At 42.7% G+C, this 72,089-nt stretch overlaps 2 protein-coding genes across 10 annotated transcripts; one reads left to right on the top strand and one right to left on the bottom strand.

The window, feature by feature from the left end:
• The first annotated feature begins 20,478 nt into the window (after positions 1-20,478).
• Positions 20,479-50,861, top strand: LOC122569590 (farnesol dehydrogenase-like). 9 transcript variants are annotated; one of them, XR_006317520.1, is made up of 8 exons: positions 20,479-20,592; positions 20,683-21,301; positions 22,190-22,316; positions 23,264-23,417; positions 23,517-23,660; positions 23,900-23,977; positions 45,850-45,988; positions 49,611-50,861. XR_006317520.1 is itself a non-coding variant. In XM_043730840.1 (7 exons), exons 2-6 carry the CDS (start codon positions 20,986-20,988, stop codon positions 23,936-23,938), a joined length of 780 nt encoding a protein of 259 aa, XP_043586775.1. In that variant the 5' UTR covers positions 20,479-20,592; positions 20,683-20,985; the 3' UTR covers positions 23,939-23,977; positions 45,850-50,861. The 9 variants fall into 9 exon arrangements, 8 of the variants coding, with proteins under 8 accessions (XP_043586775.1, XP_043586776.1, XP_043586774.1 ...); XM_043730840.1 differs by having other exon boundaries at positions 45,850-50,861; XM_043730841.1 differs by lacking the exons at positions 45,850-45,988; positions 49,611-50,861 and adding an exon at positions 44,464-44,517.
• Positions 50,862-50,960: 99 nt separating this feature from the next.
• Positions 50,961-55,778, bottom strand: LOC122569597. Its single transcript, XM_043730862.1, has 3 exons — positions 55,320-55,778; positions 53,698-53,872; positions 50,961-51,626 (listed from the first exon to the last, which is right to left on the bottom strand). Exons 1-3 carry the CDS (start codon positions 55,551-55,553, stop codon positions 51,589-51,591), a joined length of 447 nt encoding a protein of 148 aa, XP_043586797.1. The 5' UTR covers positions 55,554-55,778; the 3' UTR covers positions 50,961-51,588.
• Positions 55,779-72,089: the final 16,311 nt, after the last annotated feature.

Genomic DNA, 72,089 nt, shown 5'->3' with positions numbered 1-72,089 from the left:
GAATAACGCTACATTCAAACGATGAATGTGATTTTTAGAAAAATATTTTAATCAAAGAGTAGTTACATATATCGCTTCGTTGCTTGTTTATTTATATTATTATTCTCTTAATAATATTACTCATTTAGAAAACTTCCAATGGAAAGTGTAAAAAGAGCTTCATGACCACTGTAAATATTCACAAATGATACAAAAATCGTCCATAGACGGCATAAACGAGAAATCACAACAGTTTCGATCGAATCGAATTTCGATAGTCGTATTTCGTCGGGAAGGATTCACGAAGGCATTAGGCTAACAAGCTAATTTGATTTGTTGTACTCGGACTGGCTCGTATTCGTCGTTGGATAACGTCGAACACGAATTACTTTGACTAGATGCGCTCGTATTCATCGATTTCAGTTGCACGCGGCTCATTGGAAAGCACTTTATATCGCCCTCTAGTTTGCGTTTGCTTGCCCGGTGAGTTCCCAGTTCAAACGCTTTCGTAACCTATTCTACAAACACTATAGAGTTGCTACGGTATAATGGAAGTCGAAAATTTTTTCCTCGCCGATTAATCGCGGAACGACACGATCGATGTAAAAGTTATCGAGTAACACGTAATTGATAAATTAGCGTGGGAAAGAAAATGATAAAATGAAATCTTATCGATCAGATTTGTGATACCTTTATTTTGCGATTTAATCGTTACGATACTGAATATGCTTTCTGAAAACTGATATCGAGCATAATATGAGTTCCATGTAACGTGCAACAGATTCGTCGGTACAACTTGACGTTCATCATTCAATACACATTCAACGAAGTCTGTCCGACATCCGACTGCATGTTGTTAGAGACACTTGTTAGTAACGAGAGTAGAATGCAACATTGTGCGTTGTCGATAGACCGAACCCACACATTTTGTCGGAGAATCTATTTGTACCCATTGACGTCTGCGTACTTGGTTAAGATAGATACCGTTTATTTTTGCATCTTTTAACGATGGATTTTTCCAGTGAAAAATTTCCGATGATTGCGAGAAGCTAAACCATCCATTAAATTCACTCTCGTATATCGGCTTTTCAGAAGTGCATATTCAAAACGCGACAGGTTTTGGTTGCACACGATATAATCGAACGCGAGCGAATTCGTCGATTCCCCGGCAGGCTGGCGATAAATCGCGCGGCTCGTGTGAATAAATAAAGTGATACGCCGGACGACGAGGGTAATATTTTCAACGCGACCGATTCAATTTATCGGCGGGCTGTTCTTGAAACGGTCGCCAACGAAAATAATTCCCTTGAACGTGTAGGAAAATATCGCTGCTTTGTGCGTTGGTCATCGAGAACGCAGCGCGTGGAAGCCAGTGTGGCTGCCACCATCGCCGCCGCTACTGACTTCCGGCCTGAAGCTAAAATAAATAATCGATCCTGTGATCGCACAGAATTATATGAGGTAATCATTAATGGGGGTGCAATAGCACGTTGTCTCGCAATCACGTACGAGTTTCATTGTTTACGGAGCACAATCGTCCCGCGGCATTAATTAATGCGTCGACGGCATATACACGCGATTAGCATTATTAATGTACGATATCCATGCACACCGACCAATAAACGATTGTCTAGGTCGTAATGCAGGATTCCCGGTTTTGCGCAATATAAACTTTATTGTCGCGTATTATGTCCACCGGGCCGTATACGTTGCACCTTTCCCACTGACCCTGCGCCCATTTCACCCCACCCACCTCACCCTGCCGTTGTGTTTCCCCGTTGAAAATTCGCGAATTTATGCGTGTAACGTTCCCGATTATCCTTTCTCTCTTTCTATCGTACCGTTGCACACGCCCGGCTTCCTTCGAGCGAGCAAACTTCATTAATCGACTCCGCCTTTTGTGCACCCGGGCGTCGTTATTAAACGCGTCCCACTGCATCATAAAGTTCCGGCAACTTGGCGATGCCACGAGGGCCAACCCTTTGATACGTAAATAGGAGAGACATTATTGGACCAGTCTGCGATAAATCGAGGCCGCGTTTTGTCGCGCGGCACACGAATCGCGGTCGCTGTGCCGATTTACGCAGCGACCGCCCGTTAATTCGCGTGATTTGCGACGTCAATATTTAATGGGCACCTTCGATTTACGGGAATAGAACGCCCGTGGTGGAATCGCGTCGCCATCATCCACTGCCAATTTTTGTACGAATCGTCCGATCGATTTACGTGGAAATTTATCGATATCGCGGCGAGGTGGATGCAACGAGATCCGGATCGGATAAGCACCGGCCAGATACTTCGGTTATTACTGTTTGTACTGTAACAACAATCTCCTGTTAGTCGTACACACTTATTTATGGGTAGCTATAGCTCACGGCTATTCTAAAATTCATAGTTTATACGGGACAGTAGCCCTAAGCTATGCTTTCAAGATACAATCCTGAAACGTGGTTGCCCAGTTGCAAGCAAACTCGAGTTTCAGAGGTTCGGTTTTATCATCCCCTCCTCGACCTATTCATTAAGCCTTGCGCGAGATATAAATTCGGCGGAGATAGACGTAACAATTTACCAATTTTCGTTTCATTTACCTCCCCCTGTTTGATGTTTCCATTCTCCCAAGCTGATATCTAATTAATATCAATCTTCTCCTAATCGGCAAGCTCCGTCGTTAATTCCTCTCAAGGAAATTAAGAAACTCACCAGGCAGCAATAATCCTCGTCGCTACGTTTCATCTCGCAGCATTCTAAGGATCGACTATTTTCACAGGAAGGGAGCGCGCGATCATTTTTTTTCCCTCGCTCCATCGTAGCGATTCCAATAATCTCATTAATTTCCATTACGGATATTGCAACGACTCGCTGCCACTTCGTCTCCCTAGCACGGTTGGTCCTTTCCATTCGCCCCTTGTCGAATTAATTGTGAAAAGGTATCTCGGTCTTTTGTATTACTCACGTTTTTCACTCGTCTCTTCATCGTCGTTCCTCTCTCTCTCTCTCTTTCTCTCTCTCCCTCTTGTTGTCTCTTTCTCCCGCCTTCTATACAAGCATCTCTGTCGAGTCTCTTTTGTACGTAGGTGCCCAGGTTTCTCAGTCCGTCTGTCTGTTTTTTCCGCTTCTGTATCCGCTCGGTGCTCGAGCAAGCGTGCGGATATAACGCGGCTACAATGTTTTTTAATTTAATTAACGCGCCTCCGCTTTCTGCCGTTCCGCGGGGCCGTTGTTTCTCGCTGCGCGGTACGCTGCGAACGATTATTGCATCTCATAAAGGAATTAGCTGCCGTGTCGACACTTTTCTCCACCCTCTCTGTCTTCTTCTATCCCTTCCGTCAGGATACGCCTCCAATTTGCGAGCAAACGACAAGCGCGATAAAAACGGGCCCGGCCGCTTTTACAGCTGTCTGCCACTAGCAGTCGTCGTTCATCGTTGCCCAACATTTTTCATGCGTTCCGTTTTAGACCGTAGTTCGTCTTTTTGGAATGCTTCGAATGCTGGAAACGTACATCCAGGTATTTTAATATCTATTTGCTTAGGGAAGAGAAGAGAAGCGTCATGAAATGGAAGTAACACGAAGTTGACATAGGCAGTTTGAAAAGTTTGCAAGTACTTGTCAAACTCGGATATGTGTTTGAGAGTGGGCAACGAGAAAGTTACAAAATTCAACGCGCTTCGTAATTTAGAGTTTTGGATGGATTTGTGATGCACGGATGATAAATTTGAAATTCGCACGTGATGTATTTGCTGAAAAATTTAACGATTCTGGAGAATCTTTATATTTGGTTCAAAATCGGTGATGGATTACCGTACGGGATAGATCAATTTTTATTGAATTCGTAATCTCTCTATTTTTGAAGATATCTTAATTTAGTTTCATTAAAATATATCATTTTATGAAAAAGTTTTTTTCCAACGATTGCGTAAAATCGTAATTTCATTGTATTTTTTAGATGTAAAACAAACATCAATGCGCTTGATAAAAATAGGGAATTTATGACGCAAAATTTTTATAGAGAAAGACAAAAATTGTAAAAGCAATTCGATCCATTTTAATCGGGCCTTTGATCTCTGATAATGTTGCATGAAAGTGCACTTGTCGATGTAACGTTCGAGTAGCGTTTTCGGTGGCCGTGTCGGATTCCATGAGAAAATTTCGTACCACTTTCAATTTCCATCGATCAAATTTTTAATTCCCGTTGATTGATAGAACGGTACTTATGATACGCACGCCCTGCACAGCTGATTAATTTTCGCGTTCTAATTGAACGGTCTGTCAAAATTCAGCTTCTGTTGTACAAATTTGTTCTGAAATTCATTCGGGACACAATGCACTCGATATCAGTCCCGAGATACGGTTCCATTCTGAAAAATGACGCAAACATTTAAATACATGCAACGTTATAAAAGATAAAAAAGAAAAATTTGTTCAAAAAGGTTTGAATTTTAACCACCATCAATTTTTTGTTTTGAAAATATCGTTTCTACGCCAGAACTACATATCGATTAAAATATGAAATGAAGATAGAAAGTATATGCAATAATGTACATTTATCTTATCTGTTAATTGATCCTATGTTATCAAAATTGATCGCTCTAATCACACGGAAAATTCTAGCGATAAAAAATCTTTATCTTTAAAATATCTACGAAACACGAACCTAAGCAAACTCATCACAAAGATTATAGAACGAGCATTCGTCAGTGGTCTGATAATTACAGATCAGAAATTCACTGTAGAATTACAAATCGCCGCTCGATCATAATTCCTACGAACGGCAGCGACGATAATTTCTCTGCGAGCGGCACGAGCAAAGAATGAAATTTCACGTGCATCGTCCTGGCCCACTTTATTACTCATTCACATGCACGAGCAACGTGGCAGTCACGTGTGCGTGTGTGCGTGCACGAGTTTCGTGCAAAGGGGTCCCGGGACGAGAGGGTTGGCCATCAGAGTTACGATAGTCATTTTTAACCCTTTATGCAGGGAGGGTCGAGATTAAAGGGCAGATTTGTCGCACGATTTGCCACTGGAGTCTCTATCGACGAGGAAGAGGAAGAAAACGACGACATCGGTGCCGTCGTTGTCGTACAGCACCACTTCCAGTTGACTAGCGAACAAATTTCTAGCTTGCCTCTCGCCGTGATCAAATCAGAAGCGCCTGCTGCCGATATCCGAGCTTTCCAACTCGCGCTTCGGCATGAACACCTTCTTCCTGTTACTCGTCTCGAGGAAAGAATGGGAATCGTGAGCATTATGAAATGGAAATCATCGGATATTGTAAAAATGTTGGATTGTAATCAAATATTTATACGTATACGTAACATGAATTAAAATTGTAAAAATTATGTAGAATTATATTTGTCAGAAGATGTGTGAAGCATATTTATAATTTACGTACAAGAACGTCGGTTGAATTCTCATTGTCACGATATTAATTCTTGCTTGGTTTGGGTTAAGTAGGTCGCACAATTTTTTTTTTTTTTTTTTTTTACCATAATAGATCCCTCAGACGAGGATTTCGGTTCATGTTTATGATAACGAGGATCGCAGAGTTTTTTGAGAGGGAGACAGTTCCATTATTGGACGCGTGATACGCGAAAAGAAAGTTCCGCAAACCGGAATGAAAACGTAAGAACACGCAGACGATTTTGATTATATAACAGCGTGGTTCATCGACCTTTGACTTATCGCGTCGGCTTTAAGCCGGTTTTCGACGCGTGCGAGCACAGGAATCGTTAACTTTCCACCAAAGAGAAAAAGTAATCCGCGATGTTGATTCATTTGCGCAGCGCTAAAGTGGGAAAACGATTGTGATGCAAACTTCATAAGCATCCGACGGATCGGAGGGGAGGTAACGGCGCGTCGTTAGAAAGGGACTTTCGACTAAACCGTACTCTCTCGTCGACATCTAACAGTGGAATACGTAAATCTATACTTGGAGTAAGGAAGATCTGGCTGCTGCAAGATGGAGAAATCGAATGAAGAGAGGCATGGAGAAACAGACGAAGGAAGTGAGATGTCGAAGAAGAAACTGAGGAAAAAGTGGTGGAAGAGGAGGAAGAAAAGGAAAAAGAAGAAAGGTTTGCTTGGCGAGCAGACAAGAGGCTGGGATTCTTAACGGAAAGACCTTGACTCGAGGAAACGAGCACTCCGCAATTCGATTGGCTCTGAGCGGCATCGTGCATATTAAGTCGGCGTTATTTGAATGTCAAAAGTACCTTGGGACCGGTGATTCCGTCTCCGGCTGGATAGGAACGAGGGAAACGAGAGAGGAAATACGTTAGCAGCGAGGCATCAGTGGGAGTCGATTTCGAGGCGTACAGAATAAGAGAAAGCGGACGAAAAGGGTGCGGATGATAGCGAGGGTGGTGGTGGGCACCAGAGAAATTTCTTCGTGCCGATACGCCTGGGTATAATTGAAAATATATTCGCGTCGATCCGTTCTCCTTTTCCCTGCTGTTTCGTCGTTCGACCGTGTGACACGGCGAAAAGGTGATTTAAAATCGAGACAGCTAAATGCAAAGAGACGGTTGACGAACGTGATAAATTACTGGCTGCGGAATTTGCCGCCATCCACCTCGATTTTGATCGAATGTTAATTGCTTTCGGTATCGATTCGCCGAATCGATGACGAGAACGTCATGAGTTTCCTTTTTCCCCCCTTTCTTCATCCCTTTTATTTCGCGGTTACCAGTTCGATGTAGTTGTTCGAATATCCTCCGAATATTACGCTCGTTCGTGTTCCATCGTCGATTATTTCGCGTTATTACGAGTTACTTTCGATGAAAAACGCGTTGGTACAGGGGTTGCGGTGAACAGCGATCACGGCCACTGTTTTAGTATGTCATCCTGCGGCGTAGCGAACCATCTCGGAAATAGAAATCTCATCTATCGAAGACCAGCCGGATACCGCAGGATACTATATCTCCCTTCTCCAGGATTAATTAAGGCACTCTCCGCTGGTACCACAGGTACCACAGGAACTCCTGGCAGGCGAATCAATCGATCAGGTTTACCACCTTACCGCGTTACCTCCGAAGCAATTGACATTCTGGATGCATTTTGTATTTTCAGTCATCCCTAATTAACTCACCACCCGCACCCTCTGCTATGTCGGTTAGCCTGGGGCTTTCCTCGCGAATACGTCTGCTTCTTGCGTGGAGTTACGGTTTAATAAACTTCGTAGCGAACGAATAATCAATCAGCACCGATACCGATCGAGAGTAAACAAAATAAATTAATATTTCATCATAGTACTATGATAGAATCGTGCTTCAATTTTTCGAAAGTACGCGAACCAAATATGCAACCAGATTTTCAATGTCGCTTTTAGAAAACAGTCAATTGTTTCTACTTGGGAACAAGATGAATCAAATTGTAATCCTTTCCGACACATACCTATCGACATATGTTCTACGTCGAGATGGTGTAATTAAGATGCAACAAGATAAGAGGGAGTGAGAAGAGAGTTGGAAAAAAGGGGAACAGGGTGGCATGTAAACAAGCGTAAACGCTCGACGCGACCGTGTTCGTCGCAGTGTAGCTGCGATAAATCTAAATTTACCAGCAACACAACGAAAAACTAAATCCCCTGCAATTTCCGTCCGGACGAGAAGCAAAAACCTCAAGAGCTGAATTCGCGCTGGCGATGTATCATAATAACGTTCTCCGAGCGTGGTGCTCGAGCCGTAGTATAACCACCCTAGACAACCAGCGTGCAATAGCTTGTCGTTTCTTCCTTGTGGAAACTCTTTAACGCTCCAGCGGTATCCAGACATCGAGAAATTTATGAATACACCAGAATATATTCCTCGTTACTATTTTGTGCACATGGACCAAAGCCAATGTCCCTGGCCGCACATTGGAAACAGGTCAGGAGACTATGAATATCGTCTTCGAAACGAGGCGACCTTTAAGATCGTCGCTATATGAATGTTACCTTCCAAAATGTTTACTTCGTCATTCAGGAAAGGTAGATCCTCGCTATTTAGTTTATTTTTAATTGTAATCTAGTCCAGAATATCTTATTTGAGAAATTCACAAGCGAAAGTGGTACAAGTTTTAAACTGTGAATAATTTTTCATAGAAAAATCTGTACATTTCAAATATTAAACACACGTTTTTGTACGTATCAATGACTCATTTTCCCGTAGATCTTTTCTGGAAGCTTTGTTGCTGCTAGAAATGAGTGCATTTCAAACGCATGTCAATTTTGTACTCGACTTTTCACGTATCAGTTAATCATTTTACAAACTCAAAACTACTCAGCGATTATCACGAATGCAAATTTCCCAATTCATCTACTTCTCCAACCTGTCAAATCTCGTGCTCGAACATAGTCGACCTCTACCACTCAGCCTTTATGAAACAAAAAAAAAAATCATGGAAAAATCGATAAATAACTTTTATCGGAGCCTGTGACTTACGAACGAATTACCTAGTCACCCTTCGAAGTTATCTATCCCATACATCATCGACGTTCGCCTGTCGGTCGCGCGTTTCACGTCTTTGCAGCCATTTCCCCATCATCCTCCGCTATTTATCAGGCAAGCTCCTTCGTCGCGACGCGTTCGCCAGGAGTTCGTTAACTTTTTCCTTCGCAGCCGCATCACTTGTCTCCATCCGGGATTCTAGAGGGTGTACGAAAAGGCATTAATAAAAACGTGTCGCGTTCCCGTTCCATCCCTGCCAGCGTTTCACCCTCGTCGGAAATGCCGACGTTCCACCAATACCTCCACCTGTTTCCGCGTCCCCTTTTTCGAATGCACGAGTTTCCTAAAAAAAACTCGAATCCAAATTACTCGAACACCAATAATGAATTGTAAACAGTTTTACGCGACGCTGATTGCAATTTGCCCATCGGGAAAAATGTTGTTATTGTCCTTTTTTGCGCGGATCAGCAATCAGAGGATTGCGCGATGATCGAACCATCCACCAGAAAATTGCCAGTGTGTTTTCATTTTCGGAAATATTTTTATTAAGATAGTTAAAGCAAAACTTAGTAGAATGTCAAAACGGCAGGTGCTAACTGTTATGCTCAGGATAGCTGTTTAAAAAGTTACATCGGAAGGTTACATGGCGCGGAGTCGCGAGATAAATCATTTAGTTCTCATTTGGTCGGCTAAAGCGGCGCGCAGAAAAAGCGCATCGTGTTCGAATAATTTGATAAAAGTTCGCGTCGGCGCCTCGCGATTGGCGACCGACCGGAGGAACGTTAACGTTAATTATAAATCCCGGCGGGATAACGGTAACGAGAGGAGAGGGAGCGAAGCAGAGTGAGAGAAAAAAAGGCGGAAGTCCGTGGGAATAGTTCCAAATGGGAGCCATTAATTTTACTCATCCGCCTCGCGGCAACTCGCCGCGTAATAACGAACGTGAAACGATATGAGAAAAGTTGAGATACCTGTCTCTCTGTGTGCCACAATTTCTCCACCCTCTAACAGCCCCATCCCTTGAGTGGTTTCTGTAAAATCGAACTAAGTCTCTCGTTTATATCGTAACGTATACAATTGATTTAAGAAAGTTTGTTTCCTGTTGATTACTAAGATTTTCGTTAGTAAATTTCCTTTATTTCGAGAAAATATTAATGGAAAATGTAGATTCTGTTCGATCAAGAAAAATATTGCGTTACATTTAAAATATATATAGAAAAAGCAACAACAAAGGCATCGAATATACTTTTTACTCCTCCATTACATAAACAATTTTATGCAACTATGCATGCATGCGCATATCGTTGTAAATATTCTGCTCGGTATACCGAACTCCGTTGTCGTCCCTCGGGAGCTCGATAAGGGATCTCGTCTTACAATAAAAACTGTCCTAAGAGAACAGTCCCATTTGAACGTATTTATCTGGCTGATACTAAATCCTGTTTATCTAGTCGCCACGAAAACTGTTTAAACATTTTCGAGTATTTAGTCTTTCAAGAGGGAACAGAGTAATTCCACTCTTTTTACACTTTATTAGACAACGTTATCGCTTCTCCGATTTTGCAATTCTCCTTCTAAATGACTCGTATATACCCTACAGAAAGTTAAAAGTATGTACTTTTATTTGATATCGTTGAAAATCTTAAGGATAACGGAACAATCATTTTCTAAATCGTTTGTGTCGAATTCTTCGTCACTTTACGCCGTCGGGTGGCTAAACATTTGCTCTTTATCCTCCGATAAATAGAATAACCAGCCGTATTAGAAGAGCCATTATTAGAATAGGGTTCGAAGCTGTCAACGATACATCGACGGGTCGATCCTGGCACAGGTTACCTTTGGAAGGGGTTGCGAAGTTCCAAGCGCAAGTGGTGGTTTTCGACTCTGGACCGTTGCGCCACTTACACGGTCAGTCAATTTGCGTAATGAAGCAGCGAGACCGTGCTCTCGCCGAGGGCCAATTACAGTCGAAGAGGGTCGGCCACTGTACTTAGCTTTACCTAAAACCACGGTGAACCTTCGCAATCGCGAAGAGGCAGTGTCTGACCGAGACCATCGGCGACGTTGTAATTGCGTCACTTGTCGCGAGAATCGAATTCGCTCGTCGACAGATGGTCTCGTCGAGGGGACATCGTTATAACGGAACGTCCATCAAGTAGCGGTCGGACAAAGAGACGACTGCGAAGATTCTTCGACTCGCTTGTATAGAGAGAGAAACTTTTCAGGTACTTCAGACGAGACATCGATTAGTCTAGCGCACGTGCACCCATTTTGTTCGCGGCCTTTCTTTACACGCGTCGGTCTCGATAAATCTTGATGGAACACGTTGCATCGCGCGATATAGCCTTGGTATAATTGAAAATTCATTTCGGATTAGTTAGTTGTGATTTGTTCATTTTAAAACTTCATTCGCTAGATGTAGAGTAGAGCAACGAGTCTGCGTAAAAGGCTATGATTACACGGAATGCGTGTTCCAAGGAATACGCCAAGAGAAACCCACCTTTGCATGTATCCTGCCAAACTTCTCAAGGAGAAAGAACAATTACCAACTAACAATTGCAGGGAGAGAGCAATCTTGAAACTATTTTTTACTTTTCTACGTTCTAAAGCTTCTTACTGCGACGAGCATCTAGTTTCAAGCGGGTCTCTGCATTTTTACCTTCAAGGGATAGACAAAGAAGCGTCTTTTTTTCGCGTTGTCAGGGGACCTTTACGTAATGATGTTGCGACCATCTAAATTCAAGCAGGAGTCGTAGCGTCGGAACAAAAGGGCGAGTGCATCGTTTCCTCAGCTACTTCCATTTCACGTCTGTGTCATCTCGAAGACCATTTCGTTGGAAAAGTAGCGAGCTCACGAACGAATCTACTCTGTTGCTTTTGAAACTCGTTACTCTCTTGATTACAAATTTGCGAATCTGCGGCGGCGATTCATTTAGGTTTCAAAGCAGAAACTATTCGGCAAGGAGCGACAGAGACGCTTTCGAACACGAGCATTGTAAGCTTTATCAATGGATTCTAAGATATATTGTCTGGCGCGTGAGCGATGCCGCATTGTGCACCAGGGGGAAGCAGCTATTGAAAATGCACGCCATCCTCGTAGAGAGGACGCTGCCTGGATAAAAGTACGAGACCTGTCAGCTATAAGAACTCGTTGAAATGTATTCCTGGATTGTGACAAATTGTATTTCACGAGGATACTCGTCGTCACCTAGAATTCGCCTTGCACGAAGAGGGATTGGTTACTGTCGAAGACCTGTTATCGTGGATTTCTGCTTGATGCGATGATGCCATAAGGTACGGAAAGTCGTTGTGCATAGTATCATCTGAGATCTAACTATTCCTTCATCTACTGGGACATATAGCAAAAAAGTAACACGAGCAAAGAATTTGCCTTCCATCATATTCCACTTTCAAAGGCATTCATTTTTTTAAAATTATTAGAAACAAAGAAGATATTTCTTTTCCTTCAACTAGTCTATCCTACATCCAGTGAGCGTTATTTTGGAGAAAACAGTGTTTTACCGATTTCTTAAGTTTTGAATTTTATGAATTCCTTATTTCTTATTACCAATGTTAAGTATAAGAGTTGCTAGCAATGTAAAATGAGAATCTTCAAGAAACGTATCTAGGGAGTAATTTTTTCCAGCAGTCGTTGGAAAACTTAACAAACACTGTTAATGAGACAGCTAGATTAGAAACACACGTATTTCTATTGCGAGCGGCGCGCTATCGGCGAGCAAAATTTTGCATTCCGTTCAGAGGTGGTGAACATTTTAGTATTCACGGCACGGTACCGCGGAACAGAGACGACGAGGTACGATGAGGAAGCTGGAACAGAAACACGGCTGCGAAAACGGAGCGAGCAAAGCCTCTGACAAACACGACGTTTGCCAAGCAAATACCCGCTCGCCGCGCGAACTTTCCTCCTCGCTAATGCGGAACGATCGACGCGCGAAATTCGAACTCTCCTGCTACTGCTCGCGTTGCGTCAGCGAACCGTGCGATTCCTTCTTCGCGAATGAATTCCGCAAACATGTCTGTAAGATGCGGCAGCAAACTCCTGATTTCTTAAATCTCTGTCTATACAGGAGGAAATAAAGTTCTTTTCGATAAAACTTCTACTTTATTTCGAAGATAGTCTATACTTCATTTCTACTAGTCTAATACTTCATCTTGAAATGTTTACTCTTCCTGCCGATACGAAACTGTCAGCGATAAGAAAATTAAATTTATTATTACAATTCAATAAACCAATCTAATGCTTGTTTGATATATCTTTCTTTTCTAAAGCCATCAATATTAAAGCCTTCAATAAAGCCACAAAATTTCAATGGCTTGAAACTGGATACGCTAACAAAGCTTGGCTTTTAAACTCTGGGACACGTCTGTGTATCGTCAAATAAAATAAAATATTTAAATTAGATTAATTTTCATAGCTGTGAGGTGGATATTATTATACGTGTTTATTAAAGAGACGAGTGATATAAAATTGTGATAGTCAGTGTATATTAAAATCACTTTAAATACAAGTACAGAGATAGTGTATGCCGGTCGTAATCGTCGCTCGCTCAATGTTACTGTTCAACTCTACGCTCGCTATTCGACTCTATGACACGCTATAATGATTCGTACTAGAGAGGCACGTTCGTCTATTTCTACCGACCGGTGGTATTGTAAAAAGTTCAAATGTAACTCCAGTTGACGATTACAAATAACGGCGATAATGTTTTTTATCCGGAGTTCGTTTACCTTTGTACCTACCAAACCAAAACAACGTTGGCACTCCAAGGTGCAACAATATGAGTCTTTCCCGATTTGAATCTTCCGTTGACTCATGTGCCGCTACAGCTCAGTAATTTGACAAACGAAAGTATCAAATAATCCAAAAAATTACACATCCGGAAATTGCAAAAATAAGGGCGCCTATAGCTAAGGGTTAAGAAAAGAGACGTTCGCAAGACACGTAAAACAACCATCCAATACGTTGGTACGTCTCTCCTAGATGGAACGTTTCTAACGATATCGAATGCTCCGTTCGATATTTCAAAGTGACGCCGGACGAAGAAATATTGCGACGGGCTGATTATAATTTATCGCGGAGATGCCGGCTGCAGAAGAAAAATTTATATCCGGGACCAGCTTATCAACTACGTGACACGTCGCATCGAGATCTCGTTAAAGGTGCGGAAACTGGCGCACGGTCGTTGCTCAAGAAACGATTTGACGGCTGTCTCATGCATAATAAGGGCCTTTTCCATTTCCAGTTAGCTTCGCAAAGGTTTATTTCGCGTCGAACCGACCGATCTGCAAAGTAATATGATATTTTCTATCTATTGAGCGACAAGGAGACTACCGGTGATTCCCCGAGGAACGCTGAGAAAATGGAGGCTTCGAGGAATACGGCTAGAAGAAAGGAGAAATAATGTCGCGGACGTGATCTAACAGCCAAGATAGAAAATACTCTTTCAATGCCGATTACCGGGATGCTCGCCGATTCTTTTCGTTCCGATTAAATCGATTCTTGGTCTACGAAGAAGAAAGAAAGACCAAGAACCTTCACTTTTATATTCGTACATTCTTTGGGCAATGGTTCGAAACTCCATAGGGTGGGAAGGGGAAGCGGATCTAGGATAAGACTACGTTCTCTTGATGGAATTCTGAACCGATGCGCGATATCGGATCGATCATACATTTGCAAAAATGAGGAATAAAACGTCTTCTTTCGGTACCGAATAACTCGTATCCTATTCTTCGGGCGCCAACAATCGTAAATCATTCAGAGAGTACAATACGAAGCTTCGAAGCTTGGATTGGACATGCTTTGAAAGCATTTGACAGAAGGTCGAATCTCTGATTCGTCCCCGGGCGGGACGTCTCGACCTTGCGGTTGTCACCGACCTCGTTAAGGGCCCTTTCGAAAGGGCATCGTTATTGCGTGGCAATACATAGGGGAGAAATAGGAATAGGAAGCAGCGCGGTAGCTCGCGAACGCGCCAGAGAAACGCCGAGACATTCGGGAAAGGGGTTGACGAGAGTGTTCCCCCGATAAGGACGAGCACGAGGACGAGGCGAGGGCCGATGACGTCTGCCGGCTGCCTACTTTCCATTCTTCCCTTGTTGTTCCATTCCACGGAAGATCAGTGGCGGGCTTATTGCCTCATGAATATGTATAGAAGAGATCGCTCTCAGGTCCGTGCGAAGCGGAGATGCTCGGCCGTTGGACGTGCCAGGGTTTGAAGGAGGCTGGGGCCCAAGGGTTAGAACAGACGGGAATGACCGCGAACGAGACACTGAGAAATTAACGAGTCACCGGCCGCCGGAAATTACACGCGGGAATAAACAGAGCATTTGCGGAACAGCTGCAGCCATGGGAATGGTCATCTTCCGAAATGCAAATCGTCCAAATTTTCGGACGGTAGTTGCCGCGCGCAATGTTAGAGATGTCTCGTTGATTTTCTCGATCCCGGATGGCGATCTGTGTTCGGCCAATTTCGCGTTCCCACGGTTTGGCGAAATATCATATTTTGTTCGTTTAATTAGTTAATACCATATGCAATGGCTCACGAGATATTGCATAAATATGTTGTGTATGTTATGCGAAACATTCTGCAGTTCCATTAGGATTGTAACGAAACCTGACTGATATAACTGATATACTTGTTCTAGTAACAGTTCTATAACGGTGTAATATTTTTACGTGAAAATGGTATCTATTACCATTAATCATTTACCATTATATCGAAGTATAGGCCATCGAATTTTAACGAGAATCGTATTACGTAAAATGGGTCCCTAGACGTGCCATGTGTCCCAGTAACTTCGTACCATTACAATTCACAGGTTACGATATATAGTTGGTTTAATAAATTGAGTCCATATACCCCATAAATTGTTTTATAGCTCAAGTTGTAAGATTAATTATAATCTAGATAGTTGATGTAATGGTAGTTCTATGATAGTGTAATATTTTTGTATGAAAATGGTGCTCGATTTAACGAGAATCGTATTATGTAAAATGAATTCGAAGACGTTGCAACGATGTACGTCGGTGTCTTCTGCTCCTTCGATTCCATCCTGCATCGCTTGTTCCTTTTTCTCGAACATAGAGCAGCTTGCTCTCGATTTCTGATAAAATGTAACTAATTCATGACGCCCTCGAAGATCGCATCGAGACTACTGCCTGCGGCAATCATTATACGTCTGGAAGAAATTTCATGGAATACTTCGTCGATAAAGTATCAGCTCTGAGATATCTCCATTGGAAGAAGCTTTATAGAGTTCATGATATTCCTATGAAATCCTGCAGAATCAGAAGAAATATACATAAGCACCAACTCTTATTATAATCGTCGTGATAAGTTAGAAAATATCGATCGGTAAACCTAATATAAATAATTTCTAATAAATTCGTATCTCTTAGATACGTAAATAAACGCAAATTGTATCTCTTGCAGGCAACTAAACGAACTTCTGTATTGTTCATAAGGATGCTCGTAATATCAGACCTCGTCACTCTGCGAATAAAAAGATGTCGATAACGTCTGTTATCGTCTACCGCCTTAGAAAGCGAGATTGAACGTCATTGGCTAAACTGACTTTTTCTCTCCCGTTCTCCCGCTAGTTCATTTAAGCTTCCTAGCAAGTTTTCAAATAACTTCCACCTAATGCCACTAGAAAATGTCTCGAGAACGGAATTGCAAGGAGCTCCGTGAAACTGTCACGAGAAATCTCGTTTTTGTCCGAAAGAATTTGCCAGGTCTTTCCATCGACATCAATTGCCGTTCTCTTTCATAGAGAAGTCATTTCTTTTTAATCTCCACCGTGGGCCTGTCTATCCATTGACCGTTGCACCGACATGAACAATGATGAAAAATGAGAAGAGAAAATGGAAACGGACGTGCGTACGAATTTCAATTTCAGGCGCTGCTCGCAGACGATCTATATTACGTCTTTAATTATTTCGCCCAAGAGTACAGACTGTAATACTCCAAAAGTATGCTAGAGAATATTAAAAAATACTCAGTGTCTGCTAACAATTGCATTATAAAAATGAGCTAATAGAATTTTATTTGTGCCTGCTCACTGATAGTACAGCTATTATACGTAAAATAATGTTGGTTCGTACAAAGTTATGAGAACATGAAAATATCAAACAGAGCAAGGAATATTTCATATATCACTGGAATAAATTTTAGTAGTAAGTTAAAAATCATCTTAATAAATTGCGTTGTCGGAAGAGGAATCTACGCTCGATCTGTACCTTATTACTTTGGTCTCTCGAATTCTATCCTGTAAAATAAACCACATTTTATTATGCATCAGCATACCCGACCAAATTCTGGTAGAATAACACGAGCAAATCCTTAGCCGGTGCGTCTGTTATTTTCGGTGGTAAAACGCTGGCCGGACAGCGAATGAAGAAATTCGCAAATTTCATTCGTTCCCCGGTGAAATTTGCCCGTTGTGAAGCGTGTAATTTATTCTCTCTCGAAAGGATATTTCCGTCTCGTTTAGCGTATGAATCGATACCATTAGGACGGAAGGAAAAAAGGAAGGAAAAGAGTATAGAAAGCGAAAGAAATACAGGAAAGCAGCGACGTCACGCGCAGCTCATTACCGTTCGTATCTGCGCGACAAAGGGCGGAAAATTGTATTATTACGGAAGAATACGTGTGATAATAGTTCACGCTGAGAAATTACCGAGATAGACGTCTGCTGTTTTAGAGAACGTAACGGAAGCCCGAGGGGAAAAGAGAACTTCCTTCGCTTTGCTCGTTAATCGTATCTTCTAACCGGCATGCATGAGGATGACGTGCATCCTGCGCGAACAAAGCGTTTCAGATATTGCTTCCTATTTTTCTTTACGTGTATGTAACGCCTCCTAAATGAGATTCCAAGTTTCTCTCTCCGGTCTCTCTTTTCGCATAATTTCAGACAAACAGAAGCCGTATCGCGATCAACGCGAATTCGTCAATAATACACAGCTTGCAGTTAATCGAGCGCGTTGCCCGGACGGACGCAATTATTGAAAGTTTAATCGTCGGATCGATCGCGCAGAAACGAGCGGGCGTCGAAAGCAAAAACGAGCAGCAAAGACACGCAGCGAAAACGTTTCGCAATGACCAACGCTCGCTCACGGGGGTTGCCCAAAATTTGTTCGCGCCGCGAATGCGTTTAAATTATTCCTCGTCTGGCAATTAATCCACTGGACGAAAGCACTTTTCTCTTTGCTACAGCTGAAAAATGTTTGTCGACCGGATTACGCCCGCGAATCGTCGCGGATGCTATTCGTATGTGTACGTGGCAATTCGCTCGTATCTGATACGCTTGTATAGAGAAGAAAAATACAGCAGACGGTGGTGAGCGGTGGTAACAAAACGATGCGGTAATCACGACAACTATGAGAAATGATCGAGTGGCGGAAGCATCTGGCGGTTGGTAAAACCATGGAACGCGAGACGGAAACCAGCTCGGGTCAGGCTTTCTTGTTGATTTCCTCGTCGTCTACAACGAACTAGAATAATACTGTCGGTTGGTTGGGTCGCGGTATTTGAATTTCTTAGGTACACAAATGGCGGACGCTCAGATTTTAAGGGAAAACAAACCGGTATTATTCCGCTGGAATGCAGGATTTCAATATTAAACACATACATGTACACAAATGTACTCGCACGATAAACGGGATCTACGTTTCATCGAAATTGATCTATCCCCTCCCTTTCTCTTTTCATCTCTCGCTTTCGAGATAAAATGAATTTCTAACGAATGCCAAAGATTCTCGTTGAATATTTTAAAAGCAACCCGGAGGTGAAGATCGTGGTTGTAATTGAGAAATGATTTCGTTTATAAATATTTATTTTGTATACGATGTAACAGGATTCTGTCAGGTTTTTCTTAACGTAAATAATATATTACACCTTTTTCCCTGCCAAGAAGATATTCATACAATGCCTCCGTGTAATGAATCTTCCAACGCTCGTCGAAGAAACTTCTGTAAAAGAATTCGTAGCAAAAATACTTTTTAAATTCGCAACGATTCGCGCCAGAATCGTAAAAGAATATATTATTATAATATATCTGAAAATCCTGAGATCGACAAAATTCTAGTTCGCGTGAAAAATACTATGGGAATGATGGCGGTAAATAGAACGGGGAGGAATCGTATAATCACGGCAACGTTGAGAAATGACCGTGCTACAGGAGCATCTGGTGCTCGGCACCAGGAAACGGCTAAAGCTTCCGCTGGTTTTCTTGTTGATTTCCTCGCGGTGCCGCGCGAACGAGAATAATGTTCCGGGTCCTAGTACTGGACCAGCTGCCGTCTAGATCGATACACGCCGTTGTTATTGCGCTTGGAGAGCTGGTATCCTTTATCCGTAAAGAAACAAGCACGCTGATTTCGAGAACCATACATTCCCGAATTATCGATTCTAGAAGAGTAGGCGTAATGAATCTTGGAGAGTGTTTACTAAAAGAGGACGATACGATTGCGATACTCGATACGTAGCGTTACGTATTCGATTTGAATATTCAATTTTAAGTCGCTAACAGTAATGCGTGTTCATTCGCATCGATTCTTCGTTCATTCGCTACACATTTCGATTACCGTTTTACGATTGCCGTTATACTTCCTGCTGTTCGTCGACGCGTAAATGCGAGAGCGTGTTCTTAGTTGGACATTTTACGGTGCACTGTTAATGGCACCAATGTGAACCTAGTTTACGATACGAACACGAATCACCTTGTTTCTGTGGCTAGATTTTTCCGCGCTTCTTTATCATGCCCCTTTCAATTTACTCGTTTATGACTGGAGAAATTGAGAATTCTAATAGGAACCGTGGAAATAGAGGTTCTTCCCGAGTAACGACCGGCGTGTTTCAAATTTTCATGCAGAGGAATCACGAAGACTCCGTTCCATGTCTCAGGGGAATGATTAAAAACACGAAAACTTGAAAATTCCGGACTTGGCGAAGTTCGAACGTCGCGTTTCGTCCCTTTGAATACAGTATACGAACTTCTCTGCCACATCCCTCGTACTTCAAGGCCATGGCTTCGGCGTCTCTTGACGCCAACTTCGCGGACAATATTCCCGATCAGACAGCCAGGCTCCTTTACGAGACGAAGAGAAAACGGATCGAAAGCAGATTTCTTTGAGGAACATAGTAAATACATATCTGGAAGTTGTCCGCCGCAATCTCTGGGATTTCAAGGCGACGCCTGGTATTCCGGACAGCGTCTCGGTAGAGATATCGCACGCAGAAACAGATGTGACTGTGACACAAGCAGAGATTGCGACAGGTCACGTCGTCCTTCACTTAAAACAAGCAAAGACTGCGGCAAAACCGGCGGATCTGGCCACTGGATAAATGGATCTATCTAATCCGAAGTAGCTTTGTTTCGAGCGTCGTTTCAGAGTGTATATGCAGTATATGTATAGACATGTAGTAATCTCACAAATCATACGTGTTTGTGTTTGCGTGCTAAATCATCGAGAGATTGCGATACTACGGGAGAAGCTTGATTTTGAATAGTATCAAAAGTGACATCTTGTTTGATAATGGGGGTTTAATGGAGATAATAGGATGAGGTCTGTTAGATTTTTAAAAAAGCTGCAAACATACGTGATCTTCTACAAAAGAAGAGATATATCTTCATGCGTTATCGTGATGTATTCGTGTATGAATTAAATCAAACATATGATTCACGTTTCTTTCGTTTCCTACTATGTATTGGAATTATACTGTTTGATAAGCATGTGTATCTCACAGATAACCTACCATAATCATCCAGACGAATATTTTGTATATAACGTGCTTGAAGTTCTCTGTTTCGAAGCTGTTCATTCGCATAATTTACGAATAAAATGATAAATGAAAAACATAGATTAAACTATCTTTTTTAACAATTAAACTAAATGATAATTAAATAACCATAATCATAGTGCACTTTATTTAGGCGATTCTTGTTGATTGTATGATGTTCCCCACTGTTCTCGTTTGCTATCTCAAACACGATTGGTGATAGTCGATTACGTGACTTCCTCGTCGTGACGCACTTGACTTCTATAATTGATACGTTGCACAGTTGCGCAGTTAGTATGATACGTTCCACTCGCCAACAAAGTACGTATATCGAAAAATTTCGCGCCATTGAAGCGCGCCTGTGATAAGAATCTCTCTTGTTTGGTAAGTGACGGTTGATCTTAATGTCATTGACTCTATCTATTTTTTAACGATAACTAAACTAACCTAGCTAAACCATAAATTTTTTATCAGGGAGAATAAATCCTCAACGACGAATAGTGCTCGAAATTCTTCGAATTTTTGAAATTTTGAGATTGCGTAGAATTTTCGAACTTTCTTCATCTTTCCTATCTTCTGGAATATTGTAGAATTTTGTAATTTTATTGTAAATTTTTTGTAATCTGACACTTTGAAACTTACGGAATATTTTACAATGTTGCAATTTTATGGAAGTTTGGAATTTGGGAGAGCTCGTTTGTCTAAATAAGAAAAGCAATTTTCCCCGTGTTTCTCTCAAAACCTAGCGGAACTTGAGGAACGTAAAAAGGAAGAATCATGGAACGATGGGCCGGAAAATCGGCGATCGTTACTGGCGCGGCATCCGGCATCGGGCGAGCAATTACGATAGCTCTTCTAGAAAAAGGAGTAAACGTACTCGCGCTGGATGTACAAACTGAAAAATTATCAACTCTCGCGAATGGGTGGAATGCAAATTGGGGTAGAATATGCCTAATGCGTTGCAATGTAAGTGACGAGAAGGATCTGAAGTCCGCTTTCGACTACCTGGAGAACAACGTTGAAGAATCGTGGAACGGCGGCGTCGATATCATGGTGAACAATGCCGGAGTTATCGAGTACACTCGCGTCATTGGTAAGATAATCGCTGACCGTAATGAGAGAAAGAATCTACAATACTACTGAATATTCATCAGGAACGCGTAATTTGCATGCGAGAATTGTTTTTAGAGCTTGCCGTTGAAGTTACGTTAAGTCGATTTAGATCGAATCGTCGGTATCAGTATATATGGCAATAATCTAATTGTTCTCGGTAATAGCGTCTTCTAACTTTAAAAAAATTATTTTTCGGGTGTTCTTTATATGCGTTACCTCACTTGATCGCTTGATTTTTTAAGTACCATTGATAATATTGATATTGAAACGGGAGAAGGTAACTTAATGCCAGTCGTTTGTTTCGATTTGTTAAAAGAATAATTTTCACGTTTTACTTAATTTATTTAACTGCAAAATGCGCGAGGTTAGAACTTGGACTTTGAGCTTGACAGCATATGTGTATAAAATATCCACAGATATCGAATTCCATGGCTACCGGTCTTCAATATCTTGCACAAATGACTTCATTTTACTGTTATCAGATTTCCCGGAATTTAGACCGATAATATTACTATTTACTTCTCTCATTAATTTATCGTTTAATTTTTCAATATCTTTCAACTTAGTAGGTTCTTACCACTTTCGATTATGTCAGGTTCAAATTCTTTTGTTTATTCCTACAATTAACGTTGAAATCAGACAAAAATTTAGTTACGTGTCGCATTTTTTTTCTGCGATTTTCTTATGACATCATCGATGAAAAACACAACGGGTACTTATACGCAACTACGGCAAAAAAGGCTGTTACCTTTATACTCTGTGTATAGTTGGCCCATAAAGGGCGAGGTGGGCCGAGAGTATTACGCTCGGAACCTCGTTCGCCTGCTCGTTGACGCATTTTAAAAAATTCCATAAATTACACTTGCAGAGAGCGATAGAGCGGCATTCGAAAGGCTGTTAAATATTAATGTCCTCGCAACCGCCGTGTGCATCAATCGGGCGGTGCGCTCGATGCGCCAGCGGAACGTCGAAGGGCATATTTTCAATATCAACAGGTATTGTTGCTTCCGAGCCTCGTCTTGTCCGATCGTTCATCCATCCACATGCGAAACCTTTCGCGTGCTCGCGACTGTATTTCGTCTGTCTCTTGCGACCACTGTTCATCGTCACCTCCTATTACTGTCGTCGTGATTTCTAATTTACTCGTCAGTTATTTCACTCTTTCGGCACAGTATTCTCGAAACTGAAAGTATTTTCGGTATATAAACATATAAATTTATAAATGTACGCATTAATATTTGAGTATTTTAATTAATTATGATGTGGCGATATATACATATATAATATTAATTATATATGTATATATATGTCTTTGGCAACGAAAGAGTTAATTATTCAAATGGGAGAAATGTTTGTAAAATATTTCGTGCGTCTATGTTTGCCATTTACTATTATTAGAGGTTGAAATTAGCTTACGAAGAAACGTCTGACGTAATCTTTCATCTGCCGCTTTTTGAATCTCATGTATCATAATTAATGATTCATTAATGTCATAATAAGCGACTTTCGCGGAATATACTTCGAGCACGAGCAAGGAACTTTTGTTCGCATATAAATTGAGGAATTGTATATACCAATCGTCTCATTAATGATCGAGGAGTTTCGAAGCTTTATAGGGAGTCGAATTTCTCGCGTGGGGTGTACTTCGTGAGAGAAAGAGATACGCGAGGAGAGAATGTGTTGTTTGAGAAAGCACAACGGAAATTTTGCTCGTCCCTTTTTCTACGAATCGAGAAGAAACAAAATTAAGGGAGATATAAAAAGAGGACAGATAGAAAAGGGAATAAAAGTGGGAAGGGAGAAAGGAAAAAAGAGGATCGACGCTTTTAAGACCGAAACAAACGTTCCGGCTGTTTGCACTCGAAGTCGATTCGAATAAAACGCCGTGCAAATGGGTGGCCACGGGCAGCCTGTTGAAGCAATTTTTTGTTTCGCACGGCAGCGTGCTGGGACACGAAATTCCGAGTGGATTCCTTTCGGAAATCGATGGCTGTAATGGCTGGAACCTGTACCCGACTTGCAAACACGGCAATGTTGCATTAACGCATACGGTGAGACGGGAATTGGCGGCCATTAAAGCACCGATTCGAATCACCGTAAGTTTGGGTGGCTTCCGCCGCTATAAAAGCTTTTATGAGCCTTATAATTTCGACCAGTCTCTGCTTGTTTTCAACGTTACTCGTTTCTATTTGCAGAGCATCAGTCCGGGTATCGTTGAAACGGATATAGCCAGACACACGCCTACAATATCGGAAACATTGAAAAATATTCCAGCCCTTCGACCCGAAGACATCGCTGATGCTGTGATTTACGCGTTAGGTACTCGACCCGAGGTGCAAGTAAGTCTGTTACCAACCCTCTGTTTAAGCTACCAAGCTTTCAAGAGTTGATTGCTAGAGGCTATCGAGTACAAATTCTACCATAGATGTACAATTAACTAATCTGACGGATTATTGAGGTCGTTAAGATAGCGGTCACTCGTGACATATTTGCATCGAGCCAAGTGGCTTCCAGCAGTCAATTTAATTTGGACAAAGAGTAGTACATGATAGTAGTAGTGTCGTTGATGAAATTGTAGATTACCGAACTCACTATTCAACGCACTGGTGAAGCCTAATGTTCTCATGCGTTTGTAGCTCTAATACATAGAGCACAGGTATGTAAACGAACCTTATAATTAGGTCAGATTCTCCCATACACGAAAACTGAAAGAAATATGTAACAGGGGGTGTATCTCGTCTAATTAATTACGATATCAGGAGTAATTTATATATATATATATATAGATAGGAATAAAATTCAATTTGCTAAATCACCGATTGCAAGATTCTTTCACGTAGATAAATTTTAAACGTGGCCATTCGCACTGATGAGTGTCACGAGGCCATGCAAAACTATTTACGCGCGACCATTTCATCTCCAGTCAAATTACGCGATATTGATTACAAACTGCGAATTGATGGTACACAGCCGCGGCATAATTATAGGCTCCGCGGCTCCTTAGGATTCAATGATTGGCGCTATTATTGGGCTGCGTGACCGGACTCGGTATTAATTCGAGATACGCGAGCAACAGTTACTAACTACAAGTCTTGTTCTTGCCCGCGATCGGGCTATCTCTAATTAGTTGTAATCACCGGCGGATAGCGAGAACGAAACGCGCGTTGTGTCGCGCTCGCTCGAGCTTCACGCACACGCGTACCCGTCATTAAATATTCCGTATACGTGGTCAGAGCATATTTCTTGCACTGATTAATGCGCCAGTCCAATATAATTTACGTAATGCGTTCGCTAATAGACCGCGGCTCGCGATTTCGTTAAATATACGGTGCACTCGAAAATTCGATCGCAATTTATCGCGACGCGGATGACTCCACGTCAAACGTTCGTGCATTAATTGACCGATTCACTGCGAGACCGGTGGAAATTCAATTTTCACAGGGACAACCCGAAAAGTACTTAACCGTTGGTATCTTTTTTCCTTTTCCTCGTGTGTCTCCTTTTTTTCCCACTTTCGTGTTTCGAAAGTTGGGCAAAATGAGAATGCAGCAACATCGTTAAAATTGTAATTTATCGCGTTAATAAATGTTGCATCGTAGAAACGCGCGTGCTGTGGTGATAAATTTAAATGAAATCAACGAGTAACCGTTATCGAATATACATTTGACAGAGGAATAAAAAGGGATTACGAGGGAAAAAAAGGAAGCAAAAGTTTTACGACGGCAAAAGTCGTAACACTCGATGAGCATGTACGTCAACGTACGAGTGTACATTTGCTCGACGCTGGAAGGAGGAGGTTTGCACGCAAACTTCCGACAGCCAAGGCAAAAGCTCACATTGTGCACAGCTTTACTGTCACTCGAGGCATCTCTGTGCACGGGACAGTTAAGGTGTCAAACAACTTCCGACGAGCTTCGAGTAGTTCGGGGCTTCGTGCACAGGATGCTCCCAACTTGCGGGCTCCACTTTTCACGGTTAATAACCTTTCTCTGTTCTGTTTGTCTGACAATCTGTCATAATAAAAATGTAATTTTTGGACAAGTTTTCTTTTATTTACTCGGCGAGCTTTTTTAGGGACACCTGTTTCAAACTTTTTCGTTATACCGCTAACTTTGAAACGTTCTGTACTTGCCATATATTGTCACGAAGCTTCCAAAAGGAATCTATACTTGTGTACCGATGCCTCGCAAGGATAATAGTCAGGAAACAGACCACTGAATTTTTTAATTCCCTGATATTTCTTTTTCGAGAGGATAGAGAATCGAAGGTTGAGAATCGCGTCGATGAAACGACTCTATGGAATCGTGACTTGATTAAACCACGCTATGCTTTCCACAAGATGCGAAAAAATTTTGATTCGCGGTCGATATGCGGTATGGAATTTTTTCGCGGCCTTCCAAAATTCCTGATAAATTTTTTAGACCTCTCAATTGCTCGTCATCCCTGCTGTATCAACGATTTCCCAATTACCAGCCGTTGCGCTCTATTATTAAAAAAGAAAATCGATGAACAGACCCTGTTATGAACCCTGTTCTCCTGTCTGCATTTTTTTAAATTTCACGACAAAGGAAATGAAAAGGAATGGGACGAATGTTGCAAGAAGACAACACGCGGAAGAACGATAAAAATGATCGATAAAGTTGTCGTGTCCTGCGGCCGTCGCAGATCCGGCATTTAGGAATTTATATTAAAATATGTAAATTTATCGGTGCGGGCATATTTGAAAACAGATAAATTATGCTGGCCATGTATCGCGTTCCCGTGGTAAAATATATCGACGTCGGGACGCGCACCATGGAGGGCGCCAGCGGAACCGGAGTTCCTCGCATAACGGCACGTTCTGTCGTCCGGCAGAAATACAATTTATGACGATCATTGTGTAACGATCATAAATTATCTTGTTATTTACGAGCGCGTACTGCGCTGATTTTCTCGTCTGTCGTTTTTCTGTTTCTCTCCTGTCCTTTTTCGTGTTACGCGAGATGCATCGACATCCAAAATCAGCCGATTTCGTTCGATCGAATGTGAAGATCGTTATTAAACAATTATTACTTCTGTTGTTCAATCCTGCCTTTTATTACACAGGTACGTTAAATTCTCAAGAAACAAATGTGTTACATTCATAATTTCATTTGTTGTAACAAAATCACATAAATAACAGTAAATTCTGAGGTGAATAAAAAAAAAAATTATGTTCCTATAAATCATCGCTTTTCTCTGTAATTCAATTTATTTATTTCTGAATGACAGAATTCGATATTTATTCGTTTATTGAAAAAGAGAATCGCTCGATATCGTTCGGTGAAAATGTTTTTCTTCGTTATTTCAAACTTCTCAGTTCGGTGTATTCATCCACGAAAAAAAACAGACATGGGTGTTTAATTTTTCTTAATACAGTAGCCGGGCACTGTAACGTAGCAACGAGTTTCGTCGATGTCGAGGTAAAAAGGAGCACGTTATCGCGTTACGGCGGATTTGCTTTTCATAAAATAAATGAAAGTGTATGGGGTGGTTAGTTTACAAAACTGGGTAAACGCGACGCTCTCGAGGTAAGTTCGAGACTCTGGCGAGATTCGTATCATCGGATTTACGAGACGACCAGACGTGGGGCTTTTTTTTTAGCAAGCGCTGGGTGCCTTTTAATTCTTGATAAATGGTGAAAGCTTTCAAGCTCCGCGTTTCTTATTTACTCGGAACCACCCTCCGGCTTCTGAAATATCTTCGTGTTTTTGCAAATATCCAGTTGAATATTTTAAATTTTCAAAAAGAGACTCTGTATGAGACTTGGCCTTTGCTTATCCCGATATCTGGCAGACGTTTTAACTCGCAATATCCAACGTAAAATAGTTTCTCTTGTTGTCTGTGCTTCTCGTTTTAACGCTCAATATTGTATTACTCGCGATGAAACACTGAGTATACTCTCGCACGCGAGGAGATTCTTTAACTTAACGATAACTGGATTTGTTGCTTAATAACTGGAATATACCCCGTAAACTTTAAATAGTGTACGTTATCAAACTCTAAACCAGGGCTCTCTAGAAACTCCGCACACTCTTCCTGCACTTTGCACTCTGAATACTCGGAAACGACTACTGACGATTTCACTGCCAAAAGGATTCTATGTAGTTTACAGTGTTTACAGTTTGTTTAATAATAAATAAATGTCGAAGAATATTTAGATCGTAAATATCATCAATGATTCAGCTAATATTTCATTTATCGTCGTTTACTTATTCCAAAAATTATATTCGTCTTCCCTCTTGACTTGGGAGTATTTTCAAACGTTTCTTCGAAATACGACGAACCAGCGATATGGAGATAAGGGCAAGTCGATTTTTCGCGGCAAGTTTGCATCGATAATTGCACTCGACTTCAGAAATCGTAATCGAGAATGCAAACGAAGTTGGCAAACTAAAATTAATTGCTCGTTCGTTTAAATACGATTCGTTCGGATTTATTCTGAGATCGGTTTAGTTTAGATTCTGTATTACCGGGTCGGAAGTTGCCGTGGATTCCATGAATTCCTCAATTTGCAAGAACCAGCCGCTCGTCCCGAGGACAGACATCCCGATTTAAGTCCCTTAAATGCGTTCGTAACTGTTTCTGACAGGCAACGTTCGCCCTTCCTCTATGCTAACTGTTGTTTGACCGCGTTTCACCGTCGTGTTCTCGTATTCGAACAAATCTCGAAGCGGATTCCAAGCAACCCTGTTGAAACTCTCCGGCTAATTAACCAACGCGAGTTTACCGTTTCTTAACTGCTCGGTGTATTGTCAGTTTATAAGCGAATATACACGGTTCGAGGTCAAACTCGCTAAATAAATCGCAAAACTGAAACGCGATCGCATATATTTCTCTCCCTTTCAACTCCATTTGTGTAGTCAATTTTTCTTCTCCTTTATACATATATGTATTTTTTGGGAAAGTTTGCTGTGTCATCGGTGTTGATATTGGGTATATTTTGTTAACGATCGATATCGGCTCTCCTGTAACGCATCGGCCATTACAAACTGACTCTATTTCGTTAGGCAACGCGTTTCGGGGTTCACAGAAGCGAACAGTTTTTGCAACGTAAATCGGTTTCAGGAATGTTTCAAGGTTGAATAGATAGGCGGCTAAGTTGATTTAGAAAAAAAAATTGCTCAATAGATATAAAACAGAAAATACCGACTGACCTCGATGAACTAACTTTGTCTTTCAAACAAAAATCCTATTTGTTTTTTTCGCATTATTTACAACGATTCGATGCTATATTTATTTATGAACGAAAAATCATTTATTCGCATTGGATCGGATAGGTCATCCGCTATTATTTGCTATTTACGGTCACGTAGAGACGGTATTTCCTCGTCGCGTTCAGCCCAATTTCTGCCGCGTGTCCCTCTTTGAAAATGGTGCCCGCGCAAAGTGCAGCGCCATAGCAAATTGGATTAGCGTTACGTTACTACTCCACCGTGTCTCTGCTCCTCCCCCGACCCGTTCCTCCCTATCTCTCGTGCACCTCGTTCCACCCTTTCCATGAACCGCATCGACGGAACGAGCCGTTGCATTCGGTGGCTTTGCTGTGGCGCACCGACCTCATTCACCACTCGCACGTCTAAGAATTTCGTGCAGTTGCAAGGATACACCACGCGATTTGCGGCTAGCATTGCCTCTGTCTCATTCATGTGGACACTGTCATGTGGTTAGAATGTGATGAAAGAAGATGAAAGGACGAAGTTAAAGGGAATAGCTCGGGGGTTATTTCAAATTCGTCTACTCTCTGTTCTCTTCCTTTTTTGAAGGTTTACGCGAGCAATTGATACGTTACATCGTAATTAAGAAACCCTGGAAGAGACTAAATACCATACGAATAACTATCAAGCAATGATAGCTTTTAATTCATTCTTTTTTTAATCTGAGTATAACATTGCGTTTATAATTTATTTTAATTAACAGGATCGAAGTATTAATATCGTATTACTTATCAATTATAACGTTGGTATTGGCACAGCATTATTTATTTACCTTTTCGTGTTGCGGATATTTCATGTGTAATGCATCGCGCCAAACCAAATATCGTTTATCCAGTAGAAGTGTTTCGATACCGTCAGATTATTCGCGTAGATTATGTATGTCGTCGCAAATATTCGGTTGAACCACGAATGATTCTGATTCGTGCGTAAGTTCACCAGATTGGATTTGGTTATGAGCATGGATCAAAAAGACGCGAAGCGAGGAATAACCGATGTTAGAGGCTGCGGAGATGAAGTGTAGGTTCAGACAGAGCGAACAGATTTACGAAAAGGGTTCAGAAACGGTTGGCTGAAGCCGCAACGATAGGTTCGTTAGCGGAACACTGCCAGTGCAAACATGCACACTTTAGCCAGTGGCGTACGTGCGTCAATGTGGTGTCAGATTTGAAGTGGTTCGCGGTGCTAACTCGAACGTGCACGTGATGCGACCGAACGAAACGTGTGCTCTACCTTCCTAACGGCTCGATTCAAGCTCGAAGCTCCTTCTATTGACCTATCAGACTGTGCTGTGACGAAATGAACGTTCATGTGTAAACTGTAGTCGCTTCTATGGGAGGAGAATATCCATCTTCGAGATTTTTATCGACGATATTCGTAGCTACAATTTTTTGATTTCACTCCTATCTGTTTAAGTTTATAGTTCGTAGTTATAGGGTCTAACTTAATTAAAAATTAACAGCATTCCTTGAAACCAAATTATAGGAGTGTTTATAACGTCAGAAGTGCTCGAGAATTTCACGGTGTTAAATATCTGAATACTGCAACTATACGAACATACGTGGTATGTGAAGTTAAGAAATTGATAAAATGTGGAATTAGTCACTTTGGGTTCCGAGGTACCTGTACATCGAAACTCTTCGTTCTATTCCGAATAAAAGGCCAGAAAAGTCTGGAAAAAAATCAAAGCTCGAAGCAACGTCCCAATTTTCATTCGAGATACTTTCGTATCCGTCATAAAAAATCTTAGGAGACCAGTCTGGTAATTGCCATATACAGACAGCGGATGGTTGCTGGCAGAATGAATAGAAATATTTCGTGAATAAGTTGCCCGCGGCTTGCCGGTGACTAAGCTTAAGAAACATCTTTCCTCTTTCTTCCCTTATTCTCGTTCTTTTTAATCGAGACTGCATGACGCCCCGAAGGCGCGTGTTTCCCATCTTTATGCGGCATACGATACACCCTTAATGCAACACGCGCATGCAGAGGGTAGTATGGTGCAGATGCAGGTGGCCAGACCGCGTATTCCGCTCACCGACCGGCTTAGGTAATACGGTTTAAACCAACCGCGTTATCTTACCGTCCCTGGGATCACCCCCTTTGGATCTTCCACCGACATTTTCCCCCGCTACGTGCAACCCTGCACCCCTTCCTCAAGCTTTAACCTCCAGACGCGAAATTTCCCTTCTTCCCTATACGCTGTTCACCAATTTAATCGCATTTATCCCTCTGTGACTCACGTATCTATTATAGTTTGGTGATGTTGGAAAAATTGACTAATTTTTAAAATATTCCATTTGATATCAACTTTGTTATATTTTTGCATCGAAAGGTAGAAGGCTTTAGAAGATTTTTATTATTTGCTGATTCAAATGGACAGCAGCTCAATCAGAGTTTGATCAGAGCTCGATCAAACATCCGTTGTATGATATTATTCAATCTCAAATATATATGTACTTTTATTGTTTCTTCTTGTTGTTTGCGTATCGTGCATAAAATCCCGGAAATACGTATTTTCAGCAGGATGGGAATGAAAAATAGTGGCCAACAGGCCATAATCGTGCGTTAACGAACTCCACAGGGATTGCAGGTGCGTCGAGCGTATCGTTGCTCCGATTTTCTTCTGCATGGTGCGGATGGACGGCAGCTCTGCCTCGAATTCTATCGATAAATTCAACGTGCTACGAGCCACATTGAAAATTCCTTAGGATTTCTCTTGGTTATCTTGGTTGGTACGTTCGAACGATGGAAGAAGTTTGTGGGGTGAGAGGGGCGAGATGGAGGTAAGTCTAACCCGCGAGAAAGATAAGCGTTATTTATCTTGCATTTGCAAGGAAAAACTTCCATGAACGGCTATCCTTCTTTTTGACGAACGGGCGAGAAGGAGCAGCCGGTGAAATCCTTTCCAGGTGCGAACCGTGGCTGTCATTAAAAAGAAACGTTTATCTACCATTTATCAGCTGTCTTGGTAACATTTGCCGCCCCGAAAACCAATTCTTGATCCCCTCCTGCGGAAATTCATCTTAATGACCCTGTTCTCATACTGACGCCAGACGGATTTCAATCTTGGAAATGGCGATTCGTTTGGATGTCAAGTTTCATAGAGTTTTTCTTTATGAATGAGGAGATCCAAAATAAAATGGCATAACTCATTCATTATGTGATTCCGTTATTGCATCAATGCGAATGCATATAACATATAACTTCAAATAAAATATAAATAATTTGCAAATAAAATGACATTGCGAGATGACACAGCTATTGGAGTATATTTAAAAATACATAGTTTTGAAACCTCATTACAAAAGCAACTCCCAAAAAGCGCACGCACCTTCCAATGAATCAATACTTTAATTTTACACTGAACAAATTTTTATACTACGATCTCTGTATACATCGAGCAATAAAATTTACGAAATCCTGGAAATTATTAAAACCGTCGAAACAATTCTATTCGAGCAACCGCAAAATGCTAAAACCAATACGTCCAAACATCAAACTTATTCAAAATGAATCAGTCAGCTCCAACGAACACTCGACCAGTTCTCGTCGCGACGATTACGCGAGGTAATATCCGTCATATGTCGAAGTGGTCGCGGCAGTGGAGGTTTAGTGAAATTCTTAGACGACAGCTATTTGCGAGGATTACTCTTCCATGATTCATGAGCGCCGAACGTGAGAAATGTCCGTCGTTCTTATCCAGCGCGCCATTTCTCGCGCCTGTGCTTTTTCTTCCGTACCACCCTCGTGCCCTCCTTGCGCTCGACTTTACCAATCCCTTCTTCACCAACCGTCTGCTTGCGTTATCCTCAATTTACAGCGAGAATCGCGATTCTTGTCGCTTAGCACCGGTCTGGCATTAGTTCACGGAGTCTTTATCCCTTCGTGCAACCAAGCACGTCAATTCAACGGCGGTTCCAGGCTTATTATTTATTTTCCTTCCGTTTACGAACAGCTCTTTTTCGAGCTTCGAGCTGAAGCTCCATGGTTTTATGACCTCGCTGTAATGGGATTATCGGATAATCCGGTAAGCCGTTTGGACGTACCGTCCTTTGGAATATTCCAGCCTTCAGAGACGAGGGTCCATGCGTCTTGTTCCATTCGCATCCTCTCCTTCTCTTCATCCACCACCCCCGTAGCTGCTGCTCTCCTCGTTTTTCGGCGAAACTGTTTGTCCTGCGTACACACGGATTTATGTACATACGCGTGGCTCGATTTAAACAGCCAACGGAGAATTGCGCTGTTTATGGCCAAAAAGATATATAGGATTATCGAGACATTTCGATATGACATGGATCAAATTAACACGAGGTGGTGGTCGAAAATTTACTGAAATTGTTTCGTAATTATTTATTAACAGGCAGAGATTGCTCGCAGTATTTAGGTCGAAGTACATAACGATATACAAAAAGTTGAAACGAAACCAAGTTCCACACGCTGCCAATCGGTACACAGTTTAAAACAAGCCATGTACGAGCGATCGCGAGAGGGGTGGCTTATCGTCAGTGAGTAGCAGTAAATCATCGGTCGGCGAAGTGTGTCGGGGCGCCGATCGCGCGGGAAATCGAGCCGGGATAGAAATCTGCACGCGTAAATAATCGATCTCGATTTCGGGATCGTGGAAACGCTAACAATTGGCCGTGCTGGTTGCGGCGACGTATCACGCATGGGTAACGTTGGCCCGTTCGCCAGTTCGTGCGACTCGTATTTACAAGCAACATAAATAAATGGAAATTGCTAACCGTTGTAATGCTCGGGGACGGTCGCATTCCTCGTTCGATCTGACCGTCGCTTTAATTATACTTCGCCAAACTATATGCCACGAGAGGGAGAGAGAGAGAGAAAGATAGAGAGAGAAAGATAGAGAGAGAGAGAGAGAGAGAGAGAGAGAGTCGAGGGTAGACAAAGCGAACGAAACGCGTTCGTGTGTAAGCGTTGCAGAACGCGAGGCTGGGACGAAACTGTCGACGTATCGGTCGTCGAATCGACGGGAAATACTCGATAAATTGCCCTCGGAAAAGTATTACTTCAAAATAAATGTTACAGGCTAATATCGGCCTGGAACGGGACGCAACGTGGCCCCGGTAAAATTGAAAAGATATTACGGCCGCGCGCTTTTACAGCGACGTTTCAAATTGAAACGTCATGTTTTACTATCGCCAGTCTGCAGCAATAATAAATATTCCGTATGAGCGTTGCGCGAGCGCCCACCCCCCTTGTCCAGCTCTTACTTTCTCCCGCGTTCCCGTACACATGCATGCCGCGTGTTCGCCGGATTTTTTTTTACGACAAATCCATGAATGTTTAATCGGCTTACCGATCGTGATCGACGAACCTCTCTGCGAACTGTACCTGTGTCGCCTCGACTTCCGTTGGGGTGGATCAGTTTTTTTGTTGTTTATGCCCTGAGGATCATGTTCGATCTGCGTACGTTCGACGCACGACAGCTTTATGGGGTGAAATGATTTTTTTTATTTAGTTACATAAAATTCTTCACAGGGTAAAGTATATACAGAGAAATTATCCTTATGTACCTTTATTCGTAGACTTACGAATAGGAAGAATTCTATAGACAGTATCGACCTTCGATTCTTAATACCCTTGTGGAACCAGCTACGAAAATCCCTTTAAATTTTCTTTCGACAAATATCGCATCGATGTAGAAAGGACTAACCGAATCATGGATATATACTAATAGACGTTATACATCGCGAATTACGAGATCGTAGAACCCATCGGACGAAATGCTACGATCTTGATACCTGCACCTACCACCGTTCTGCTCGACTCGACATCGTAATCACGGTGAAAAATACCGTTTCCCTTTATCGACACCTGGAACGAGCAGCCGTAGTACGGGCGAATATGTCCTCATTACCAGGGCAAACGTTTCGAGACCGGTGACTCCGTCGTTCTCACTTGAGAGAATCGGTTCGCAGGTATCCGAATGACAACGAAATAACGTAGTTAACGACATCATCTGACAGGCTCCATCGGGTGCACTTAAGAGAGCCACTCTGTGCCGTCGAAATCATTGTTACGGGAAGTGCCCGCCCCGTAACGACACGAGTCGCAACTTAAATGATATCGTGCAGTCGTGTCAGTCTCTGCATTCAACCATGTATGTATATGTTTACGGGTGCTACGCGTGACCTCTGTGTGTGTGAGTGTGTGTGTCGTTATCGTCGTCATTACGGCCATTATCGCGAGAGCGACGCGGATACACCCCTACGAGCGCTCGACCATTAGGCTTCGTTTCGACGATGAAAATCGTGTTATATCGCACCCTTTATTAGCCAATCGAGCCGTCATTCGCATCTAGACTAATTACGTCGTGCGTGATCTATGCGGTTCTATTTTTACGATGAATCAATTTGACCTGGAAAAGTCGGAAATTTGACCTTTGGAACAAATCCACGTATACACTTTAGAGAAGTGGTTACCATGGCAAATTGTACGAGTTGGTAACGATCGCGGGGTAGAAAAGAGTAAAATTGTGTCAGGTTTTCTGTGTTCCTGAATATCTTCATTGCCAAGTAAGGTTTCTTTAAGTCAAAAGGCGCCTGAAGTTCCGAGCGACGTTTAAAAGTTTGTTGCAAAGTAGATAGACGCTTTCGTGTCACGATTTTGGTGAATCGAATTATATGCAAACCGTTGCAAATTTTATTTAATCCTCTGCTTATCACTTCACATTCACGAAAGAACTTTATTTTTTGCATCGCTGTCATTCACGTTTGCTTTTGGCGAGTGACGCGTTATCTTGACGAACTCTGCTTCAATATGTTCAACTTCGTAGTCGCGTGTTCGCGTTTCATACGTATATACATCGTTTCTGTATTTTCGAAATAATATTCAGTTTTATTATATCATATAGTATATTATGTTATATAACAGTATAAGAGTATTAATTAACGTGACAGATATATAAATGCATCTATAAAATCGTAGCATTGTTGCGCTGGTAAAATATGATTTTATTCGCTCAAAGCGTGTTTCAGTGAAAGGGATCAGACATCTAGCAAAAGTCATTTAAACGCATGTGTATCAAACGAGACTGTAATATGTTTTATGGCAATACACGTAGAAATATAAAAATACGTCGCGACGAGCTTCAAAGAACGCGTCGTTAATGCGGACGGAACGTTTCTCTAAGACACAAGGTCATTATGAGACCTTTGATTCACGGTGTCTCGCATTAATCACATGCAGAAGCCGTTTTTCATTTATGCTTGACCCGTGATATGCGTGGCTGCGTCAGGAATGGCTGTCCTTATTATTTCGAAGGTTTTATTCATCGTCGTTTACTGCACTTTGCGTTCGAACCATCGCCTGAATAAAAAAGATTCCGCAATGTGTTGCACAGACGTTGTGTCTTTTTTTTATCTTCGTCTTTGTGACTAAAGAAAAAATAGACGCGTCGCGTAAGCTTTTGTAAGGATCGTAATTGTGTTTGGAGAAACTCCGTGGATTCAGGAAAACTCCTTTGTAATGTACTTTATTATTCTACTTGAGAGACAGGCAAGAATTCTTGTGAAACGTATTCTACTTAGAAGGAATCTTCTACTTATACAGGTATATTCCTCTATCTTCAAAGATGCATACGTCAAATCGACTGAATTATCATGACGAATCTTCATTATAATATTATATTTGTGAAATAGCGGAAAAGCGTTGTGCAACGTGTTCTACTTGAAGGAAAGATTTTCACATATATCTTTTTTCTAAACCTTCTCATCTTCCAATCCTTTTACCATCCAAATGAATTGAGTCACCATAACGAATCTTCGTCATAACATTCTATTCGTGAAATGAGTAAAAATTTCTGTACAACACGATCTATTTTAAAATAAAAAGAAAATATACTCGTTTCCGTTTTCCAACTTCTTCTATCTCCAAACGTGTACGTCGAATTGGTCGAGTGATCGCAGCGAATAAACCTGTTAACCTGCATGGGAGTAGAGATCGGGTAGAAGCATCTCCCTGTCCTAGACGGAAAATTTTCTAGGAAGCCGGAGAACCGGCCGACGGGACAAAAGCGGTCGGCTTTCCGCGTCGCAAGGTCGCAGATAAATTTCCGGTGGTCCGCTAGCAGGGTATTAACGACGGCGGGTTAGCCGGGGGTCGTCAGTCGTCGCAACTTGCCACCCGCTTAGGCTCTCAGCGCGTACCGGAAGTTTTGGTATACACGAGCCGTTCACGAGACGACGCGACGGGAGGAGCTTCACAGAAGCTTTCGCGGTTTGCCTGCTGACTCTGCCGCACGTCTTATCCGCACGGCAATCCAAACTTTGCTAAGTCAATAGAGGCGGTCCTCGGGTCGGGATGAGAGGTTTCCTCGTCGTGCTCTTCGATTAGTTTCGTTCCAGAGTCCCGTTGCTCTCCCAGAGTCCGAACTTTCGAGTCGTCACGGTCGAGTGGTTTGTCTTTCTTTGACTTCGTTTCTACCCTTACCCTCTTTTATCTACAGTTTCTTTTGCGTCCCCGTTTCTTCGGGGACGAAATAAGTGCTCGTGGTTTTGCTCGGTCTCCGTGTGGCGAAGCTTCGTGGTTGTTATTAGTTTCTCGAACACACGTGACTCCCTCGTTTCGATTAGGATGGGTGACCCGTCCGGGACGAGGAATTTTTGTTCGGTGTATGACACGCGGGTAAAGAAAGCTTTATTAGCAGTCTTCGTATATGAGATCGCAGGAGGAAAACATGAGAAGTAGGAGGAAAAGAATCGATAAAATCATGTAGCGTAACATGAAACGGAAAACGAAGGAATGGATTGTTAGGATAATCAAACGTCCGGACAATTAAACTATATGTAACGCGGTCGAAAGACTTCGAAATATGAAGATCGTCGCAACGAAACAGATTCTCTTTGCAGATTCACTTAACCAATAATCGCTCGCAGTTACGATTGAAATGCGGCAATAAAAATTTCGCCGATCTAGTAGCTTAATCAGGCGGTGGAAAAAGAAGCGGGGTTTTGACCGAGGGAGATCGTAATTCCCGGACAGCAAATATTAACGAAGGTAAATGAATCGAGAGGAAACGGAGGCGCCAGAGAGATGTACGACCGCCGGGGAGAGAAAAAGGGAATCGGCTCGGCCGATCAATCGAATTATTCTCGTTGGAAAAAGACGTAATTATATAAGAGTGGTCCGAGGCTAAATCGCCAGAGACAAAGGAACCACCTTTCCGCCGCTTTCTTTTCCTTCCACGGTCGATGATTAAAGGCGTGTATCTGACAGCGAGATGCGCGCGAGGAATAAAGGAATGATGAAGACGTTCGCCTTCCTGAAAGGAAAACGAATACAGGGAACGTGGATCTTACGGGATTTTGCGTAGTCAACTGTAGGATTAATATCGGAAATGTAATAATGAAAATGAAAGAGAAGAACACAGAGAGAAGGGAAAGGCAAAAGGGAGAAATAGATAGGGGATGAAAAAGGGAAGATGCGTGTACCGTCTTTTTCGCGACACCTATCTCGTCGAGGGGTGAGCGTGACGCGAGATAAATGTCTTTCAGTTGTTCGTCTTCTTTCATTCCGACGCTTCTCGCTCATTAACGACTCGTTTCGGTTTAACGACCTCGCCAGACATCTCCTTCTGGTGTACAGTTATCATCATCGCGATGTTTGTCTTCCGCTCTAACCAATGTTAACCTGAATTCTTAGGGTTCCTTTCGTAGTCGGATTCTGGTTCGAGGGATGCTGAGTACTCGGTAATCGAAGAGTAATGAGCTAATTAAACTTCCCTCCGGCAAGAATCTATCCATCTCTTCGTCACCGATCTTACGTTTTTGCATATTATGCGATTAGCGGACTTTGTATATCAAACACGATGCAACATGTGTATTATAACTTTTTATAGAGACGCAGGTTTCTTGTCAGATTACTGGTTTAATAAGCGAAGCATTGCTGGAATTAACCAGACTCACAGGTCTTCCGATGTCTGATCGAATTGGACGATATCAAGTACAGTGAAGCTCGATGTAGAACAGAAGACGCTACACTCGTGGGAGTTGATACCAGCGTTTCTCAAGTCGCGTTAGTCGATACGAACGATTCCGTATCCGGCGAATCCAATATAGTAGATATCGAGCTTGGAAGGAACTATGTAGGTAGTACAGGACTCGTGGGATCCAATGTGAACAATTTTCTGAATCGCAAGATATGACATGAGATGACTTTGGAATGCTTTAGGCTGATATGGGTAGTATAATATTCACGAGTATTACATCATAGATATACATGAGCCTGGACTCGTACAATCCACTGTTATGAATTCCAAAGTCACTAAGGATTAAAAGTCGATGTGAGTCGTCAAGATCCTAGAAAGTTTGAGATCTTTAAGACGTTCATCGAATACTGAATCCTCTTGAATGTTAACGAAAATGATTTTTATTTCTTTATACTATCTTTAGGAGCTCTCATAGTGATCGCAGAACTGTATATCACAATTCCTACGTAATATTTTTCTTTTCCTTCTGTATATAAACCTAACAAATTGATTGCCGATTATTATTCACATCCACCCAATCTACAGTCGTTCGATTTTCCATAGGAAGAAATTTACAATCGCCCGCGGAGACATTGTCGTTTTTGAACCTGCAGTACCATCGAAAGGAAATAAAACACACTCGTTAGTACGTCAAATCGTTTTTGCAGCGACCTGGTTAGCTGGCTTGGTAGTACAGTCGGCGTTTAATCGTATATAATTAAGCCGCGTTTCGCGTTCTTTCACGCAACAGGCTGGCCACGCGCATACGACAACATGCAACCTCATTACAATACCAAAAATGGCTCGTATTTGGTATTCGGGCAAATGGCAATCAGGAACGACGGCGAATCAGTGGCCCGATTGAAAAGCGCTTGACGATTTAACCGTTAATTCGTCCAATTCGACGGTAGATTCGGCGGTCCGATATCCATCATTACGGGGTGCATCGATAAAAATTACGTTTAATGGCCGGCACCAGGACGGATTGACATCATTTGCCTCAATTCCGTTAATAGAGGTTCGCACGTCCGTGAATTCGATCGCGTTCGAGTACACTCGGCTTCGTTTCGACAACGAGGCTCCGTTTTGTCCCTCTCTCTCCCTAGTCCTCTATCTTTTTTCATTCTGTTAGTCCCTATGTCGCGTTCAAAAAAGAGAAAACAAGTGGGAAAATTGCTTTCGCCTTGTGGCGCTGGCGTTGGAAAAAACATTGACGCGAGATCTGTCCGAGCGATTAAATAGTGTCCATGCAGCGTCCACTTGACGATTGGCTGAACGAAAAGCAGCGAACTTCGCACGTTTAGCGAATCTTAGGTCATTACAACATGCTATATTTATCCAATTTTCGATAGGAACGTTGTTAGGCAAGCGGATCAATTTCTTTCGAGTCTTCCGAGTGACCCATACCATAGAACAATAATCGAGTCAAAATTACAATACAGACAAAAGATATAGCTCGTAAGTCAGCACCTAGATGGAATCGTTGTAAATGGCGAAGCAACAATCAAATATTTTATACAAAGAATCCATCACGTTTCCCTTGCATCGTCCGCACGCTTAAGAACGAGCCAATAAGAAAAATTGGAAAATCGTACGTTGAGGGGGAGGAACAGAAGCTATGTATAGATTTACATCATAGCTATTCCGCTTCGGTTCGCGTTACACCATGAAGCTTTATGGTCGTTCTGTTACTCCCATAGCCTCGACCGCGACGATTTGTCGATAATGCGAGCGGGGAAATCGCATATTCTACAGGGAATAGCGGATCATTACCCGAATCACAGACTAGGTACAGAATAGACATCACATGCAATGCTTTTTCGTGTTCTATGTTTTGGGGGATGTCTTGACGATAACCCTTTTATCATTTTCGTGTCACATGCGATGTTATCGATTCAATACGATACTGCTTCGTATCCCGCATACACAACCGCTTTTTAGAAACCTCAACGATCGCGCACTATATGATCTTTCGTCCTCCTTAAAAATATGATAAAGCAGTTCTTGCGGGAAGTATGTTCCTACCTAAAAGAGAAACATTATACGAGTAAAATGTTTTTCTACCGGATGAAGGCACACAGCAGTGGGTTTTTGTTTCTAAAATCGTGAAAAAATAATCCAGGTAAAAGGTGCACGGCAGTAAAATACCCGCTACACCTTCGAAATGTTTTTCTTCCGTATGGTAACATATGGACTCCACTTCAAGCTCACCTTGCATTTTCCATTTCCTGCTTCCTTCAGCATGACATAAACTTCGCGGCTACACCTATCCATTCTTCAAACCTGCAAAAATACTTCACCATACACGGAGAAACACTTCAGCGACAGCTGTGAGCATTATTGTCAAACACGGGGAAATTTGCTCGTCGCAGAGACTTCCCCCCAAACAAAACGCCTCTTTGAAAGTTCAAAAAATACCTTAATCAAACACCGGTTCGAAAGCCTACCCTAACTTTAGATTCTAGTGGATCTCCCACGGGAAACCAGCACAAAGGAACGTTCAGGCTGAAAAGAGGAGACAACAATGATCGTAGCGTACTCGAAAGTGGCGCTCGTGGATGCTCGCGGAGCGAGTGACCCTAACCGGTCGCCTCCATTCCGTCAGACAATAGCTGAACGTTTGGAATTCGAATTTGTCGCAAATGCTGGTTCCATTGCAGCCGGCGCAGCGTGCAGCGCGCCGCTAATACGACGGCAGTCGCGTTTTTCACGCCGGCTGGCCATTCTGCAAAGGCTCGCGATGTCATGGTCTCGCGATATTCGTTTCGTAAACCGTACGATCCGTAGCCCGACCCGGCGTCACTCTCGTCTCCCCTGTCAGTCGGTGTTTTTTGTCCGTTTTCACGCGAGAACGAATGTATTTTTCGATTCTTCGCGGACCGTGGCACGCGACGAGCTTTGTGCGTGACTTCGTTAAAGCGAAACGATTTTACCGACCGGGAACGACAGTTTCATCCGCGCATTGGTTGATTTTTTCACTAGAACCTGCTACGTTTCGGTGTCGAGTGACTGCTACGGGCAACGTACGTACGTACGTATTGTGAAACGTTTTTTTTACCGAAGCAAGAGGTAGAGTATTTTGTAGGATCGATGAAACTTTGTTTATATTAGAAGGTATTGAGAAATTTCCTTGATACTTGTTTAATAAATTACACAATCCAAACAGAAAGGGACGCGCTAGTGAATAAAAAGGAAACGGACGTATTCCAACGGAAGAAATCTTTTTCTATGATTTAATAGAATAACAGAGAGTCTTCGACAGATACTTGGAATATCTTGATATTCGCTTTACCACGATCAAACGGATCACTTAGCCGCGCGTTTTACGCAATAATTACTTCACAACATCGTCCATGAGGGTTTCAGCAGAGGTAGGAGGGTTGAAGCGTGCCGTTCAAAGGAAGGCAGGTCGTTTCTTTGGTGCCACGGCATCGGTGTTTGTAAGGTTGATGCTGAAAGCGAACCACCGTCCGGAAAGCCTCTCCTCTGGGTATTTTTCTTCGCCGTTGAAGACGTTTGCAAAACATGCTGCGCTAGAGGAGGAAAACGAGCACGAAGTGGATAGACCAGCGCGGACTGATGGGCGAAACGGGATAGAAAAGAAGGCCGAGGAAATAATTTATTCTAGAGTTCGCGTTCGACTCGGTCGCGAGGCGTTGTCGTAGCCGATCTTAAATGAAAATGATTTCCCAGGGGAAGAAAAACCTGGCGAGGGCTATGTAACGACGCCACCGACGGGAAAACGAGGAGGGAAGGGAGAAAGGCGTCTTAGGCTAACTCTCCGTCGCAGTGCCAAGAAAAAGACAGCGGCATCCACTTCGCTCGTCCTCCAAGATACCAACGGAATATAAATTCCCGCGAATTAATGTTATTCTTCTTGGCTGCGGTCGTCCGTCGTACTGCAGCGCCTGGAACAGGGATTACGGGCCACTTCGGGTTGCTTTCGAATTCGTTTCCTTCGATCGACCGGCCGTCCAGTGTTTACGTCTGCGCATACATTTTCCCCACTCTGGAGAACCGGTTAACGACGATTCGAGAACGATTCGAAACATCGGCGAGTGCGGATATTTAAATGTCGGTTCGCGCTGTCGGTTGGGAATTCCTGGTGTTTCAAATGTAAATAAAGAGGGAGATCGAGAAACTTGCGCGGGGCGACTGTTTGTCTTTGCTAATGCGGAGTAGACGTTCTGTTTTCTAACCTCGCTATTCGGTGGCGTAGATCAATGTTTTCGATGGATAGAACGATTTACAGTCTGGAATTTATAATACGATTTGTGTCATTGCACGATTAATCTCGTCATGTCCTTTGCATCGTTCTTAATTCGATTATTTTTCTGTATCGTTAAAAAAAAAATCCACAAGCCTGAAGAAAATATTGTACGAGAGAATCGTTTTCGATCTGTACAATATTTCGTTTCAATTTTATGTCAGAGTTTTCCCTAAAACGAGGATAGTCGAATTCCGTTTCACCGTACTCCGCATTCTCATTGCTTCTGCCAATTCTTATCTCTATCTTAAACTCTGCTAATCATCGTCAAAAAAGTTCGTACAGTTTTAATTTCAATTTAAACCAAGACGAGATCCCGGCTGTTTGAGAGCGTGCACTCGCGACCTCTCCGCCGTGTCATCAGAATACGTATTACGGAGGTGTTCACGAGGCCAAGGGACGAAAGTTTCATCGGGGGTGGAGGGGTCGGTTCGTCGAGTTTCGCGACGGCACTCGAGTACCGGAAAGCGTCCTCCAGCGAGGCAGCAGCGCGAAAATTCAGCCTGATTCGTCTCTGCCAGGGCGAAAGGAGCAAGAGGGCGAACGAAGGACGGGGCGCCGCCTCTCGGGGCCTATTTGTAAATCAGTTCCCGGTTGCTGGATCCTGATAAACGTCCTCGTTACGCGAAAACGTGCCGGCGACGCGATTATTTAACATCGCGACGCCTGCGAGCAAGCAACCAACCAACAACCCCCTCCGAAACATTTGTCTCCCAGCCGCTTCCCTCCTCCTGGTCCTCGTTCACCCCGTCGTAGTCGTCGTTGGATGCGACGAATCCGTCGTGTCGCCTGCACTGTACGTGGCCGTATCTAAATTGCAAATATCCCCGCCGCGAGATCCTGATCGAGCAACGGGACGAGCAGCTAGCTGATCTCTGTCTTTTCTACCAAATGCTTATTTTTATTGGGAAACTAGGCGAGAAAAGATAGAAGAGCAGTGAGTGTCGATGATATTGGAGAATAGGAAATAGGCGAATGTGGAACTGTATCTAACCTATTCAAGGATGAATTTTTACTGTTTTTACGAATTAATTCACTCGTAATTATTCGAACGATACTCTTGGATAACGAACACTGTGATGTTCATTAGATTTTTACTTGAATCGAATTGAAGAAATACCATAAGCATTGCGATCTTCGAAATGTTAGTTTGAAGTTAGTCTTAGGATTGTTCTGGAAAATAGAAGGGTATTATACTTCAAATAGTAGGGTGATAGTAAATGTCTTATCACAAAGGGTTATCAAAGCGAACAACGAAACGGAGAACAAATTCAATGACAGGGCCCGTGGCCGCGTCACGTACAAACTTTCCATTCGTCGGTGGAGCATAAAATGAGCCGCGAGATTCCGTGCTAATGCTCGTGTAATCCGTTTCGATCGTCGCGCGCTCCTTTTAATGGGAAAACTTTCCCCCCGCGCTCCGCCGGCAGATAACGCGTTCATAATTGAAATCTCGTCCGGCAACGGAACAGCAACGGAAGAAAATGGAAGCAGTTCCCGTTTAATTTTTTAAAGCGTTCATACCGGTTTTTACATTCTTTTAAGCGTCGCCCGCCACCAGACGTGTCTCTTCCGTTGGAAATTGCGCGACAGCCGCGACCAGATACCTACTCGCTAAGTTGTTAAACGAACTTTTTACACTTTCTTGCTTACAGGTGCTTGTGAGAACAAAAGAGGCGAAAGAAAGAAGAAAAATTGAAAAGAACGAGGAGCAAGGAAATAGTCGTAAAAAGTTAGACGATTGAACGTTGGTTGCAGGATTTTATTCGCGCGTGGTCGATAACCCGCCGAATTTAAGTTGCACCCATATTTACCCGTCAACCGGAGAGACGCAGACGCTAAAAGTGCACCGTTCCAGAGCGGGTAGATCGATCGAAAGGGGGAGAACACCAACATTGTCGTCATCGCGGGCCTCGTAATGGAGTGCTGTTGACGCGACGTTGACGACGACATTGAAGGATCGAGGAGAAATTTTCCTCCGTCCAGATACGAACGACGTTCCTGTCGATCAAGCAATTAGGTTCCACGACTTCTCCCCGCTCTCGTCCCGTCTCGTTCTACCTCTCGCACTATCTCGATTTCTCTCACGGGAGAAGCTTTTTACCTCGCTGAAAATGCCTTTCTATCGGGTCGATGGAACTTTTATCGATATTTACGTCGGTCGCTTGATAAAATTCGTGCCCCTCGCTCCGAGAATCGTCGACTAGTTTCGTTGAAAGTGCTGTGAAATTTTTCAAATAATCAGACTTTTATTTCAAGTATTTAAAATCATTCAAAAACGTTGACATCTGAAGACCATATATAATCTTCACCTATTTTAAAACCGGTTCGATACGCGAAACACGCAGTAAAGTAACAAATAGTCGTTCGTGGAAATCTGACTGCGTAAAGAGTCGTAACGGCGGTGGAAAACATTTGTCCGCCATCGTCCCTATAATTCTTCATTATTCCTGCGTTTTATTTACATCCTGAACGATGATCGAGTCTCGTTCGAAAATTGCCGTTCCGTCGAACATGCAATTGACAGCGGCTTGACAACGACGTTGAGGGATCGAGAATGGGCGTGACGCGATTTTTTGCACAGGGACATTAGTGACTTTGGCATTGTGACAGGGAAGGTTACTCGATTCTGGTCAAGAGTCCGTCCGCTCCCGAAAGGGTTTTCGAGAAAAATTCGATCCAGCCTCCGTCGGATGATAAACGATAGAACTTTAGTTGTCCTCTTTTTTTTTCCACGGAGTCGCGGATGATTCAACGCGTTGCTTACGAATAATCTTTTAAAATCATAAGATCCCCAATGCCACAAATAAGAAAGAAGACTACAAGAAAAATGTTAGAATTAAAATTAAAATTACAAATTCCGAGGATTCGTGCAGAGTTTCGATCGTTGAACCAAGGCATAATCACTGCCGGAAGGGTATAAAGGAGAACGACGAAAAGCAAAAGAGATTCACGAGCTCTGCGAGCCCTAGCCGGTAGCTGCAATTATTCGGTTCATTTAGCTCACGGTATGTCGCCTGAGTAATGCCGGTCTTGTGCAGCGGCCGCAACCAGGGATACGCCAGCACCAGGAGAAGGTGTGTCACCCTCGGAAGGCTTTGTAGGGAAATTCCTGAAACGTCGCGGAAGAGTACCTGGTCGGCTGGTAGAGAACACTCGATACCATTTGAAAGCACGTAGGTAAGCATTTATCCGGAATATCCTATTTATCTTGATGCTGAAACACGCGCCGTCCCTTATTCTGGCAATTCGGTCACGTCTTACCAGTCCAGCGTTTCGACGAAAACCTGCAATTTCGATTTCTTCCCAAAGATTTCCAGACTTCGTCCCCTTCTACTCTTTCATCCTAGTCTTCTTCGTCTGCTTTTTCGTCTCCGTCTCCTTTCGTCGCTTTTCTCTCGCCATTTCTTTTACACGTTTTTCCACATAGACGAGCGTGTTTCCTCTGTTGAGAACCTAACACTCGTATACACTCGTTCAAACGGAATGCAGCTGGCAAATAAAGGCGCAAACTACCGTTTTCGGAGCAACAGCTAAGATACAGACTGTTCCATGTGTGCAGAAATCAATCTAAGCCGACGAGCTTTGTTGCTTTTTACTTTTCCCCGCGTTTGATCGTTCCTTGCATCGCTGGCGAAAACAAACGGGAAGTTATCGTAGGAATTTCACGTGTCGCTGGATATCAAAAAGGAGCGCTTTCGTTCCTCTCCAATCTGGCACTCTTTGCGGATGTTGTTGGTCGTTACAAATTTCGCTGAAGACAACTCGAAGATGTAGAGACTATTTTTCCCTGGTAATCTACGATTCTGTTTTCTTGGTTAAAGCGTTTTTGCAGTTTTCATGGGAAAAAATGATGCAAAAAATGGTAATAAACCGCTCGGTATAATTAGAGAAATTTGCTGGCGGCTGGGGGATAAAACGAATTGCAAGACTGGCGAAACGTTTTATGTTTAATAGCATGGCTTCTTCGACGAACGTAAAGTGTTGCTTAACATTTAAACGGAGAAGCAAGTGTCGGTTAAATAAACTTATTTATATAGCTTGCGCTTCGAGGGTTGAAGTTAATTACTACGAGATTAGCTATTATGGTTCAATTTGCGAAAATAGATATTCCGAAAATGTATTGCAAAGAGAAGTTGCAAGCGCGGAGCAGCAATCCTTAATACCATCATAGTTCAATCACCTTAACTACCGAATTAAATTGACACAAAAAATTCGACAGAATTTGAAATCGTTTTCATGCTCGAGGTCGTGAGCATTTCGGTCTGCTTGAAATCATGTTACTCGTCCTACAGTGTTCGGCTCTCACACACAGACACTTCGGTGCAACCAATTATCATGCTCAAATAGTCGTGCGAAAATATTAAATTATTGCTATCTTTCCGCTTCGAACGTAAATTTACTTAGAAAAGGGGGACACGAAAATCTGCGAATCCGTCTACGCCGGATACATATTGAACGTTGCAGCAATGCGTGAAACCAGCTTTTAGATAGACTTCAACATCGTGACGATCCTTCCGCGAAATGCACTTTCGAATTTAACGTTGCTATTGTTTCTTCTCTTCTCTCTACCGGCCGGTTTTTTTTCCGTTCCTCGTAGAGAGATCGTCATTCGGTATTGTCGATGTGAATGGCTAAATTGCACAAACAATTAATTCTTGTGGCAAGTAAATACTCGTATCCTCGTTGAACGGAACGGAAACGAGCGGAGAGCCGCAATTTCAGAATTTTGCAACTGCCGCGATTAACTGAATAACTCTTGAATTTCGTGTTCGAAACGTAACGTTGCACGATGGTGGTTTCTCACCCTCCAGAACTTCCCGCGCGGCCGAGGAAATTCCACTTAATAACTGCTTCTAATCCAGATGGAGAATCGAGCATTTTACTAATGTTTGCCTTGGTTTTGCCAAAAGTTCTACTTAATGAGTTTCGCTTGTAATGCCGGTGGCCAACAATATGTTTCCGAAATGTAATTTCATGTTTAAATTTAATGTCGCGACCGCCTACGTCGCTATACCCAAACACCTTAATTAACACGAATATATCTCAATTACGATTCATCTTTCTCTTAGTTACCAGCAACTTCCTACTAAGTTTCCCAATCCCTTAAGTTAATCTTGCAATGACTTCGCTACCAATATTTAACAATTTACTTTTACCTGCGCGATACCTTTTCGTTATGATCATTTCGTATAAGCGAATCTCAGTCTTCCAACACGAAGGTGCTCTTAGCTGTTGCGGCGTTATTCGATTTCGAGTTGGAAATCATTCGCGTAATCAACGTTCCACAGACAGAGAGAGATTGATATCGGGGCGCTAGTTTGGGCGGTCGCGCGAGCAGAGTGCATGACGACGTCATAAGTAAACCACTGCAACGCGCGTGCGCGCGTTGTACACAGTAATTATGTGTTAACTACCCGTTAAGCAGCACTTCGTTCTAATGACGTCATGTACGTCCTGCTAACGACGAGACGGTAATGCGCGGCCTGTGTACAATGCTTGAAAAGCCGAACATTACAAATCTCGTGAATTACCTCGGATTCTGGCGAGTTAACGCTATGCCGATCGATTATTAACTACGAGATTTGTGTATTCAACCGAGCCGGCGACGCGCTCCTTCGGTTTCAGCGATGATCGATCGATGGAATTTTCGAAGAGCGAATGTCGTTCCGTAATTTGAATACCGACGTAATTAATGGCCGCTCCGTTTCATGAATCGCTTATCATTCACAAAGAATTCGGATCTTCGTCGTTGAATCTTTTATTTAAATTTAATTTTGATCTCGTTCCATAGGGAATGAAATTTCGAAAAAATGTCAGTTCGACAAGGTTAATAAGCAACATTTTTGGCTCGGCCGCTCGGATATGGACGGTTAATTAACGTAGCTAATTGGGAATTCGCATATCCCTTTGCCATTAAATTCGCACATATTTGTGCCTGCGTTGCTTTCGGCCTTTAAACTAGATATTCCGCTGAAACGCCAGTTGTCCCGCTTAATTTTTTACCTTTGCGCGCCCGCGCGTTTCTGTTTTACACTCGTTCCACGCTGTAAAAATAATTTTCATCTTGCTAATTTTTTCTTTGCGCGTTGCTCCCAACGAACCTGCCAAAATCGCCACCTCTAATGTTCAACGACTGTTTCAGGCTTTTAATGAACTTCCTTTTAAATACGTTTGCCATATTTTTACTTTTCACTGTTCCTCCAGAAGCAAATTACAGCGTTAACAATGGCGAAAGGAACGCTATTAAGAAGCGAACACACTTTTCGATAAAATTACCTCTTTTAAATATTCATTTATTCTGTGAATTTAAACTGATTCGTTATAATTTTCCCTCTCAGCGTTTCTAACAAAATTATCAACTCCCACTTCTTAACTCTCTCGCAACCCAAACCCAATTTGTAGTCTTCGAAGCAGCTCTCGAACTACAACCTACACCCTTAACTCTAGAAATCTTCATTTTCTATCGAATCCAGCCTCGACACCGTGTAAGTAAATATGGTCTATATATAACTACCTTTGTTTCTAGAAATCTTTACTTTCTATCAAACCTAACCTTCATTTTTCCATAAATCGAAACAGCTATCTTTAACGTTATCCAAAGTATGTTTTTCAAAATTCACATTTCTCAGTGACATCTAAGTAACACTGGATCACAACCGGCGACCATAATTAAACTTCCTGAACACATTCGATACCTGGAACTCGCAGCATCCCCTGACCACGTAGAACGAACCAGGGGAGCAGCTAGCCACACTCTCAAGCGAACAGGGCCGTACAGCGTTAATTGATCAAATTACAGGGCTAGCATCGAAATTGCAGAGCTGTCCGGCTGGTTTTCGGATCGGTGCAAGCCGAAAGGGGGCCGATCGTGGTAACCCCTCGCCGACACTACCTTCCAGGTTCACCCTTGGCCGACCTATCTCGCTGCATCGCCGAAATCGGGGGAAGGAGGACCACTTCAATCGGGACGATGTTCCGCGAATCCAGTCGACCGGTCAAGTGTTCATTGCCGGTTCATTCGCGCGAATTCCGCTTTTAATTAATGACTATCCATTGGCTGCCACCCCTCCATAGGTTGATGATTGATCGACCGTATCGCTGATTACCAATGAACACCAAATCTATTTCCGTTTCCTACATTAATACCCTTTGGATACTATTTCTGTCGTGTGTTGATCGATCTTTATCGTCAACTTATGTGGTCTTGGGGTTGATGTAAAGATGAGAATAGTTCGAGATCGATTCAATCGCCGACGTTTGGTTTGGTATACTGAAGTTATAAATTGTAAAATGGAAGGATTATCCTACTTGATGTGACATATGCAAATATATGAGGAATTTTTAGGGTGGTTGGAAGTTTGTTCCGTAACAGAGCGAAAAATTTTTAAAGGAAATAAATTCAGCTTATTCGAATGTGTAATCTTCGAGTTTATAATATCGCAATGAATTGTTTTAGCGAATTTTCTATCTATATTTCGTTATGAGAAGATGTACAGGGAAATTGAAAACTTCGTAACGCTTTATTATCTATATCGTAGAGTATTAATGTTGTTTGAAACACTAGTAACACTGACCACAAAATTCACGAAACAAACTGGATGTATACATCTGAACGTCCGTTTCCAAATCGCTATCATTACCTTTGCATTACACGCCCTGTCGAGATGACACAGCTCCCTGCGAGTGGAAGCTTGATGAAAATGAGAGGTCAGCCCGGGTTAAGCTCGTAATTCATAGAATTATTACCGGTATCACATAACCTAACGTACCTCGAGGCATTCGCGATGCTGGATCCTTCGGCGAAGTGGTCAACAACGACGAAAATTTTGCTGTATCCAACTGAGATATTACCGAGCGCATGCTCTGTGTTCGCCGTAACGTCGTTTATTTCCCTCTCTGATGACTTTCTAGTCCTCGCGAGAACACCACCCGCTATATATGAGAAAGTAGATAAATAGACTTCGTAAAAAATATTACTAAATTTTGTTACGTATAAATGTTACCTATCGTGTGTATATGTATAATATATTGAAGCGTTTACTGTGTGTTACATCATTCGTTTAAATCAAACGGCAAAACAAACGCTCCATTTACCGATATCACACGATCTGCTCCCAATTCCACCACTTTGCCACAATCGCAGAAAATTGCTCCATCGACAGTTCGGAGAAGAAGAGAACGCTGACAATGTAAGAACCAACCACTTGAACGATCAACCCCCATCGTCGGAGTCTTTTGCGCCAGTTCCAAAACGGTGGATCCTCCTCCTCTAGATCCTTCTCGGTCGCTATCTAAATTAAAAATACATGAGATCCAGGGACTTGCCGGTGACTTCCTTTCTACCACAGAATGTCTTAATTACCAACCGGTCTTCGTGGTCGACGGGAGGAGGACGGAAAAAATTACGAAGGAAGGAGATCCTTTTCCAACTTCTCGCCGGGGTTACGGCAGCTTTGAAAAAGCCAGCCACGCGGGCGAATTCTGCGAAGGAGACCGTTCCTCCACCGTGAAAAAGGCGGCTGTTCTGCGGAAAAGCTAGCCTCTACTGGATGCAAGGGATGAAGAAGGGTAAGGGTAACGGGAGGTGTTAATTAACTACTCGTCTCGCTGCCGTCAGAGACATTCGAGCAAGGGCTCGACTTAACTTCGCACTCTCCACCCTCGTACTGCCCTATCGTTGTTCGAGCAGCCGGCAGATAACGCGTCCGTGATGCACCGCTCAAGAGGACAACGGTGTTTTTAAGGGTGAGCAGCTGGATGCTCCGGAATAAACTCGTTCAGGCTGTTGTATCGATGTACGGGTAGCACCGGAGTCCTGTTTTTATATTAGAAGTGGACTTACGGACGAAACTCGTTGGTGATTGTGGCTGAAGATGGTAAAGCGTAATGTTTTCTAAACCCAAGTTCATAAGATCGGTTCAGTGGATTGCCATGATTTAGTCATAGATTTTGTAAAAGTCGTCAAATATGTAGTACGTCGTCTTACATATCTTTACATCATGAAGAAATGCAAATTTTTCCAAATTTTTTTAAAATAGATTCTTTCCTTTTGTATAAAAAGTCTTTCGATTTCGAAGAATTAATAGAGTTTACGTGGTCGTTAGCGGAATATTTTTCGAAATTTTTAATCGGGGACAGGAAAAAAGTCGGTGAAACAATCGGCAGAGGATCGACAGGTAATGGTACAGGAACGACTGAATCGGTGCAACGAATTGGCGCGTCTCTCGTATTTCATCCTCGCCCGGTTAAATCGATCGTGCACCTACGAGCTCGCCGAATAATTCCTGTCGCAAGCAGAATAGGTAAACCTGGAATTTATTACGCGTCCGTTGCACCCGACTCGTGAGAACTCGGGGATCGGTATCAGACACTCTCAGACTCGCACCAATTATCTGCGAATTCAATAGGAAAATGAATATATTTTATCGGTGGAGCGAAAGAGCCTTGTCAAAAATTCCGTCTCGTTCCGTGCCGTGGGTTTTACCGCGCGATTTCAACGCGATCGGTTCTATGATACTGCTTATTGTTCCGTTTCCTGCGTACACGGGTCAGAAGAGAAATTGGGTCAGTCGATTTATTAAAAAGTTCGTTGGAAGCTGGCCTCGTTTTACGAAATTGAACGCTTCGAATTCTCGATGAAAAAGGTAATCTGAATTTTCGATTGCTAAGGCATTATCGAGAACGTTATCCGCGTGAGTTATGCCCGGCAACAACGTTTTTCTTCGCGTTGTTTTCCAAACGAAATTTCGGCGGTATTCGCGTATGACAGAGCGAGGACACGATAATTCATACAGGATATAGGGATAACCGGAGTTAAATTATTCATCGAACGAATAAATTTTCGAATCGCAATGCATACGATCGCCGGTTTTGTGAGTCGGTCGGATAACAAAGCTTTGCAAATATTACCGTGTTGCCGTGATACCGTTCGCGGAGAAATTCAACGAAGACCGAATCGTACAGGCGAGCACGTAATCGACGGTATTTGCACCGGGACTTACAGTTTCGTCTCCTTTTGCTAACGAACCATTCCGTAGCTGAGTGGCCCGGCAATCCTCTCCAGAGACGAATAGAGAGAGAGAGGGAGAGAGAGAGAGAGACCTTAGATCCGCGTGGAAACCCGCCACCTCTGTGCCGTGGAAATCCTTTTGTTTCACTTGCTGATTAGCGATCCGTTAGACTCGTCTTACCGCGGATACGTCGTTCGCGTGATCTCGCAAATGGATTCGATAAACGAGGATCTCTCGCGCGTGTTTGAACGCGCGGACCACTTTCGTGGAGAAATTTTCAACGGATGTAACCGACCAATTTCAGTGCGTGAACGGTTCAGCGAGTATAGCTACCTTTTGTTACGGGTTACTGGATTTTTACGAAGTTTCTTATATCGGCGTGAAAATCGATCTGCCAATAGGATAACGTTTGCATCGATTTCATAGTGGGTCACGACGACAAATAATCTCGAAACTATCATTCGAACAAAATAGAAGAAACGTATGATTGATCTTCAACATCGTTTCACTATTATCGTTTAATTCTTGCAGCAACAGTCTTTACCTCGTTCGATTTTTCCCTGAACAGTTTTTTAACGTAACGGAATTTTTGATCGATAATGTATAACTATAAAAAGATCCTACGCGGTATTTCTTACCATTCTTCGACTCAGTCATCAACCAATAAACCCGTAGCCGATTATCTATCTCTCAGAATCCTGGAGATGTGCACGAAATTTTTTCCTGTCCTAGTACACCCATAGAAAAGGAAGGACGCACGATAAGAGAGATAGCGTAGGATGGTAACAGAAGGTACACAGGAAAGGGTGTCGTTAACGATCCAATACAAAGCCACCGGCAAAGTGAATGTTACCGAGCCCCTTCCATTGGCCTTACCTAGCCGGCAAGCGTGTTGGCTCCCTTCGGGGTCCTTTCGTGAAAGGGGGGCAGGCAGAGGGGGAAGGACACGGGTCCGCCACCCACAATTCCGCTTGCGGGCACTGTAATTTGCTGTATGCATGCATCCAGAGATGGATAGACACGGCCGGGCAGCCGAGCAGGTCCGGGAGATCTATGGATTTATGCAAATGCAGGCAGTTAGAGTCCCGAGCAGCCTCCGCCGTTGAATAATGCGTTGATAAGATAGGAGCCCAGCGCTCATATGCCGCTACCTACCCTACCATCCGCCATTGATTTGTCACCCTTCCGCTCGCCGTCTCTCTCCACTCTGACTCCGAGTCGCTATTTCGACCGAACTTCCCTTACTTCGCGAAGAAACTCCTAACCGTTGCTTAACAACCCCTCTGGCGATACTTACGTTCTTTTAATTGTTGGCAAAAAGTAAAAGGTACGAGCGTAGAGAGGAGATTCGCGTTTGTGGTTTTCCCGTTTTTGCACATTTTCGGGTTGGTTGGAAGTTTTCGTTTGTTAAGTGGAAAACTGTTCTGGTCGTTTTTTCTACGGGGGTTAGTTTTGCATCCGCGAGAGCGAGTTCACGAGCAACGAACGAGATAATGCTTTTGGAAACGTGACCATTTATGTAGTTTGTCGTTGGCGCTCCGTGTGCGCTATCGAATACTCGGATGTAATCTTTCGCAAAAAATCTCATTGACTCTCTCTCTCTGTTTCTCTCTCTCTTTCTCTCTCTCTCTCTCTCTCTCTCAAGCAGCGACGTTTGTACGAAAAATAAATATCGTCCTAGAACGATTATGACGGATCTCTAAAGCCGTCCGTCTCCTCCGTCTCTTTTTCCCTGGAAGCAGCGCGTTACAAAAGGCTCCTACGGCGGACGAAGGATTAAAGCGGCATTGAACATTGCATTTCCATTACAAATCGGATTCCGCCGGGATGGGGGTGGCTGGGCTGAGATAGGGTCGAAAAACAATAACAACGATAAACAGTCGAACATCGCGCGATCCGCTTTTCCCTTCTCGTTCCATCGGGCTGCACGACGCGATCGGTATCGCGTCACGGACGGCAAACATTGCTATGGGATTACGTTCTCGAGCCCCGTGGATCGAGTCACGCGTTCCTCTACCTCGACCATTGAAGTTACCCAGCCCCTGTGACCTTGAATACTAACTTCCGTGTTGCGAAGTACGATTCGATCTTCGTGCTATACAGAAACTATCGATTCTCTTACGCTTGACGATTAAGTCGCAGACAGTGTACATTTGTATGAATATATTTTGTTGTTGTATTTTTATCACGATTACCAATTTCTATCAATTTTATTTTCACCGATCAATATTTTGTTTTATCGTAAACGATAATCTTGAAACATATCACCAATTTAAATTGTTTCATTATTCCCGATGCTAGCAAACATTTGCAGCCGTGAACTTCCCATGACACGTGTTACATGTCGCGGTTCTGGATTAAATTAAGATGTTGAATAGCGGTAAACTACCGGAGTAGAATTGAAACAAGGATGGCACGCGAAGCAAGATGGTCGATGTTTATTCAGTCGCTTGTTACCTCCCTCGAATATTGCAGCTTTAAAGTGTGCAGTTACGCACCAAGTGTTTATAACCGGGAGAGCCGGCGTGACAGTTCATGATACGAGCGGAACTGGCGGCAATGCGACAGAGGACGTGACGTGTGCTAACATTGACCGTGTCTTCCTTCCAAATGGCCAGGTTTCCTCTGAAAATGGCGTTATCTAGATGCTCGTGCGAGCGTGTTTGTATTCTGTCACTTACCGTATCTCTGGCGGCTGACATTGGAAGCCAGGTTAAATACAATGCGTCCATTAGATGAGTTTTATCTACCTTTAATTCTTATTCTTATAATTTCAACGAAATGGAGGACAAGACACTAGCGTGTGGTTTATTAATTTATCCACCTTCGAAGTTCGTCAATGTATGAGCACTCAAAAGATTAGATATCAATAACACATGACAGTAATCTGTAGATTATATAGAATGGATAAAATTAAATCATCGATAATCGGTTTCTGGACTATTCTATCTACAATTTCAAATAATTAATTCTTTCTGAAAAACTTTTGATTTTTCGATTCTCGAGGCCGATATAAAAGCAGATGATTTCGTTATCGCTTCGTTTCGATTCTTCTGCGCAATCGAGTATATTCGAGATGTCAGTAACGCTTCTCGTATCCGCGTGAACGGGTTCAGATTGTACTTGATCTCGATTAAAATCGCAATGGGAACAAATTGCAAATCGAACGCGGCAATTGCTTCATTACATTGCGCCCTGGTAACGGGCTCCTGATTCATAAATAAAAACGATACCGATCGGCCGACAGCGTTCGCAATCAATTGCCGCGAAAGGGAACGGACAGGTCCACGGTATCGGTCACATAAACCAGTCTTATAACCATTTAATCGTAATTTTACGCGATTCCACTCTCGTTTCATTACATGAGTCGTATTTGGTCGCAATTACTGCCATTCGTTACCGTTTACCGTAAAAGGAAAATGATTTAAAGTAAGCAGAGTAATGTAAACGTGGATGTCTATCATCGAGATCGGTTAAAAATTTTATCAATATATTTCGATAATCGTATCTCGTTATAGTACTAATGAAATTTCAAAAAGTCTCGTACAATTCACATAATACATTCACAAAAATTTTCCGTATAAATTTTCGTGTACTCCATACATGTACAATAATATCGTTACAGAATTTCGTTGAATTAAATACTCAATATATATTGTACACGATAAAGCAAGTGTTATAAAATGGGGAGGAGTGATACAATCGTCGCAAGGGTCGTTGAGGCGAAAGTCAGCAGCGGCCACCGAACGACCCTCGCGTATTTAGCAATAAATCAAACCCGCCTCGTGCCGTGTTAGATAAAAACGCGGGGGATAACGAGCCAGGTTGGCCGTAAACGCGGCGGAAATCGAATGGGAGTTGAAATTTCCGGTGCTCCCCGTACGATTTCAGACGGAGGTCTCGTTTTATTTCTTCCGCGGGATCCGGCAGCCAGCTCTCCAGTGGAAGTTAAACGCTCGAAAGCGGTTCGAAACGTGCGTGATATCGCCATCGTGACCGAGCCTCCATTTCCGAAAACCTATAGAGAGGCCCCTTCACCTTGACGATCGCGGCAGCCCGGCAAGAAAAACGAGACGCCACTCGAACCTCGTCGCTATCCAGTATTTGCCACTTAGCCTAACCCCTTTTACCCAACCGACGAACGGTCCTGTTGAAACACTAGACGGCGCCGCTCTTCTTCGTCTGCCACGCTACGATCGACACTTATCAGACCGTACCAAGTGTCACGCATCGATTTTTAATGGATCTTCATGTATCTATGGGGAAGAAACTAATGTTCGTATCAAGTCAAACTGTTTTTATAAGTATCGCATAATTTATGAGGTAATTATATACTATGTATATACTAGTTTCATCGTAATGGTGTTAAGAAATTCATCTTTGAAGTGTCAATGGAAGAATCGGTTTTGGGTTACACCGAAGAAGTAGGAAAGTCGATCTGAAAAAATTGAAGGTTTTAATCATCATTGTGCTGATTTTAAAATTGTTTGAGGAAGATAGATATCCTCAAACGTTGGCACGAACATGGCAGTAGTATCTCGATTTATATTCATCGAATACTAGATAACAGTTGTTCTACCCCAAAGCCACATTTTCACCATTAACTACCCATCAAAAAGTCAGTTATACCTAATATAAAACAAACTTTCCCAATCACTCTTTCCTGTACATAACGATGTCAATGGCGTTGCGAGATTTCTCAGGCGTTTCCCTCACGTTGCAACAACGAAGTCACGATTCACGGTGGGAGCTTTTACGAGCTTAGCCAGGAAAGCTGGGGGAAACGGCGGGCACGAGAACGTTAAGACGACACCGTGGTCGCATCAACAGAAACGGCTTATTCTTTTCGCCGGCACGACCATAAAGGACGTTCGCTGGGACGAAGTTAGCACGATATAACAGTGCACATGGACGGACACGTAGCGGCAACGTTTATTCCGCTTTACGCTTACACCGTGCCTCCGGGAGATGGCTTATGAACTCCGCGCTACGCGTTTTACTTTTTCTCCTGGAACGAGGGGAAATAACAGTGACTACGTTCGGACAGCCAACCAAAACGGGCTTAATGCAGAGAATTATAAAGTCCTGGAATTTTTCCTTCTTCTCTCGTTTCCTCTGCTTTCCGATTTGATCTTAGAATATGCTGAAACGTTAGTGACTAGACTGTTGATGTTTATGCAGAAATTCGCAGAATACACGCAACGTGTATTTACTAGATGAAACGAATCTTTATTTAGATTACATTTTGCTTAACAAACGCATTGAAAATTGGATAAAAATGAGAACGAATTGAGTATTTCTCTATATCGTCAAGTGGTTTTGATCAGGCACCAGAGAATTATACATTTTCGCAGTAAAGACATCGGATAAACCGGTTGTCGCGATATCTCGATGTCACGATTGAAAGAACGATGGTTTCCGGAATGAAAAATACAGCGTGGCGGGATTCGACAATTTTTCAAATAATCGTGTACTCGTCGTGTGCCCAATGGTCGTTTCCCGAATACCATCTCCCGTTTATTGCAGCTTGCGAATGCTTTTTAAAGCGGAGTTAGGGCTGCCTTTCGCGTTCACAGCGTGGCTGACTTATAGCAGTCAGCCCGTAAAATGCTCGGTCGATGACACGATAAATTTTAAGAAAGTATAGAAGCGGCGCAAAAAGGTACAGTCCCGTTACAAACACGTAAGTTCAGTGGTTGCATTGTGAGGAAACACAGTTTAAACGAAACGACACAAAATACATTCTTTCGTAATTATCGCGAGCTACAATGTTTCACAGATATCAATCATTCCATTTCCCGAAGTAGAATTTATTCTTGAATATGAAATGTTAGTTTCCATTCACTGATACGGTCAAAGGGAAGATTTACGAATTCATAAAGATGGTACAAAGACTATGTTTAATTGCAAGACCTAAAAAATCATGCGTTTCTCGATCGACGTCTAGTTTTCGTTAGATCTAAATATCCAACGTCTAGCTAATCATTTCGATTCCACCTCTGAAACTTAATTTTGTCCATGCGGTGGTATCAGGCAATCCAGTAGAACGAAGAAGATGAGAGGCTTTCGAGTAAACGAGCGTGCGACGTTTATACGTGATATTGCGAGGAAACGTTTTTAACGATGAAGTAAACGACGCGGCGGTAAAAGGTAGGAAGTCAAAGTGAACGCGGAGAGTAGAAAAAGAAACGTTTATTAACGTAAACGAAGAGAAGATCACGGGAGGGAAACAGGAAGAAATTAATGGCGGATGGGCGGAAGGCGCGGCGTGCATCAGCGCGAAGCAAGAGCGAACTAAGTTGTAATTAAAGGCTGCTGCTCGATGGAAACTTCTTTATTTTACTTTCTTAAATGTTTACTGAGAATATTTTAATTCTCCGCCGGCATAATTAGGCGTTCTACGTTCACCTAGCCCATTCCATCCAGTCTGGACGCGGAAAAAAAATGATTCGAAAGCGGCGCGAGCAGACGTAACTTCGCAAAAGCTCATTTAACTGACGTTTAATGACCACGCAGCCCTGCTAAAAGAATCTAATGTATAAACAGTAACTTGTAGCGAGTCTATTATGAACTCTTGTAATAAACATTTCGACTTAAACGCTTTCGTACTGCGTCTACTCGAGTGCCGCGAGAAAAAAAAAAAAAAAAAAAGAAGCAAAGCGGAAGAGAAACGGAGAACTGGCGCCTGTTCTGATTCGAAGACGCAAACGTGATTCGCTTGCTCGTTTTGATCGATCGATGAGATAGCACAACCCCGACAGGAATTCAATCTATTAGACCCGATTGCCGCGAGAACTGTTTACCCTGTCGCCGACTATCGTTCGTAAACTGTATCCCGATCGGTGGTTTCGGTTCATTCGTTTGTCATCATAGTTCAAACGCTCGATAGTATGATTCGTTGTTGAGAAAATGAAGTTGACTTTAAAACGAACTTGATACTTCTATGGAAATATACATTTTTGAAAATACTTTCCCCACTACTTTCTGCTATAAATACATTCTGCGGTCTTATTTTTGCTATTCTGATGTTTAAGGCACGAACCTTGTAGGCAGTCTTACTGACGAGTCCATTAGCACCCTCTTAGTCTGTAACTCACCCTCTCTTCCTTTTCCATTTTTCTTTCTCTTTTTCCCTTCTCTAAAATTACTGTACCACGCGCTCTTGTATACGTGCACAACCCAAACACAATTTGTACTAAATAAAAAACGATCAAGATGGTATTACGCGTACTCTTAGATACAACCAAACTATAAAATTCAACGAAACTGTTACTAGTAACTCATATTTATCGTACAGTCGCCTTTCACACCAATTTAACACGCGTGTCTTCCGCGTCTCTCCGTTCTGTCCTTTTTTTTTTTCAAAAGATCCAACATCGCTGCGAGGTTCCGTGATCCATGTCGACTGGCAGACGAAGGGGACAAGCAAAGAAACGATGGAAGGGAAGGACGTCGGTTGCGGCCGATCCAGAAATGCAGGTCGGATAATTTGGCGCGATTGGGCCTCGTAAAGCCAGGACTCGGAGCTCCGATCCAATTAACGGCAGTGGTTTGTTGCCTGGCGTACAGTTGATTGAACTGGTCGAGGACATCTAACTCCCTGAAAGCGCTCTCTTTACGATATATACTTTTGGTATAGCGAACGCCCGGCTGCGCCGCTCTACGTACTTATCCGGCAGACGTCGTAAAGCACTCGAAAAGCACTGGAAAGCTCACGGGGATGAGGTATCTCGCAGTTTCCCCTCACTTTCCTCGCGCTCGCGACCTCCTCTAATTTCTCGCTTCCTCTCACCCTCGGCGTGTTCCTCCTTTCTCTACCTTCCTGCTCGTTCCTCCTCGTTTCTCCTACCTTTTTCCCTTTCTTCGTTTTTCGTCTATTCTGTTGGCCGGGTTAAAGCCCATCTAGCTGCACGAGAACGTTAATTCTGTCTCGACGATAGGATAGCTTCGATTCGACGACGTCGCTGATTGCGTCTTTTCCACCGACTGACTCGTGTACTCCCCCGGACAGTTTTTTACCACATTCTCTACCCTGTTTCTCTTTTTGATTTCACGGTTAAATTCGAGGGCGTTCGTTCAGCGTACGGATTTTTGTTTCGTGTTTTAGGGTCGCGCGATTGCAGAGTTTAATCGAATTATCAATAATGCAAGAACTTTTGACCACGAGAAGGATATTCGTGTTTCTCGTTTGCAATGAGAGGACTTCATGCTTGATTTGCTCGCAACCCTCGACTTTCTTGGGGGGATCGACCATCCGTTCCAATATGAGTATTTTTATATGGTTTCTCTTGTCGTCGTTTTCCAGTCCATTGGATCCGCCGAGGTGAGTTGGAACAGGTTAAGTTCATGTAGAAATTTCATCTTGCCTCTCGTCTATCTGGCAAAAAATGTCTTTCGCTCGAGTTCCAAAGGTTGCAGTGTTTCACGACGCCATTAGCGTTCCTTTCATCGAACTTTCGTATCGTCTTGTTTTGTTTTCGAAAGAGAATATTGTACGTTTTCTTACAAATAAGCTCAACGATCGATCAAAAAACAGAACATAAAATTACGATTCACGCGTTGCGGAAGAGTCAAGAGTCTCGAAGTCATTCGAGTATCTTACAAAGTCACGATTCGTTCGAAGTCCCGGGCCAGAATACAAGAGAGGACATCGTTGGTGGAGAGAACGTTGGATACCATAGACGCGACAACGATATTGAAAATATCTGGCTGAATTGGAAATCCATATCTAGCCGAGGCGAGATAAAGACGGAGAATGTTTCGTTGGTATTCCCGGTATCACGTATGCCCTCGTGAACACCGGTTGATCTCTTCCTTCCTTCGGAGGAAGAAAGAGAATGAAACAAAAGCCCACGGGCCGACCGAGGGTTACACGCTGCAGAAGAAGGGATATAGAAAATGGATTTTGTCTCTCTTTACCTTCGCCTTGCGTCTAATAACTGACTTCTCCATAATGCATAAGGTAAAAATGCTGAAGTTTCCCCCATTATCGAACAGGACAGTCCCCGCTGGAGGCCCCAGTATCGGCGTGTAGGTGAATATACAGGGTGTTCCATAACCATAATACAATCGGAAAAATTCTATGTGAAAAACAAGTCGAAAGTGTAGAATCGAATCTCTATTCATTTGAAGCTTCGTTCTCGAGAAAATCGAATGCGTCTACCAAGCTAATTATCGATTAAGCATGTTCGAGTCCCATTTACTTGAAAACGAAGCATCAATCGAAGAAACGTTATTTTACAGTTTTTATTTATCCTCACATGTAGAATATGCTAATTGTTCATTTGTACGCGTCGCTCAATCAGGAAATTAGTCAAGTTCACTCGTCCGTAACAAATTTTCCAGCTTGACTTTCCTGAAAACAAAGCGTCATCTGAAAAACTTCGTTCTATATATTTTCCATTTATCTTTCCACGTGGAATCATTCCTTGCTCATCGTTCCATGATTATTGCGACACCCTGTGGCGAGCATTCACATACGCGCAGCATTTCGACCACGTAGCAGCGTCGTTTCACAACGGCCCGCTTACCCTTCTTCTCCATTTTGGATTACACTGTTTCGCGGCAATTTGCATAGAAACGTTCACGACGAGGTTCGCGACGAGGACGAACCTAAGCGCGACACGCTACTTGAACGGAGATTTCCCGTCTGTGCCGTCGCGAAACTGTCCGCCAGTGTCGACCACTGAAATTTCACGACTCGACCGGTGGAGGATGTGCACGGGAATGAAATTTCACGATTCAACTGGCGCTCGTCGGCTTGTCTCGAAGGAGGAATAGAAGCGAGTTGGTTGAAACGGTCGTCCGTCCTCTCTTTCGTTAGTGTCGTTCGTTCAGTGGATTCGCAGAGGGATGATGGTCGAAGGGGTGCCCCACTATTCCATCCTCCCTTCCTTTGCCTTCCACGGTATAAACGTTATTCTATGGATGGAAATCTCACGCGATTGCCGTCGGAATAATCTTCACGGTGGAATATCGTCGCGAGCAAAAATGCCCTGGATATTGGACTGGATGGAACGCTTCGAATCGCCGCCGCAATTTACGCAGATCTTATTATTTTGGCAAACAAACGTGCTTTACGAAAAATGGTTAACTTCACTATTACGTAGATCAGGAGGATAGAATGTTTTTAAATGGAGACGTTTAGGGGACTTAGGGGGAAATCTTGTTTTCTCGAATGAACTTCTCTTGGTATATGATTTTTTTATATATCCTATAATAAAAGATGCATAAACAGTTATTCTTATAGATTGTACAATATCGTAAAATTTCATTGTCATGAATGTAACCGTAATATCGATCGCGTCGCTGGCGACCAATTCCAAAATCGATTCGACTTTCCGTCTGAGAGAAAAGAGAGCCACGATCGGTGCTCTAGAAGTCATTAAATTAAACGTAGGATGTTCTAATTTGTGACCTTTTCTTTCTGACCGGTATCAAGTGCAAATTTTCTTCCTTTTCAGTTTCCGTTTCCAGGCACCTCTGTTTCATTGTTAACTATTCCTATTCGTTTGCTCTTAAAACGGCAGCCTTTCAGGACGTAATGAAGACTCCCCCCCTTTCACCCCCTTTTGCTCCACTCCGTCAAACGAACGAAACGCTACGCCTTGTCTGCTCGTCTTCGCGCTCGAAATGTTTCTTATTTCATCCTCGCTCTTTATCGAGCCTTCTCTCCCTTTCTCTGGAATCGTGTCTTTCGTCCGTCTACTTTTCATTTCCCTCAGTTTCAAGTACTCTTATCCATCTTTTTTTCTGTCGATCTTGCTTCATTCCGCACTCGTTTCCCTTTCCTCGTCGTCGTCTTCGACGTGTCACGAAGCAGACATTAACGGGCTGCACCGAACACGGTAATCGTGATGTATGTAATTGCATCGGCCGGCAATTGGATAAGCGCCTTATGGCTTATGATAATACGCTTACCGCACGAGAATTCGACGACGCTTATGGCGCACTGCATGCCGTAGAAATTATGTTGCGCCGCATTCGCCAAACAGATGGTCACGCGTGACTCTGGACAATGCAATTTAGGGTCCTACAACGTGACCACGAAATAGTTGCGATACGTGGCACGATTCTATTAAATTAGACAATTGAGGATTGGAATTTAGTGAAACGGATTCACTTGACCTTGAATACCCGTGATTTCTCGTCTCTGTTCTCTGTTATTCCGCTATTGTATCTTTCTTCGTTCTTTTTATTTAGTAGAAGAGAACATGAGAGTTTTCAATTAGGAAACAAAATAAAATAGGCTGATTAGCCTTGTCGTTTGATTAAATGACATTATATTTAAAGTAACATTCGTACCGTCATCAAGCTTATTAATATTAAACAAGGATATTTAGTAACTCTTCTGGAACTTGGAACTTGTAACTTGTAAAATTGAATATCAATTCAATTGTGCAAAAAAAGTCAGGAACCGGAACATCTCTTACATTTATTTCGATTCCTTACAGTATTTTCACCTATGGAGTTAGTAATTTTAAACGAACTATACACACAACAAATGACACACTATGGCAGCTATAACTCACGAAACGCTTCGCGCTCGAGCAACTTTTACCGCAGCAAAACGGTCTCATGATCGGAAAAACGTTAAGCAACGCGTTAACGCGTCCCTAATACGAAATCGATGCGTCGCGGAACGATCGTCCAAATAAAGGGAACGGCTAAAACGTTCCCGAGGAAGTTTGTTGGCAGCGTTATACCACTCGTTGCGGCCATAACCGCTGATCGATTCTTAAGAACGTAAATTTTCTGGAAATGTCCGGCGCTTTCATAAACGTGCCCTGCCACGAACCAACAATTAATTTCGCGGGACTAGCTGTCGGCAAGTTCGCAAAATTCGAGTTGCCAGCACACGGGTACTCGACGTTTGTCACCCTTAGTTTGTCACGCGACAATCGCTTCTAGTTCAAGCCTTTACTTGCTCGAAGAATGACCAGCGTTCACGTTTCCGCTTCGCGATTAAAATTGTATTTTCAAGGAACTTTTCTGTTACATTTACGTTTACCTTTGCTATGCTGCCCTTTTTTATTAAACCGTCTTATCTACCATTTTGAAATTGAACAAATTTTCTCTGTCCCATCTCTGTTCTTCTCTGTTCATCTTAAAATATTTAGTCATTGCTTCGTAATTGTGTAATATAACTTAACTTGAAAAATATAAAACGCAGGAAACCTCGAACATTTCAACACGTTTTGAAAAATGCAAAAATTATAAATGACGGAGGTAGCATGTGAATGCGATGACATTAGCTTGTACGGAATAAATATTTTTATGTTTATATACGTGAGTCACTTACATACATATTCTTTCATTATTAGTTTCTACTGATAGATTTCAATATCCCGTTGTGATATTCCAAGTTCGTTTCTTCCTGGTATTTCCCCTCTCTGAATGGAAAACAACAGTGACTATTTACATAACAATGCCATCACGATAGCTTCATGATACTTCTAAAATAGTTCTCTGTGTACGAGTATGAAATACATATGACCCTTTCCAATCTCGCTCCAAAGGACAATCTCTAATTTCATCGGTGAAAGCAACGTCGCAGCCGAACGATCTGCATAACAAATTACCAAATAATCTAATGACACGCTCGATTCACGATATCTCCGATTAATCGTATGTGCGAATAGCACGCCATTAAAATGATACCATTCTCGACAATTTTCGCGGCACCTAATCGGCCGCGTTTCTCGCGATCCAATCATCGTTGAAACATATCGAATACCGTTTTACGCGATACGTGACTACTTTCTCAGCTAAAATCGATCATTCGAGAACGTAATTAGAGAAAGTGCGCATTTCGTGCCGCCATGTTCTCGCAACGACTTACTCCAACGTTTAAGGAGACGTCGCGTCGGCTTTTCGCAACGGGCCATCTTTATGTGCTTCGAATGCAACGTGCAATCCACAAGAAGCACGTGTTCGAGTTCGACGCGAAACAAGGAGACTGTGTTGCAAGCACGTGTTGCAATTTGCGTCACCGTGTCGAACGTTTCGTCAACGAGAAATTACGTAGTTCGCAACTTGTGGTTCCTTTGTAAGAATTCGTCGTAGGAATAATTTGTCCTTTTCGGCAGGAGAATATAACGGAAACGCAATGAAAAATGTCAAAGTATACCGGACGGATGAACGGTTTCCCTGAATAATGTAAAGCAAGTCTGTGTACTTTTCTGTTCGTTTTTCTTGTATGCCTTCCTTGTCTTTTTTCCTTCGTTTCGACTCACGAAGGAATTGAATAAACGATGAGGTCGAAAGGTGTTGAAAAGTCGACGATTTTCTTGGTACATTATCTTCGCTGCTTGGTCGAATCAATGTTAAACGAAGTATTTCTCACGGGAGCAGGGTAAATTACATATTTATGAGAGGTATCGAGAGCAGTTTCACGAGGCGCGGGGTTCTCGATCACCATAATTCGCGCAATTTTAAAACAGTTTTCCTGTAAGTATATTATTCGAAGATTAATAATTAACTGCTTAACGATTTGCTTAATTCGCGATAAGGAATATTTGAAGAGTTTCTTGGATGTTTCAACTTGAAATCAGTAGCGTATTTAAAACATAGAGTCAAATTAAATTATTATTCCCTCGTTCCTTAGTTCCACCAAGTAGACTTTCTTGATTGTCTCACAGCCAAATGTTTCCTCCTGGATCTTGCGATTTTTCCGTGTCTTGTGCACAGCCGGGAACATAAACGAGCGGCAGTCTTGATTCGTTTGCAAATTTTATTCGAACACATTATTTCTGCTTTCCACTCCACTTTCGCCGTCGACTCTTTCCATCCGACTTATTCCTCTCCTTTTTATGATATTCTTATTATACATGTAAAGCGCGGAACAATGGCAGGGTTATGCAAACGAAACCATCTAGTGGAGCTGGATTAGAATCGAGCCGATTTCAAATAGTTTGGCAAAGGTTACTTAATTGAAACGAATGCAAATCGACGGGAATATCGTGAAAATCGAGATGCCGCGTAAGTATCGTTCCCAAGTTTCTAGTAGCCGTATTCGTACCTCCAGAGCCCGTTTCGGTTCTAATCCCGATTATCACGAAGCTTATTGAGTTCCCGCTTCAAATGCAAATAAGAGCGAATATTGGCTCCTTTAAGGTATTGTCGTTTACAAATTCAGTTTCATATTGATATTTATTTGATATTTACTCGTATTGTCGTATCAAAATTCTTTTGTTTAATCAACAAAATGTACTTATCAATCCTATCATGTTTTTTCCCCTGTAGTATTTAACAGTGGAATTGTTAAACCTGTAGAGGTGCTGTTCTAAAAATTGTTAAAGGTTTTTCTATAACAATTGATGGCAATTTTTGCATAAAAACTGTAACTAAAATAAAAATTATTCTATCAAAGCAATAAAAAAATATTTCGGAAAAATTTCGCGTGTAGTATCGACTTCAACAGGGTTAACAGGGATCAAACTGTTCACAGAAACACGTGTAACATCGCGAACAAATTGCCTTACTTGTTAAACCCGTACTTTCCCAACAAATGCGTTGCACAAAATCGCCCGCACAATTATTCCAAAATTCCCCAACGTTCATCCGAAACTTTCCAACACAACGCAACAATTTTCAACACGCTCCCACCCGTAGCTGCAAAATTTTGAATCCCGGTTTACGACTAGCTCGAGTTCGTTGACGAGTTTCTCTGAAATTCCGCATCTCTCCGCTCAATTTCCACAGTGTTCGGCTGCCCGTTCCTTCGTGGGGAGATCTGTGAAAATAATTTACCGAACGCGACGGGGCAATAAATAACGAGCTATATAGTCCTCGAAAAAGCCACCGAGAGGCCGAGGCTCGTTTTTCTCTCCGCGCGTCAGGCCACGCTAAAATCCCTCGACAAGAAGGGTCCTCGAACTCGACGGAAATGCGTTTCTTCGACGAGGCCACGTCGCCTCCGGTTCACCGCGACGAGGACGCGTCGGTCTACAACGCGAAAGTCATCGTGATTCCCTGGCGTTCCCGATTTTAACCAGTCTTCCCATATTGTCGTTACCACGTCACGAGCCTCGACGTCCTCCACCCCTCGATCAGGCTGCATCTCACGTCACCCAGTTGCTTTTTCCCGCGTGTCGGAGGTAAGGCAAGAATAAACAGTGCTGCCAGGTATCGATCGAGAAATGCTCCTCCGACTCGATGTCGTAACTGCGTTGTATCGTTGCTGTGAAGATACGTGGAACAACGAGAAGAGGGAAGGTCGGTGTGGAAAGGAAAAGGGACAACGAGAGGAAAATGGAAACGCGAGAAAAGAAAAGCAGCTCGTCACGACGAGCACGTTTCCGAGAGAACCAGTCTTTTTCCTGCCGGCACGATCCCGCGTCGACTCTCGTTCAATCCCTTTCAGCTCCAAAGGGTGCCGGGTGCACGACGTTACGACGGTATATAAGTTCCGTGGTTTATGTCGGTTCGCGTTGGATTAAGCCTCCCTCGGATGTATCGACGTGGCTACTCTCTGCTCCCTGTTCCTCTAACCCCGAGATGTAATTTTCGCGGCCGTAGCTGCTATGTATGGGCCCCCTAAACGATTTTCTAAATGGTTGTTTATATTATATGAGACGCGGGATACGAGCCAATTGTGAGAATAATGTTGGGGTCGTTGAGCTTCGCGCTAGAAGTTGGTCACAGTCTGAAGTGAAATTGTTTGGTATATTCTACGTATAGAGTCTTGTGAAAGGGAATCGACGAGAATTACAAATAAATGCATTTTCCTCTGATAATTGTTGCACGTTACGCTTTGTAAATTGTAAGTAAAATTATTTTAAAAACTTTGTAACGAAACTTAGCGAAGCTAAGCGGACGAAGCGGACGAAGCCGGTCCTCGCGATCGATAGAGAAACAGGATTATCTGACCGAAAAGCGAAGAGTAACGATGAGTTTCACAGAAAGGACTTGCTTTTATTGCACAGAAAACAGTCACGTATCGAAAGTATGTACATCGATCCAGAACGGCGTGATTGTACAAGGTCTTAGATGGACTTTAATCAAGTCAAAATCGAGTCAAATGTTCGTTCCAATTTACTATTATTCTCTTCCACGCGATTAGATCTGGTCCGATTTTACAAAACTATAAAAAAATCCTTTCAACTTGGTTCTGTTTGGTTGTGTCGGCTCTGAACTCTGGAACCGGAAGCGATTTTACTACTCTCTGGTAAAACGGTCGAGATTGCATTGGAATCGTTGATCGCAAAAAACATTAGCGCCGCGTTAAAACAACGAATAAAATTTCGGTTGGAATTCGTTCTGGCAGAGTTGAATATATTAAATCTTGGTTTCAGGCAGGATACGTTCGACTAATAAATTTCGCTTCTTTCCTCCAGCTGGTATCCTTAGCACCCCTGATAGCGTCAAATCCATCGTTCTTACAATGGCTGCAAGTAAAACTATCATTAATCTGGCCTCGCCTCCTCTTTCGCATTTGTCCTCCATCCACGTTCTTCGGCCTGCACCGACGAACATTAATTATCGGAAAAAGGAGCTGCAAAAACGTCGGTCCATCGACCATATCGCGCGAAAGTGGTTCGCAGCCATTGCAAACTCCGATCTGGATGCGGAAAAAGGTGCAAAGACGATTTTTTCCTCGATGGAGATAAAAAATCGTTTTACCGCTGTGTTTTATTTCTTTCGTTTCAGTTTCCACTTGCATTTATTATACGGCGACGGGTTTGTTTCAATGCATTCTCCTACCTTTACTTGGTTTTATATGGTTAGATATTTCAAAGATGCGGTTACGAATTTTTGGAACCGAAACAAATACCATAGGATCTATACAGGATTTCTAGAGTGAGAAACACAAAGAGAAAAGTTCGTTCATTAATTTATTGATACTGGTATATTTCTAGCGCAAAATTAAATTGTTTGCATCTTGAAAAATGATATATATTTTTTAGTACCCTATGATCTGGTTTATGGCTAAGGTTGGTTTGACCATCCAGTCAGAAATATCGTTACTCTCCAAAAGGAATAAGAGAAAACGCGATAAAACCTCGACCGTTCAAGAGATTCGCAAATACTAACCGAAATACCAATTGCTACATGAAGAAAAGAAAATTGGAATCGCGCAGGACAGAACCGAAGAAGAAAGGATCCACTTTTCCCCGAGTGACTCTGTTTTCCTTGCTTCTGTCCCCATCCGACACGGTTACACGGAAATGCATCGCGACCGGTATTCACCGACGTTTTTCACCGACTGTCTGCCTCCGCGAGGTAGACAGGGGTATCTCAGGCTCGATAACAGAAAACCTCGTTACACCGAATGTCTGACCTGATATCTATTCTCGATCTCTCCAGCGCACAATTCAACCGTGTTACCGACGGACTAACGACAATTCCCTTATTCTTCCAGCGTTCGACAATACGTCGTCCGCGCTTATTCAGACGTTCGTCGTCGCGGATCGATTTTCGCTACGTCCCAGAAAACTTATGAGCAAGCTCCTTCGCGGCAGAACGGAACAAAGACACGGTGACTTCCGATCTTCTTTGACGAGTGTCGTCGTGGACCACGATCAATCATTTTTCAAAAGTTGAAGATGCGTGACTTGTACGACGTTGTGGTAATTTGACTGGCGGGAAGGACTGAGGTTAATCGAAAATAGATCTACAAGCTTCATTCAACCTTTAAAGTCGTCAGATATAGCGCACAACGATCTAGACTGTAACTGACTCATATATGAATAACACGAACAAAAAATTAAACTCACAATTTTATGTTGCTTGATATGGCTCGAATAGTTTTATGAAAAATAAAAGTACGTTTACGTGAACTGTAGAAAGTAAATATTTCATGCTTTTAAAGTTTCTCGAGATAAAACGGTGTAAGAAGAGTAGAGTATTGAAAGATAGTAGAATTTATGAAGGAATATCAGGGTAAGCTCGTAGAACTAAGCATATTGATTTCATGTTGCTAGTCATCGATTAACACAACTTTGCTCTCTTACAATGTGCGCTATTATATCGTTGACATTGGAAATCGATATACAGAACTTTCCTTCGCTAATAATTTTAGAACTTTACCCTTCCAATTTTGAATTATTCCACTCGAAACTTTCAACGAACGAAACCTTCTTACGACGTAGCTCAACGCTGTCGTCACCGTTTCACTAAAGCTTCTCTTACACCCGCCTTATGAGTCAAACACGTTGCAACGATCGAGCTCTCAAAGCTCACGTTCGAGCCGTGTCGTTCGACTTTAAATCGTTTCCAGGAAGCTCGTAAAAAGTCACTGTAGCTCGCGTTATACAAGCCGAAAGGATTCACAGGCTCGCTTATTGGCAGCTCGTCTAGTCGCAGCGTAGAGTCGACAGCGGCGCCGTAGGTGCTCTAGCTGAACGGCGCTCGACTCTTAAATTATTACTCGGTTACGGGGGTTTTATTGCGCCAATAATAAAAGGCAGCGATATCGCCACCACCTTCGCTCCTACTCAGGGGCCCGTGTGTGTGTGACGTTCCGTTATGGCAGCAAAATATGATCGTTACTTACACCACGTCTCCAATGCCTCCATTGAGCGTCTTTAGCGCTTGCACGTACCACGCTGTGCGGATTTAAGTCCTGCACCAGCGGTGAAGATAGCTGACGAGTGCTGCCCCGTTCAACTTCGCGCACGTTCTTCAAATACACTGTACCAAGTTTATATCGGGAATATACGATTCGCGCGATAGCGAATCTCGATGTTTCGATTTTGAATTATTTGGGACTCGTCGACAATAAAGCTGCGAGTGTTCCTGTTCGACAATGCTTTACGAGCTTTCGTCGTATGGGATTTGGTACTGAGTTAAGAGAGACAACCGTACAAAATAAATAATATTACTAATAAATAGTTCTGTTACAAATGGTTATTATTCTTACGGAAAGATAAGAAATAATTATCTTCCTCGTTTATGAATTTCTCACTAAAGAGATCCAATTTTTAAATCGACACCGTAGCAGCCAGAATAGCGGCGTTGTTAAAAACACAACGTGCAAGTGGTCCAAGAAACGAAAACAAATTGTAAACCGAGATTGACTGCAAGTGATAAATCCGAGTGCTGCAGAGTGACTTTGTAGTCAGGATTTATTTGCACCCTCAAAGTAATCGTCCATCAAAAGCTCCCTTATCGAATCCAATCCGTTAAAACTGACGTTCGTAAAACCTACGCCAATAGCGACATTGTTTCTGAACATCGATCGTTCGAGACACGAAAACATAACCGTTTCATCGTAAGATCGTTGTATAAATTTTAACGAGCATTATCACGAATTTAGTTCGAGCGAT

The sequence above is a fragment of the Bombus pyrosoma genome, linkage group LG7 (genome assembly GCF_014825855.1).
Source record: "Bombus pyrosoma isolate SC7728 linkage group LG7, ASM1482585v1, whole genome shotgun sequence".
Taxonomy (NCBI): Eukaryota; Metazoa; Arthropoda; class Insecta; order Hymenoptera; family Apidae; genus Bombus; species Bombus pyrosoma.
Note: the sequence above shows the minus strand (reverse complement) of the source record. Positions and strands in the feature narration are given on the sequence as shown.

Excerpts from the sequence above, each read along its gene's own strand:
- LOC122569597 (XM_043730862.1), bottom strand. The coding sequence starts at position 55,553 with ATGGACGCATTGTATTTAACCTGGCTTCCAATGTCAGCCGCCAGAGAT. Across the intron at positions 53,873-55,319 it reads CTCCCGGTTATAAACACTTG|ATCTCCCGGACCTGCTCGGC; the intron begins GTGCGTAACTGC and ends ATAAATCCATAG. Across the intron at positions 51,627-53,697 it reads CCAACACGCTTGCCGGCTAG|GACTCCGGTGCTACCCGTAC; the intron begins GTAAGGCCAATG and ends ATATAAAAACAG.
- LOC122569590 (XM_043730835.1), top strand. The coding sequence starts at position 20,986 with ATGGAACGATGGGCCGGAAAATCGGCGATCGTTACTGGCGCGGCATCC. Across the intron at positions 22,317-23,263 it reads CATATTTTCAATATCAACAG|CGTGCTGGGACACGAAATTC; the intron begins GTATTGTTGCTT and ends TTCGCACGGCAG. Across the intron at positions 23,661-44,463 it reads GTACTCGACCCGAGGTGCAA|GTGCTTGTGAGAACAAAAGA; the intron begins GTAAGTCTGTTA and ends TCTTGCTTACAG.